The sequence below is a fragment of the Anser anser genome (genome assembly GCF_964211835.1).
Source record: "Anser anser genome assembly, chromosome: 25".
NCBI lineage: Eukaryota > Metazoa > Chordata > Aves > Anseriformes > Anatidae > Anser > Anser anser.
The window spans coordinates 227,977-300,065 of NC_139746.1; positions in this window are offsets into that span (position 1 = coordinate 227,977).

Genomic DNA, 72,089 nt, shown 5'->3' on the forward strand with positions numbered 1-72,089 from the left:
TTACGCAACCCCACACTCAACAGGACTCTGCGTCTTCACTCTTTCCTAACAACCCTAAACATAACCCTAACCGGAACAAGAAGCTGAACCCGAGTTAGACCCGAAAAAACACGTACGGTGCCACTTTCTGCCATCAAAAAGTGCTCTCAGCGGAAGCCTTTGGGTACACCTGAACTCCCTGGGGGAGCCTTTACGCAACCCCACACTCAACAGGACTCTGCGTCTTCACTCTTTCCTAACAACCCTAAACATAACCCTAACCGGAACAAGAAGCTGAACCCGAGTTAGACCCGGAAAAACACGTACGGTGCCACTTTCTGCCATCAAAAAGTGCTCTCAGCAGAAGCCTTCGGGTACACCTGAACTCCCTGGGGGAGCCTTTACGCAACCCCACACTCAACAGGACTCTGCGTCTTCACTCTTTCCTAACAACCCGAAACATAACCCTAACCGGAACAGGAAAATGAACCTGAGTTAGACCCGAAAAAACACGTACGGTGCCACTTTCTGCCATCAAAAAGTGCTCTCAGCGGAAGCCTTTGGGTACACCTGAACTCCCTGGGGGAGCCTTTACGCAACCCCACACTCAACAGGACTCTGCGTCTTCACTCTTTCCTAACAACCCGAAACATAACCCTAACCGGAACAAGAAGCTGAACCCGAGTTAGACCCGAAAAAACACGTACGGTGCCACTTTCTGCCATCAAAAAGTGCCCTCAGCGGAAGCCTTTGGGGACACCTGAACTCCCTGGGGGAGCCTTTACGCAACCCCACACTCAACAGGACTCTGCGTCTTCACTCTTTCCTAACAACCCTAAACATAACCCTAACCGGAACAAGAAGCTGAACCCGAGTTAGACCCGAAAAAACACGTACGGTGCCACTTTCTGCCATCAAAAAGTGCTCTCAGCGGAAGCCTTCGGGTACACCTGAACTCCCTGGGGGAGCCTTTACGCAACCCCACACTCAACAGGACTCTGCGTCTTCACTCTTTCCTAACAACCCTAAACATAACCCTAACCGGAACAAGAAACTGAACCCGAGTTAGACCCGAAAAATCAGGTACGGTGCCACTTTCTACCATCAAAAAGTGCTCTCAGCGGAAGCCTTTGGGTACACCTGAACTCCCTGGGGGAGCCTTTACGCAACCCCACACTCAACAGGACTCTGCGTCTTCACTCTTTCCTAACAACCCTAAACATAACCCTAACCGGAACAAGAAGCTGAACCCGAGTTAGACCCGAAAAAACACGTACGGTGCCACTTTCTGCCATCAAAAAGTGCTCTCAGCGGAAGCCTTTGGGTACACCTGAACTCCCTGGGGGAGCCTTTACGCAACCCCACACTCAACAGGACTCTGCGTCTTCACTCTTTCCTAACAACCCTAAACATAACCCTAACCGGAACAAGAAGCTGAACCCGAGTTAGACCCGGAAAAACACGTACGGTGCCACTTTCTGCCATCAAAAAGTGCTCTCAGCAGAAGCCTTCGGGTACACCTGAACTCCCTGGGGGAGCCTTTACGCAACCCCACACTCAACAGGACTCTGCGTCTTCACTCTTTCCTAACAACCCTAAACATAACCCTAACCGGAACAGGAAAATGAACCTGAGTTAGACCCGAAAAAACACGTACGGTGCCACTTTCTGCCATCAAAAAGTGCTCTCAGCGGAAGCCTTTGGGTACACCTGAACTCCCTGGGGGAGCCTTTACGCAACCCCACACTCAACAGGACTCTGCGTCTTCACTCTTTCCTAACAACCCGAAACATAACCCTAACCGGAACAAGAAGCTGAACCCGAGTTAGACCCGAAAAAACACGTACGGTGCCACTTTCTGCCATCAAAAAGTGCCCTCAGCGGAAGCCTTTGGGGACACCTGAACTCCCTGGGGGAGCCTTTACGCAACCCCACACTCAACAGGACTCTGCGTCTTCACTCTTTCCTAACAACCCTAAACATAACCCTAACCGGAACAAGAAGCTGAACCCGAGTTAGACCCGAAAAAACACGTACGGTGCCACTTTCTGCCATCAAAAAGTGCTCTCAGCGGAAGCCTTCGGGTACACCTGAACTCCCTGGGGGAGCCTTTACGCAACCCCACACTCAACAGGACTCTGCGTCTTCACTCTTTCCTAACAACCCTAAACATAACCCTAACCGGAACAAGAAACTGAACCCGAGTTAGACCCGAAAAATCAGGTACGGTGCCACTTTCTACCATCAAAAAGTGCTCTCAGCGGAAGCCTTTGGGTACACCTGAACTCCCTGGGGGAGCCTTTACGCAACCCCACACTCAACAGGACTCTGCCTCTTCACTCTTTCCTAACAACCCTAAACATAACCCTAACCGGAACAAGAAGCTGAACCCGAGTTAGACCCGGAAAAACACGTACGGTGCCACTTTCTGCCAGCAAAAAGTGCTCTCAGCAGAAGCCTTCGGGTACACCTGAACTCCCTGGGGGAGCCTTTACGCAACCCCACACTCAACAGGACTCTGCGTCTTCACTCTTTCCTAACAACCCTAAACATAACCCTAACCGGAACAGGAAAATGAACCTGAGTTAGACCCGAAAAAACACGTACGGTGCAACCTTCTGCCATCAAAAAGTGCTCTCAGCGGAAGCCTTTGGGTACACCTGAACTCCCTGGGGGAGCCTTTACGCAACCCCACACTCAACAGGACTCTGCGTCTTCACTCTTTCCTAACAACCCTAAACATAACCCTCACCGCAACAAGAAGCTGAACCCGAGTTAGACCCGAAAAAACACGTATGGTGCCACTTTCTGCCATCAAAAAGTGCTCTCAGCGGAAGCCTTTGGGGACACCTGAACTCCCTGGGGGAGCCTTTACGCAACCCCACACTCAACAGGACTCTGCGTCTTCACTCTTTCCTAACAACCCTAAACATAACCCTAACAGCAACAAGAAGCTGAACCCGAGTTAGACCCGAAAAAGCACGTACGGTGCCACTTTCTGCCATCAAAAAGTGCTCTCAGCGGAAGCCTTTGGGTACACCTGAGATCCCTGGGGGAGCCTTTACGCAACCCCACACTCAACAGGACTCTGCGTCTTCACTCTTTCCTAACAACCCGAAACATAACCCTAACCGGAACAAGAAGCTGAACCCGAGTTAGACCCGAAAAAACACGTACGGTGCCACTTTCTGCCATCAAAAAGTGCTCTCAGCGGAAGCCTTTGGGGACACCTGAACTCCCTGGGGGAGCCTTTACGCAACCCCACACTCAACAGGACTCTGCGTCTTCACTCTTTCCTAACAACCCTAAACATAACCCTAACCGCAACAAGAAGCTGAACCCGAGTTAGACCCGAAAAAGCACGTACGGTGCCACTTTCTGCCATCAAAAAGTGCTCTCAGCGGAAGCCTTTGGGTACACCTGAGCTCCCTGGGGGAGCCTTTACGCAACCCCACACTCAACAGGACTCTGCGTCTTCACTCTATCCTAACAACTCTAAACATAACCCTAACCGGAACAGGAAAATGAACCTGAGTTTGACCCGAAAAAACACGTACGGTGCCACTTTCTGCCATCAAAAAGTGCTCTCAGCGGAAGCCTTTGGGTACACCTGAACTCCCTGGGGGAGCCTTTACGCAACCCCACACTCAACAGGACTCTGCGTCTTCACTCTTTCCTAACAACCCTAAACATAACCCTAACCGGAACAGGAAAATGAACCTGAGTTAGACCCGAAAAAACACGTACGGTGCCACTTTCTGCCATCAAAAAGTGCTCTCAGCGGAAGCCTTTGGGTACACCTGAACTCCCTGGGGGAGCCTTTACGCAACCGCACACTCAACAGGACTCTGCGTCTTCACTCTTTCCTAACAACCCGAAACATAACCCTAACCGGAACAAGAAGCTGAACCCGAGTTAGACCCGAAAAAACACGTACGGTGCCACTTTCTGCCATCAAAAAGTGCTCTCAGCGGAAGCCTTTGGGGACACCTGAACTCCCTGGGGGAGCCTTTACGCAACCCCACACTCAACAGGACTCTGCGTCTTCACTCTTTCCTAACAACCCTAAACATAACCCTAACCGGAGCAGGAAGCTGAACCCGAGTTAGACCCGAAAAAACACGTACGGTGCCACTTTCTGCCATCAAAAAGTGCTCTCAGCGGAAGCCTTTGGGGACACCTGAACTCCCTGGGGGAGCCTTTACGCAACCCCACACTCAACAGGACTCTGCCTCTTCACTCTTTCCTAACAACCCTAAACATAACCCTAACCGCAACAAGAAGCTGAACCCGAGTTAGACCCGAAAAAACACGTACGGTGCCACTTTCTGCCATCAAAAAGTGCTCTCAGTGGAAGCCTTCGGGTACACCTGAACTCCCTGGGGGAGCCTTTACGCAACCCCACACTCAACAGGACTCTGCGTCTTCACTCTTTCCTAACAACCCTAAACATAACCCTAACCGGAACAAGAAGCTGAACCCGAGTTAGACCCGAAAAATCACGTACGGTGCCACTTTCTGCCATCAAAAAGTGCTCTCAGCGGAAGCCTTTGGGTACACCTGAACTCCCTGGGGGAGCCTTTACGCAACCCCACACTCAACAGGACTCTGCGTCTTCACTCTTTCCTAACAACCCTAAACATAACCCTAACCGCAACAAGAAGCTGAACCCGAGTTAGACCCGGAAAAACACGTACGGTGCCACTTTCTGCCATCAAAAAGTGCTCTCAGCAGAAGCCTTCGGGTACACCTGAACTCCCTGGGGGAGCCTTTACGCAACCCCACACTCAACAGGACTCTGCCTCTTCACTCTTTCCTAACAACCCTAAACATAACCCTAACCGGAACAGGAAAATGAACCTGAGTTAGACCCGAAAAAACACGTACGGTGCCACTTTCTGCCATCAAAAAGTGCTCTCAGTGGAAGCCTTTGGGTACACCTGAACTCCCTGGGGGAGCCTTTACGCAACCCCACACTCAACAGGACTCTGCGTCTTCACTCTTTCCTAACAACCCTAAACATAACCCTAACCGGAACAAGAAGCTGAACCCAAGTTAGACCCGAAAAAACACGTACGGTGCCACTTTCTGCCATCAAAAAGTGCTCTCAGCGGAAGCCTTTGGGTACACCTGAACTCCCTGGGGGAGCCTTTACGCAACCCCACACTCAACAGGACTCTGCGTCTTCACTCTTTCCTAACAACCCTAAACATAACCCTAACCGGAACAAGAAGCTGAACCCGAGTTAGACCCGAAAAAACACGTACGGTGCCACTTTCTGCCATCAAAAAGTGCTCTCAGCGGAAGCCTTCGGGTACACCTGAACTCCCTGGGGGAGCCTTTACGCAACCCCACACTCAACAGGACTCTGCGTCTTCACTCTTTCCTAACAACCCGAAACATAACCCTAACCGGAACAAGAAGCTGAACCCGAGTTAGACCCGGAAAAACACGTACGGTGCCACTTTCTGCCATCAAAAAGTGCTCTCAGCAGAAGCCTTCGGGTACACCTGAACTCCCTGGGGGAGCCTTTACGCAACCCCACACCCAACAGGACTCTGCGTCTTCACTCTTTCCTAACAACCCTAAACATAACCCTAACCGGAACAAGAAGCTGAACCCGAGTTAGACCCGAAAAAACACGCACGGTGCCACTTTCTGCCATCAAAAAGTGCTCTCAGCGGAAGCCTTTGGGTACACCTGAACTCCCTGGGGGAGCCTTTACGCAACCCCACACTCAACAGGACTCTGCGTCTTCACTCTTTCCTAACAACCCTAAACATAACCCTAACCGGAACAAGAAGCTGAACCCGAGTTAGACCCGAAAAAACACGTACGGTGCCACTTTCTGCCATCAAAAAGTGCTCTCAGCAGAAGCCTTCGGGTACACCTGAACTCCCTGGGGGAGCCTTTACGCAACCCCACACTCAACAGGACTCTGCGTCTTCACTCTTTCCTAACAACCCTAAACATAACCCTAACCGGAACAAGAAGCTGAACCCGAGTTAGACCCGGAAAAACACGTACGGTGCCACTTTCTGCCATCAAAAAGTGCTCTCAGTGGAAGCCTTTGGGTACACCTGAACTCCCTGGGGGAGCCTTTACGCAACCCCACACTCAACAGGACTCTGCGTCTTCACTCTTTCCTAACAACCCTAAACATAACCCTAACCGCAACAAGAAGCTGAACCCGAGTTAGACCCGGAAAAACACGTACGGTGCCACTTTCTGCCATCAAAAAGTGCTCTCAGCGGAAGCCTTTGGGTACACCTGAACTCCCTGGGGGAGCCTTTACGCAACCCCACACTCAACAGGACTCTGCGTCTTCACTCTTTCCTAACAACCCGAAACATAACCCTAACCGGAACAAGAAGCTGAACCCGAGTTAGACCCGAAAAATCACGTACGGTGCCACTTTCTGCCATCAAAAAGTGCTCTCAGCGGAAGCCTTTGGGTACACCTGAACTCCCTGGGGGAGCCTTTACGCAACCCCACACTCAACAGGACTCTGCGTCTTCACTCTTTCCTAACAACCCTAAACATAACCCTAACCGCAACAAGAAGCTGAACCCGAGTTAGACCCGGAAAAACACGTACGGTGCCACTTTCTGCCATCAAAAAGTGCTCTCAGCAGAAGCCTTCGGGTACACCTGAACTCCCTGGGGGAGCCTTTACGCAACCCCACACTCAACAGGACTCTGCGTCTTCACTCTTTCCTAACAACCCTAAACATAACCCTAACCGGAACAGGAAAATGAACCTGAGTTAGACCCGAAAAAACACGTACGGTGCCACTTTCTGCCATCAAAAAGTGCTCTCAGCGGAAGCCTTTGGGTACACCTGAACTCCCTGGGGGAGCCTTTACGCAACCCCACACTCAACAGGACTCTGCGTCTTCACTCTTTCCTAACAACCCTAAACATAACCCTAACCGGAACAAGAAGCTGAACCCGAGTTAGACCCGAAAAAACACGTACGGTGCCACTTTCTGCCATCAAAAAGTGCTCTCAGCGGAAGCCTTTGGGTACACCTGAACTCCCTGGGGGAGCCTTTACGCAACCCCACACTCAACAGGACTCTGCGTCTTCACTCTTTCCTAACAACCCTAAACATAACCCTAACCGCAACAAGAAGCTGAACCCGAGTTAGACCCGAAAAAACACGTACGGTGCCACTTTCTGCCATCAAAAAGTGCTCTCAGCGGAAGCCTTCGGGTACACCTGAACTCCCTGGGGGAGCCTTTACGCAACCCCACACTCAACAGGACTCTGCGTCTTCACTCTTTCCTAACAACCCGAAACATAACCCTAACCGGAACAAGAAGCTGAACCCGAGTTAGACCCGGAAAAACACGTACGGTGCCACTTTCTGCCATCAAAAAGTGCTCTCAGCAGAAGCCTTCGGGTACACCTGAACTCCCTGGGGGAGCCTTTACGCAACCCCACACTCAACAGGACTCTGCGTCTTCACTCTTTCCTAACAACCCTAAACATAACCCTAACCGGAACAAGAAGCTGAACCCGAGTTAGACCCGAAAAAACACGTACGGTGCCACTTTCTGCCATCAAAAAGTGCTCTCAGCGGAAGCCTTTGGGTACACCTGAACTCCCTGGGGGAGCCTTTACGCAACCCCACACTCAACAGGACTCTGCGTCTTCACTCTTTCCTAACAACCCGAAACATAACCCTAACCGGAACAAGAAGCTGAACCCGAGTTAGACCCGAAAAAACACGTACGGTGCCACTTTCTGCCATCAAAAAGTGCTCTCAGCGGAAGCCTTCGGGTACACCTGAACTCCCTGGGGGAGCCTTTACGCAACCCCACACTCAACAGGACTCTGCGTCTTCACTCTTTCCTAACAACCCTAAACATAACCCTAACCGCAACAAGAAGCTGAACCCGAGTTAGACCCGAAAAATCAGGTACGGTGCCACTTTCTGCCATCAAAAAGTGCTCTCAGCGGAAGCCTTTGGGTACACCTGAACTCCCTGGGGGAGCCTTTGCGCAACCCCACACTCAACAGGACTCTGCGTCTTCACTCTTTCCTAACAACCCTAAACATAACCCTAACCGCAACAAGAAGCTGAACCCGAGTTAGACCCGAAAAAACACGTACGGTGCCACTTTCTGCCATCAAAAAGTGCTCTCAGCGGAAGCCTTCGGGTACACCTGAACTCCCTGGGGGAGCCTTTACGCAACCCCACACTCAACAGGACTCTGCGTCTTCACTCTTTCCTAACAACCCTAAACATAACCCTAACCGGAACAAGAAGCTGAACCCGAGTTAGACCCGAAAAATCAGGTACGGTGCCACTTTCTGCCATCAAAAAGTGCTCTCAGCGGAAGCCTTTGGGTACACCTGAACTCCCTGGGGGAGCCTTTACGCAACCCCACACTCAACAGGACTCTGCGTCTTCACTCTTTCCTAACAACCCTAAACATAACCCTAACCGGAACAAGAAGCTGAACCCGAGTTAGACCCGGAAAAACACGTACGGTGCCACTTTCTGCCATCAAAAAGTGCTCTCAGCAGAAGCCTTCGGGTACACCTGAACTCCCTGGGGGAGCCTTTACGCAACCCCACACTCAACAGGACTCTGCGTCTTCACTCTTTCCTAACAACCCTAAACAAAACCCTCACCGCAACAAGAAGCTGAACCCGAGTTAGACCCGAAAAAACACGTACGGTGCCACTTTCTGCCATCAAAAAGTGCTCTCAGCGGAAGCCTTTGGGGACACCTGAACTCCCTGGGGGAGCCTTTACGCAACCCCACACTCAACAGGACTCTGCGTCTTCACTCTTTCCTAACAACCCTAAACATAACCCTAACCGGAACAAGAAGCTGAACCCGAGTTAGACCCGAAAAATCAGGTACGGTGCCACTTTCTGCCATCAAAAAGTGCTCTCAGCGGAAGCCTTTGGGTACACCTGAACTCCCTGGGGGAGCCTTTACGCAACCCCACACTCAACAGGACTCTGCGTCTTCACTCTTTCCTAACAACCCTAAACATAACCCTAACCGGAACAAGAAGCTGAACCCGAGTTAGACCCAAAAAAACACGTACGGTGCCACTTTCTGCCATCAAAAAGTGCTCTCAGTGGAAGCCTTTGGGTACACCTGAACTCCCTGGGGGAGCCTTTACGCAACCCCACACTCAACAGGACTCTGCGTCTTCACTCTTTCCTAACAACCCTAAACATAACCCTAACCGCAACAAGAAGCTGAACCCGAGTTAGACCCGAAAAATCAGGTACAGTGCCACTTTCTGCCATCAAAAAGTGCTCTCAGCGGAAGCCTTTGGGTACACGTGAACTCCCTGGGGGAGCCTTTACGCAACCCCACACTCAACAGGACTCTGCGTCTTCACTCTTTCCTAACAACCCGAAACATAACCCTAACCGGAACAAGAAGCTGAACCCGAGTTAGACCCGAAAAATCACGTACGGTGCCACTTTCTGCCATCAAAAAGTGCTCTCAGCGGAAGCCTTTGGGTACACTTGAACTCCCTGGGGGAGCCTTTACGCAACCCCACACTCAACAGGACTCTGCGTCTTCACTCTTTCCTAACAACCCTAAACATAACCCTAACCGGAATAAGAAGCTGAACACGAGTTAGACCCGAAAAAACACGTACGGTGCCACTTTCTGCCATCAAAAAGTGCTCTCAGCGGAAGCCTTTGGGGACACCTGAACTCCCTGGGGGAGCCTTTACGCAACCCCACACTCAACAGGACTCTGCGTCTTCACTCTTTCCTAACAACCCTAAACATAACCCTAACCGGAACAAGAAGCTGAACCCGAGTTAGACCCGAAAAAACACGTACGGTGCCACTTTCTGCCATCAAAAAGTGCTCTCAGCAGAAGCCTTTGGGTACACCTGAACTCCCTGGGGGAGCCTTTACGCAACCCCACACTCAACAGGACTCTGCGTCTTCACTCTTTCCTAACAACCCGAAACATAACCCTAACCGGAACAAGAAGCTGAACCCGAGTTAGACCCGAAAAAACACGTACGGTGCCACTTTCTGCCATCAAAAAGTGCTCTCAGCGGAAGCCTTTGGGTACACCTGAACTCCCTGGGGGAGCCTCTACGCATCCCCACACTCAACAGGACTCTGCGTCTTCACTCTTTCCTAACAACCCTAAACATAACCCTCACCGCAACAAGAAGCTGAACCCGAGTTAGACCCGAAAAAACACGTACGGTGCCACTTTCTGCCATCAAAAAGTGCTCTCAGCAGAAGCCTTCGGGTACACCTGAACTCCCTGGGGGAGCCTTTACGCAACCCCACACTCAACAGGACTCTGCCTCTTCACTTTTCCCTAACAACCCTAAACATAACCCTAACCGCAACAAGAAGCTGAACCCGAGTTAGACCCGAAAAAACACGTACGGTGCCACTTTCTGCCATCAAAAAGTGCTCTCAGCGGAAGCCTTTGGCTACACCTGAACTCCCTGGGGGAGCCTTTACGCAACCCCACACTCAACAGGACTCTGCGTCTTCACTCTTTCCTAACAACCCTAAACATAACCCTAACCGCAACAAGAAGCTGAACCCGAGTTAGACCCGAAAAAACACGTACGGTGCCACTTTCTGCCATCAAAAAGTGCTCTCAGCGGAAGCCTTCGGGTACACCTGAACTCCCTGGGGGAGCCTTTACGCAACCGCACACTCAACAGGACTCTGCGTCTTCACTCTTTCCTAACAACCCTAAACATAACCCTAACCGGAACAAGAAGCTGAACCCGAGTTAGACCCGAAAAATCACGTACGGTGCCACTTTCTGCCATCAAAAAGTGCTCTCAGCGGAAGCCTTTGGGTACACCTGAACTCCCTGGGGGAGCCTTTACGCAACCCCACACTCAACAGGACTCTGCGTCTTCACTCTTTCCTAACAACCCTAAACATAACCCTACCCGGAACAAGAAGCTGAACCCGAGTTAGACCCGGAAAAACACGTACGGTGCCACTTTCTGCCATCAAAAAGTGCTCTCAGCAGAAGCCTTCGGGTACACCTGAACTCCCTGGGGGAGCCTTTACGCAACCCCACACTCAACAGGACTCTGCGTCTTCACTCTTTCCTAACAACCCGAAACATAACCCTAACCGGAACAAGAAGCTGAACCCGAGTTAGACCCGAAAAAACACGTACGGTGCCACTTTCTGCCATCAAAAAGTGCTCTCAGCGGAAGCCTTTGGCTACACCTGAACTCCCTGGGGGAGCCTTTACGCAACCCCACACTCAACAGGACTCTGCGTCTTCACTCTTTCCTAACAACCCTAAACATAATACTAACCGGAACAAGAAGCTGAACCCGATTTAGACCCGAAAAAACACGTACGGTGCCACTTTCTGCCATCAAAAAGTGCTCTCAGCAGAAGCCTTTGGGTACACCTGAACTCCCTGGGGGAGCCTTTACGCAACCCCACACTCAACAGGACTCTGCGTCTTCACTCTTTCCTAACAACCCTAAACATAACCCTAACCGCAACAAGAAGCTGAACCCGAGTTAGACCCGGAAAAACACGTACGGTGCCACTTAATGCCATCAAAAAGTGCTCTCAGCGGAAGCCTTTGGGTACACCTGAACTCCCTGGGGGAGCCTTTACGCAACCCCACACTCAACAGGACTCTGCGTCTTCACTCTTTCCTAACAACCCTAAACATAACCCTAACCGCAACAAGAAGCTGAACCCGAGTTAGACCCGAAAAAACACGTACGGTGCCACTTTCTGCCATCAAAAAGTGCTCTCAGCGGAAGCCTTTGGGTACACCTGAACTCCCTGGGGGAGCCTTTACGCAACCGCACACTCAACAGGACTCTGCGTCTTCACTCTTTCCTAACAACCCGAAACATAACCCTAACCGGAACAAGAAGCTGAACCCGAGTTATACCCGGAAAAACACGTACGGTGCCACTTTCTGCCATCAAAAAGTGCTCTCAGCGGAAGCCTTCGGGTACACCTGAACTCCCTGGGGGAGCCTTTACGCAACCCCACACTCAACAGGACTCTGCGTCTTCACTCTTTCCTAACAACCCTAAACATAACCCTAACCGCAACAAGAAGCTGAACCCGAGTTAGACCCGGAAAAACACGTACGGTGCCACTTTCTGCCATCAAAAAGTGCTCTCAGCGGAAGCCTTTGGGTACACCTGAACTCCCTGGGGGAGCCTTTACGCAACCCCACACTCAACAGGACTCTGCGTCTTCACTCTTTCCTAACAACCCGAAACATAACCCTAACCGGAACAAGAAGCTGAACCCGAGTTAGACCCGAAAAATCACGTACGGTGCCACTTTCTGCCATCAAAAAGTGCTCTCAGCGGAAGCCTTTGGGTACACCTGAACTCCCTGGGGGAGCCTTTACGCAACCCCACACTCAACAGGACTCTGCGTCTTCACTCTTTCCTAACAACCCTAAACATAACCCTAACCGCAACAAGAAGCTGAACCCGAGTTAGACCCGGAAAAACACGTACGGTGCCACTTTCTGCCATCAAAAAGTGCTCTCAGCAGAAGCCTTCGGGTACACCTGAACTCCCTGGGGGAGCCTTTACGCAACCCCACACTCAACAGGACTCTGCGTCTTCACTCTTTCCTAACAACCCTAAACATAACCCTAACCGGAACAGGAAAATGAACCTGAGTTAGACCCGAAAAAACACGTACGGTGCCACTTTCTGCCATCAAAAAGTGCTCTCAGCGGAAGCCTTTGGGTACACCTGAACTCCCTGGGGGAGCCTTTACGCAACCCCACACTCAACAGGACTCTGCGTCTTCACTCTTTCCTAACAACCCTAAACATAACCCTAACCGGAACAAGAAGCTGAACCCGAGTTAGACCCGAAAAAACACGTACGGTGCCACTTTCTGCCATCAAAAAGTGCTCTCAGCGGAAGCCTTTGGGTACACCTGAACTCCCTGGGGGAGCCTTTACGCAACCCCACACTCAACAGGACTCTGCGTCTTCACTCTTTCCTAACAACCCTAAACATAACCCTAACCGCAACAAGAAGCTGAACCCGAGTTAGACCCGAAAAAACACGTACGGTGCCACTTTCTGCCATCAAAAAGTGCTCTCAGCGGAAGCCTTCGGGTACACCTGAACTCCCTGGGGGAGCCTTTACGCAACCCCACACTCAACAGGACTCTGCGTCTTCACTCTTTCCTAACAACCCGAAACATAACCCTAACCGGAACAAGAAGCTGAACCCGAGTTAGACCCGGAAAAACACGTACGGTGCCACTTTCTGCCATCAAAAAGTGCTCTCAGCAGAAGCCTTCGGGTACACCTGAACTCCCTGGGGGAGCCTTTACGCAACCCCACACTCAACAGGACTCTGCGTCTTCACTCTTTCCTAACAACCCTAAACATAACCCTAACCGGAACAAGAAGCTGAACCCGAGTTAGACCCGAAAAAACACGTACGGTGCCACTTTCTGCCATCAAAAAGTGCTCTCAGCGGAAGCCTTTGGGTACACCTGAACTCCCTGGGGGAGCCTTTACGCAACCCCACACTCAACAGGACTCTGCGTCTTCACTCTTTCCTAACAACCCGAAACATAACCCTAACCGGAACAAGAAGCTGAACCCGAGTTAGACCCGAAAAAACACGTACGGTGCCACTTTCTGCCATCAAAAAGTGCTCTCAGCGGAAGCCTTCGGGTACACCTGAACTCCCTGGGGGAGCCTTTACGCAACCCCACACTCAACAGGACTCTGCGTCTTCACTCTTTCCTAACAACCCTAAACATAACCCTAACCGCAACAAGAAGCTGAACCCGAGTTAGACCCGAAAAATCAGGTACGGTGCCACTTTCTGCCATCAAAAAGTGCTCTCAGCGGAAGCCTTTGGGTACACCTGAACTCCCTGGGGGAGCCTTTGCGCAACCCCACACTCAACAGGACTCTGCGTCTTCACTCTTTCCTAACAACCCTAAACATAACCCTAACCGCAACAAGAAGCTGAACCCGAGTTAGACCCGAAAAAACACGTACGGTGCCACTTTCTGCCATCAAAAAGTGCTCTCAGCGGAAGCCTTCGGGTACACCTGAACTCCCTGGGGGAGCCTTTACGCAACCCCACACTCAACAGGACTCTGCGTCTTCACTCTTTCCTAACAACCCTAAACATAACCCTAACCGGAACAAGAAGCTGAACCCGAGTTAGACCCGAAAAATCAGGTACGGTGCCACTTTCTGCCATCAAAAAGTGCTCTCAGCGGAAGCCTTTGGGTACACCTGAACTCCCTGGGGGAGCCTTTACGCAACCCCACACTCAACAGGACTCTGCGTCTTCACTCTTTCCTAACAACCCTAAACATAACCCTAACCGGAACAAGAAGCTGAACCCGAGTTAGACCCGGAAAAACACGTACGGTGCCACTTTCTGCCATCAAAAAGTGCTCTCAGCAGAAGCCTTCGGGTACACCTGAACTCCCTGGGGGAGCCTTTACGCAACCCCACACTCAACAGGACTCTGCGTCTTCACTCTTTCCTAACAACCCTAAACAAAACCCTCACCGCAACAAGAAGCTGAACCCGAGTTAGACCCGAAAAAACACGTACGGTGCCACTTTCTGCCATCAAAAAGTGCTCTCAGCGGAAGCCTTTGGGGACACCTGAACTCCCTGGGGGAGCCTTTACGCAACCCCACACTCAACAGGACTCTGCGTCTTCACTCTTTCCTAACAACCCTAAACATAACCCTAACCGCAACAAGAAGCTGAACCCGAGTTAGACCCGAAAAATCAGGTACAGTGCCACTTTCTGCCATCAAAAAGTGCTCTCAGCGGAAGCCTTTGGGTACACGTGAACTCCCTGGGGGAGCCTTTACGCAACCCCACACTCAACAGGACTCTGCGTCTTCACTCTTTCCTAACAACCCGAAACATAACCCTAACCGGAACAAGAAGCTGAACCCGAGTTAGACCCGAAAAATCACGTACGGTGCCACTTTCTGCCATCAAAAAGTGCTCTCAGCGGAAGCCTTTGGGTACACTTGAACTCCCTGGGGGAGCCTTTACGCAACCCCACACTCAACAGGACTCTGCGTCTTCACTCTTTCCTAACAACCCTAAACATAACCCTAACCGGAATAAGAAGCTGAACACGAGTTAGACCCGAAAAAACACGTACGGTGCCACTTTCTGCCATCAAAAAGTGCTCTCAGCGGAAGCCTTTGGGGACACCTGAACTCCCTGGGGGAGCCTTTACGCAACCCCACACTCAACAGGACTCTGCGTCTTCACTCTTTCCTAACAACCCTAAACATAACCCTAACCGGAACAAGAAGCTGAACCCGAGTTAGACCCGAAAAAACACGTACGGTGCCACTTTCTGCCATCAAAAAGTGCTCTCAGCAGAAGCCTTTGGGTACACCTGAACTCCCTGGGGGAGCCTTTACGCAACCCCACACTCAACAGGACTCTGCGTCTTCACTCTTTCCTAACAACCCGAAACATAACCCTAACCGGAACAAGAAGCTGAACCCGAGTTAGACCCGAAAAAACACGTACGGTGCCACTTTCTGCCATCAAAAAGTGCTCTCAGCGGAAGCCTTTGGGTACACCTGAACTCCCTGGGGGAGCCTCTACGCATCCCCACACTCAACAGGACTCTGCGTCTTCACTCTTTCCTAACAACCCTAAACATAACCCTCACCGCAACAAGAAGCTGAACCCGAGTTAGACCCGAAAAAACACGTACGGTGCCACTTTCTGCCATCAAAAAGTGCTCTCAGCAGAAGCCTTCGGGTACACCTGAACTCCCTGGGGGAGCCTTTACGCAACCCCACACTCAACAGGACTCTGCCTCTTCACTTTTCCCTAACAACCCTAAACATAACCCTAACCGCAACAAGAAGCTGAACCCGAGTTAGACCCGAAAAAACACGTACGGTGCCACTTTCTGCCATCAAAAAGTGCTCTCAGCGGAAGCCTTTGGCTACACCTGAACTCCCTGGGGGAGCCTTTACGCAACCCCACACTCAACAGGACTCTGCGTCTTCACTCTTTCCTAACAACCCTAAACATAACCCTAACCGCAACAAGAAGCTGAACCCGAGTTAGACCCGAAAAAACACGTACGGTGCCACTTTCTGCCATCAAAAAGTGCTCTCAGCGGAAGCCTTCGGGTACACCTGAACTCCCTGGGGGAGCCTTTACGCAACCGCACACTCAACAGGACTCTGCGTCTTCACTCTTTCCTAACAACCCTAAACATAACCCTAACCGGAACAAGAAGCTGAACCCGAGTTAGACCCGAAAAATCACGTACGGTGCCACTTTCTGCCATCAAAAAGTGCTCTCAGCGGAAGCCTTTGGGTACACCTGAACTCCCTGGGGGAGCCTTTACGCAACCCCACACTCAACAGGACTCTGCGTCTTCACTCTTTCCTAACAACCCTAAACATAACCCTACCCGGAACAAGAAGCTGAACCCGAGTTAGACCCGGAAAAACACGTACGGTGCCACTTTCTGCCATCAAAAAGTGCTCTCAGCAGAAGCCTTCGGGTACACCTGAACTCCCTGGGGGAGCCTTTACGCAACCCCACACTCAACAGGACTCTGCGTCTTCACTCTTTCCTAACAACCCGAAACATAACCCTAACCGGAACAAGAAGCTGAACCCGAGTTAGACCCGAAAAAACACGTACGGTGCCACTTTCTGCCATCAAAAAGTGCTCTCAGCGGAAGCCTTTGGCTACACCTGAACTCCCTGGGGGAGCCTTTACGCAACCCCACACTCAACAGGACTCTGCGTCTTCACTCTTTCCTAACAACCCTAAACATAATACTAACCGGAACAAGAAGCTGAACCCGATTTAGACCCGAAAAAACACGTACGGTGCCACTTTCTGCCATCAAAAAGTGCTCTCAGCAGAAGCCTTTGGGTACACCTGAACTCCCTGGGGGAGCCTTTACGCAACCCCACACTCAACAGGACTCTGCGTCTTCACTCTTTCCTAACAACCCTAAACATAACCCTAACCGCAACAAGAAGCTGAACCCGAGTTAGACCCGGAAAAACACGTACGGTGCCACTTAATGCCATCAAAAAGTGCTCTCAGCGGAAGCCTTTGGGTACACCTGAACTCCCTGGGGGAGCCTTTACGCAACCCCACACTCAACAGGACTCTGCGTCTTCACTCTTTCCTAACAACCCTAAACATAACCCTAACCGCAACAAGAAGCTGAACCCGAGTTAGACCCGAAAAAACACGTACGGTGCCACTTTCTGCCATCAAAAAGTGCTCTCAGCGGAAGCCTTTGGGTACACCTGAACTCCCTGGGGGAGCCTTTACGCAACCGCACACTCAACAGGACTCTGCGTCTTCACTCTTTCCTAACAACCCGAAACATAACCCTAACCGGAACAAGAAGCTGAACCCGAGTTATACCCGGAAAAACACGTACGGTGCCACTTTCTGCCATCAAAAAGTGCTCTCAGCGGAAGCCTTCGGGTACACCTGAACTCCCTGGGGGAGCCTTTACGCAACCCCACACTCAACAGGACTCTGCGTCTTCACTCTTTCCTAACAACCCTAAACATAACCCTAACCGGAACAAGAAGCTGAACCCGAGTTAGACCCGAAAAAGCACGTACGGTGCCACTTTCTGCCATCAAAAAGTGCTCTCAGCGGAAGCCTTTGGGTACACCTGAGCTCCCTGGGGGAGCCTTTACGCAACCCCACACTCAACAGGACTCTGCGTCTTCACTCTATCCTAACAACCCTAAACATAACCCTAACCGGAACAGGAAAATGAACCTGAGTTTGACCCGAAAAAACACGTACGGTGCCACTTTCTGCCATCAAAAAGTGCTCTCAGCGGAAGCCTTTGGGTACACCTGAACTCCCTGGGGGAGCCTTTACGCAACCCCACACTCAACAGGACTCTGTCTCTTCACTCTTTCCTAACAACCCTAAACATAACCCTAACCGGAACAAGAAGCTGAACCCGAGTTAGACCCGAAAAAACACGTATGGTGCCACTTTCTGCCATCAAAAAGTGCTCTCAGCGGAAGCCTTTGGGTACACCTGAACTCCCTGGGGGAGCCTTTACGCAACCCCACACTCAACAGGACTCTGCCTCTTCACTCTTTCCTAACAACCCTAAACATAACCCTAACCGGAACAGGAAAATGAACCTGAGTTAGACCCGAAAAAACACGTACGGTGCCACTTTCTGCCATCAAAAAGTGCTCTCAGCGGAAGCCTTTGGGTACACCTGAACTCCCTGGGGGAGCCTTTACGCAACCGCACACTCAACAGGACTCTGCGTCTTCACTCTTTCCTAACAACCCGAAACATAACCCTAACCGGAACAAGAAGCTGAACCCGAGTTAGACCCGAAAAAACACGTACGGTGCCACTTTCTGCCATCAAAAAGTGCTCTCAGCGGAAGCCTTTGGGGACACCTGAACTCCCTGGGGGAGCCTTTACGCAACCCCACACTCAACAGGACTCTGCGTCTTCACTCTTTCCTAACAACCCGAAACATAACCCTAACCGGAGCAGGACGTTGTACCCGAGTTAGACCCGAAAAAACACGTACGGTGCCACTTTCTGCCATCAAAAAGTGCTCTCAGCGGAAGCCTTCGGGTACACCTGAACTCCCTGGGGGAGCCTTTACGCAACCCCACACTCAACAGGACTCTGCGTCTTCACTCTTTCCTAACAACCCTAAACATAACCCTCACCGCAACAAGAAGCTGAACCCGAGTTAGACCCGAAAAATCACGTACGGTGCCACTTTCTGCCATCAAAAAGTGCTCTCAGCGGAAGCCTTTGGGTACACCTGAACTCCCTGGGGGAGCCTTTACGCAACCCCACACTCAACAGGACTCTGCGTCTTCACTCTTTCCTAACAACCCTAAACATAACCCTAACCGCAACAAGAAGCTGAACCCGAGTTAGACCCGGAAAAACACGTACGGTGCCACTTTCTGCCATCAAAAAGTGCTCTCAGCAGAAGCCTTCGGGTACACCTGAACTCCCTGGGGGAGCCTTTACGCAACCCCACACTCAACAGGACTCTGCGTCTTCACTCTTTCCTAACAACCCTAAACATAACCCTAACCGGAACAAGAAGCTGAACCCGAGTTAGACCCGAAAAAACACGTATGGTGCCACTTTCTGCCATCAAAAAGTGCTCTCAGCGGAAGCCTTTGGGGACACCTGAACTCCCTGGGGGAGCCTTTACGCAACCCCACACTCAACAGGACTCTGCGTCTTCACTCTTTCCTAACAACCCTAAACATAACCCTAACCGGAACAGGAAAATGAACCTGAGTTAGACCCGAAAAAACACGTACGGTGCCACTTTCTGCCATCAAAAAGTGCTCTCAGCGGAAGCCTTTGGGTACACCTGAACTCCCTGGGGGAGCCTTTACGCAACCGCACACTCAACAGGACTCTGCGTCTTCACTCTTTCCTAACAACCCGAAACATAACCCTAACCGCAACAAGAAGCTGAACCCGAGTTAGACCCGAAAAAACACGTACGGTGCCACTTTCTGCCATCAAAAAGTGCTCTCAGCGGAAGCCTTTGGGGACACCTGAACTCCCTGGGGGAGCCTTTACGCAACCCCACACTCAACAGGACTCTGCGTCTTCACTCTTTCCTAACAACCCTAAACATAACCCTCACCGCAACAAGAAGCTGAACCCGAGTTAGACCCGAAAAATCACGTACGGTGCCACTTTCTGCCATCAAAAAGTGCTCTCAGCGGAAGCCTTTGGGTACACCTGAACTCCCTGGGGGAGCCTTTACGCAACCCCACACTCAACAGGACTCTGCGTCTTCACTCTTTCCTAACAACCCTAAACATAACCCTAACCGGAACAAGAAGCTGAACCCGAGTTAGACCCGGAAAAACACGTACGGTGCCACTTTCTGCCATCAAAAAGTGCTCTCAGCAGAAGCCTTCGGGTACACCTGAACTCCCTGGGGGAGCCTTTACGCAACCCCACACTCAACAGGACTCTGCGTCTTCACTCTTTCCTAACAACCCGAAACATAACCCTAACCGGAACAGGAAAATGAACCTGAGTTAGACCCGAAAAAACACGTACGGTGCCACTTTCTGCCATCAAAAAGTGCTCTCAGCGGAAGCCTTTGGGTACACCTGAACTCCCTGGGGGAGCCTTTACGCAACCCCACACTCAACAGGACTCTGCGTCTTCACTCTTTCCTAACAACCCGAAACATAACCCTAACCGCAACAAGAAGCTGAACCCGAGTTAGACCCGAAAAAACACGTACGGTGCCACTTTCTGCCATCAAAAAGTGCTCTCAGCGGAAGCCTTTGGGTACACCTGAACTCCCTGGGGGAGCCTTTACGCAACCCCACACTCAACAGGACTCTGCGTCTTCACTCTTTCCTAACAACCCTAAACATAACCCTAACCGGAACAAGAAGCTGAACCCGAGTTAGACCCGAAAAAACACGTACGGTGCCACTTTCTGCCATCAAAAAGTGCTCTCAGCGGAAGCCTTCGGGTACACCTGAACTCCCTGGGGGAGCCTTTACGCAACCCCACACTCAACAGGACTCTGCGTCTTCACTCTTTCCTAACAACCCTAAACATAACCCTAACCGCAACAAGAAGCTGAACCCGAGTTAGACCCGGAAAAACACGTACGGTGCCACTTTCTGCCATCAAAAAGTGCTCTCAGCGGAAGCCTTCGGGTACACCTGAACTCCCTGGGGGAGCCTTTACGCAACCCCACACTCAACAGGACTCTGCGTCTTCACTCTTTCCTAACAACCCAAAACATAACCCTAACCGGAACAGGAAAATGAACCTGAGTTAGACCCGAAAAAACACGTACGGTGCCACTTTCTGCCATCAAAAAGTGCTCTCAGCGGAAGCCTTTGGGTACACCTGAACTCCCTGGGGGAGCCTTTACGCAACCCCACACTCAACAGGACTCTGCGTCTTCACTCTTTCCTAACAACCCGAAACATAACCCTAACCGGAACAAGAAGCTGAACCCGAGTTAGACCCGAAAAAACACGTACGGTGCCACTTTCTGCCATCAAAAAGTGCTCTCAGCGGAAGCCTTTGGGTACACCTGAACTCCCTGGGGGAGCCTTTACGCAACCCCACACTCAACAGGACTCTGCGTCTTCACTCTTTCCTAACAACCCTAAACATAACCCTAACCGGAACAAGAAGCTGAACCCGAGTTAGACCCGAAAAAACACGTACGGTGCCACTTTCTGCCATCAAAAAGTGCTCTCAGCGGAAGCCTTCGGGTACACCTGAACTCCCTGGGGGAGCCTTTACGCAACCCCACACTCAACAGGACTCTGCGTCTTCACTCTTTCCTAACAACCCGAAACATAACCCTAACCGCAACAAGAAGCTGAACCCGAGTTAGACCCGGAAAAACACGTACGGTGCCACTTTCTGCCATCAAAAAGTGCTCTCAGTGGAAGCCTTCGGGTACACCTGAACTCCCTGGGGGAGCCTTTACGCAACCCCACACTCAACAGGACTCTGCCTCTTCACTCTTTCCTAACAACCCGAAACATAACCCTAACCGGAACAAGAAGCTGAACCCGAGTTAGACCCGAAAAAACACGTACGGTGCCACTTTCTGCCATCAAAAAGTGCTCTCAGCGGAAGCCTTTGGGTACACCTGAACTCCCTGGGGGAGCCTTTACGCAACCCCACACTCAACAGGACTCTGCGTCTTCACTCTTTCCTAACAACCCTAAACATAACCCTCACCGCAACAAGAAGCTGAACCCGAGTTAGACCCGGAAAAACACGTACGGTGCCACTTTCTGCCATCAAAAAGTGCTCTCAGCAGAACCCTTCGGGTACACCTGAACTCCCTGGGGGAGCCTTTACGCAACCCCACACTCAACAGGACTCTGCGTCTTCACTCTTTCCTAACAACCCTAAACATAACCCTAACCGGAACAGGAAAATGAACCTGAGTTAGACCCGAAAAAACACGTACGGTGCCACTTTCTGCCATCAAAAAGTGCTCTCAGCGGAAGCCTTTGGGTACACCTGAACTCCCTGGGGGAGCCTTTACGCAACCCCACACTCAACAGGACTCTGCGTCTTCACTCTTTCCTAACAACCCGAAACATAACCCTAACCGGAACAAGAAGCTGAACCCGAGTTAGACCCGAAAAAACACGTACGGTGCCACTTTCTGCCATCAAAAAGTGCTCTCAGCGGAAGCCTTTGGGTACACCTGAACTCCCTGGGGGACCCTTTACGCAACCCCACACTCAACAGGACTCTGCCTCTTCACTCTTTCCTAACAACCCTAAACATAACCCTAACCGGAACAAGAAGCTGAACCCGAGTTAGACCCGAAAAAACACGTACGGTGCCACTTTCTGCCATCAAAAAGTGCTCTCAGCGGAAGCCTTCGGGTACACCTGAACTCCCTGGGGGAGCCTTTACGCAACCCCACACTCAACAGGACTCTGCGTCTTCACTCTTTCCTAACAACCCTAAACATAACCCTAACCGGAACAAGAAACTGAACCCGAGTTAGACCCGAAAAATCAGGTACGGTGCCACTTTCTGCCATCAAAAAGTGCTCTCAGCGGAAGCCTTTGGGTACACCTGAACTCCCTGGGGAAGCCTTTACGCAACCCCACACTCAACAGGACTCTGCGTCTTCACTCTTTCCTAACAACCCTAAACATAACCCTCACCGCAACAAGAAGCTGAACCCGAGTTAGACCCGGAAAAACACGTACGGTGCCACTTTCTGCCATCAAAAAGTGCTCTCAGCAGAAGCCTTCGGGTACACCTGAACTCCCTGGGGGAGCCTTTACGCAACCCCACACTCAACAGGACTCTGCCTCTTCACTCTTTCCTAACAACCCTAAACATAACCCTAACCGGAACAGGAAAATGAACCTGAGTTAGACCCGAAAAAACACGTACGGTGCCACTTTCTGCCATCAAAAAGTGCTCTCAGCGGAAGCCTTTGGGTACACCTGAACTCCCTGGGGGAGCCTTTACGCAACCCCACACTCAACAGGACTCTGCGTCTTCACTCTTTCCTAACAACCCGAAACATAACCCTAACCGGAACAAGAAGCTGAACCCGAGTTAGACCCGAAAAAACACGTACGGTGCCACTTTCTGCCATCAAAAAGTGCTCTCAGCGGAAGCCTTTGGGTACACCTGAACTCCCTGGGGGAGCCTTTACGCAACCCCACACTCAACAGGACTCTGCGTCTTCACTCTTTCCTAACAACCCTAAACATAACCCTAACCGGAACAAGAAGCTGAACCCGAGTTAGACCCGAAAAAACACGTACGGTGCCACTTTCTGCCATCAAAAAGTGCTCTCAGCGGAAGCCTTTGGGTACACCTGAACTCCCTGGGGGAGCCTTTACGCAACCCCACACTCAACAGGACTCTGCGTCTTCACTCTTTCCTAACAACCCTAAACATAACCCTAACCGAAACAAGAAGCTGAACCCGAGTTAGACCCGAAAAAACACGTACGGTGCCACTTTCTGCCATCAAAAAGTGCTCTCAGCGGAAGCCTTTGGGTACACCTGAACTCCCTGGGGGAGCCTTTACGCAACCCCACACTCAACAGGACTCTGCGTCTTCACTCTTTCCTAACAACCCGAAACATAACCCTAACCGCAACAAGAAGCTGAACCCGAGTTAGACCCGGAAAAACACGTACGGTGCCACTTTCTGCCATCAAAAAGTGCTCTCAGCGGAAGCCTTCGGGTACACCTGAACTCCCTGGGGGAGCCTTTACGCAACCCCACACTCAACAGGACTCTGCGTCTTCACTCTTTCCTAACAACCCTAAACATAACCCTAACCGGAACAAGAAGCTGAACCCGAGTTAGACCCGAAAAAACACGTACGGTGCCACTTTCTGCCATCAAAAAGTGCTCTCAGCGGAAGCCTTTGGGTACACCTGAACTCCCTGGGGGAGCCTTTACGCAACCCCACACTCAACAGGACTCTGCGTCTTCACTCTTTCCTAACAACCCTAAACATAACCCTAACCGCAACAAGAAGCTGAACCCGAGTTAGACCCGGAAAAACACGTACGGTGCCACTTTCTGCCATCAAAAAGTGCTCTCAGCAGAAGCCTTCGGGTACACCTGAACTCCCTGGGGGAGCCTTTACGCAACCCCACACTCAACAGGACTCTGCGTCTTCACTCTTTCCTAACAACCCTAAACATAACCCTAACCGGAGCAGGAAGTTGTACCCGAGTTAGACCCGAAAAAACACGTACGGTGCCACTTTCTGCCATCAAAAAGTGCTCTCAGCGGAAGCCTTCGGGTACACCTGAACTCCCTGGGGGAGCCTTTACGCAACCCCACACTCAACAGGACTCTGCGTCTTCACTCTTTCCTAACAACCCTAAACATAACCCTCACCGCAACAAGAAGCTGAACCCGAGTTAGACCCGAAAAATCACGTACGGTGCCACTTTCTGCCATCAAAAAGTGCTCTCAGCGGAAGCCTTTGGGTACACCTGAACTCCCTGGGGGAGCCTTTACGCAACCCCACACTCAACAGGACTCTGCGTCTTCACTCTTTCCTAACAACCCGAAACATAACCCTAACCGCAACAAGAAGCTGAACCCGAGTTAGACCCGGAAAAACACGTACGGTGCCACTTTCTGCCATCAAAAAGTGCTCTCAGCAGAAGCCTTCGGGTACACCTGAACTCCCTGGGGGAGCCTTTACGCAACCCCACACTCAACAGGACTCTGCGTCTTCACTCTTTCCTAACAACCCTAAACATAACCCTAACCGGAACAAGAAGCTGAACCCGAGTTAGACCCGAAAAAACACGTATGGTGCCACTTTCTGCCATCAAAAAGTGCTCTCAGCGGAAGCCTTTGGGGACACCTGAACTCCCTGGGGGAGCCTTTACGCAACCCCACACTCAACAGGACTCTGCGTCTTCACTCTTTCCTAACAACCCGAAACATAACCCTAACCGGAACAAGAAGCTGAACCCGAGTTAGACCCGAAAAAACACGTACGGTGCCACTTTCTGCCATCAAAAAGTGCTCTCAGCGGAAGCCTTTGGGGACACCTGAACTCCCTGGGGGAGCCTTTACGCAACCCCACACTCAACAGGACTCTGCGTCTTCACTCTTTCCTAACAACCCTAAACATAACCCTAACCGGAGCAGGAATTTTTACCCGAGTTAGACCCGAAAAAACACGTACGGTGCCACTTTCTGCCATCAAAAAGTGCTCTCAGCGGAAGCCTTCGGGTACACCTGAACTCCCTGGGGGAGCCTTTACGCAACCCCACACTCAACAGGACTCTGCGTCTTCACTCTTTCCTAACAACCCTAAACATAACCCTAACCGGAACAAGAAGCTGAACCCGAGTTAGACCCGAAAAATCACGTACGGTGCCACTTTCTGCCATCAAAAAGTGCTCTCAGCGGAAGCCTTTGGGTACACCTGAACTCCCTGGGGGAGCCTTTACGCAACCCCACACTCAACAGGACTCTGCGTCTTCACTCTTTCCTAACAACCCGAAACATAACCCTAACCGCAACAAGAAGCTGAACCCGAGTTAGACCCGGAAAAACACGTACGGTGCCACTTTCTGCCATCAAAAAGTGCTCTCAGCGGAAGCCTTCGGGTACACCTGAACTCCCTGGGGGAGCCTTTACGCAACCCCACACTCAACAGGACTCTGCGTCTTCACTCTTTCCTAACAACCCGAAACATAACCCTAACCGGAACAGGAAAATGAACCTGAGTTAGACCCGAAAAAACACGTACGGTGCCACTTTCTGCCATCAAAAAGTGCTCTCAGCGGAAGCCTTTGGGTACACCTGAACTCCCTGGGGGAGCCTTTACGCAACCCCACACTCAACAGGACTCTGCGTCTTCACTCTTTCCTAACAACCCGAAACATAACCCTAACCGGAACAAGAAGCTGAACCCGAGTTAGACCCGAAAAAACACGTACGGTGCCACTTTCTGCCATCAAAAAGTGCTCTCAGCGGAAGCCTTTGGGTACACCTGAACTCCCTGGGGGAGCCTTTACGCAACCCCACACTCAACAGGACTCTGCGTCTTCACTCTTTCCTAACAACCCTAAACATAACCCTAACCGGAACAAGAAGCTGAACCCGAGTTAGACCCGAAAAAACACGTACGGTGCCACTTTCTGCCATCAAAAAGTGCTCTCAGCGGAAGCCTTCGGGTACACCTGAACTCCCTGGGGGAGCCTTTACGCAACCCCACACTCAACAGGACTCTGCGTCTTCACTCTTTCCTAACAACCCGAAACATAACCCTAACCGCAACAAGAAGCTGAACCCGAGTTAGACCCGGAAAAACACGTACGGTGCCACTTTCTGCCATCAAAAAGTGCTCTCAGCGGAAGCCTTCGGGTACACCTGAACTCCCTGGGGGAGCCTTTACGCAACCCCACACTCAACAGGACTCTGCGTCTTCACTCTTTCCTAACAACCCGAAACATAACCCTAACCGGAACAAGAAGCTGAACCCGAGTTAGACCCGAAAAAACACGTACGGTGCCACTTTCTGCCATCAAAAAGTGCTCTCAGCGGAAGCCTTTGGGTACACCTGAACTCCCTGGGGGAGCCTTTACGCAACCCCACACTCAACAGGACTCTGCGTCTTCACTCTTTCCTAACAACCCTAAACATAACCCTCACCGCAACAAGAAGCTGAACCCGAGTTAGACCCGGAAAAACACGTACGGTGCCACTTTCTGCCATCAAAAAGTGCTCTCAGCAGAACCCTTCGGGTACACCTGAACTCCCTGGGGGAGCCTTTACGCAACCCCACACTCAACAGGACTCTGCGTCTTCACTCTTTCCTAACAACCCTAAACATAACCCTAACCGGAACAGGAAAATGAACCTGAGTTAGACCCGAAAAAACACGTACGGTGCCACTTTCTGCCATCAAAAAGTGCTCTCAGCGGAAGCCTTTGGGTACACCTGAACTCCCTGGGGGAGCCTTTACGCAACCCCACACTCAACAGGACTCTGCCTCTTCACTCTTTCCTAACAACCCTAAACATAACCCTAACCGCAACAAGAAGCTGAACCCGAGTTAGACCCGAAAAAACACGTACGGTGCCACTTTCTGCCATCAAAAAGTGCTCTCAGCGGAAGCCTTTGGGTACACCTGAACTCCCTGGGGGAGCCTTTACGCAACCCCACACTCAACAGGACTCTGCGTCTTCACTCTTTCCTAACAACCCGAAACATAACCCTAACCGGAACAAGAAGCTGAACCCGAGTTAGACCCGAAAAAACACGTACGGTGCCACTTTCTGCCATCAAAAAGTGCTCTCAGCGGAAGCCTTTGGGTACACCTGAACTCCCTGGGGGAGCCTTTACGCAACCCCACACTCAACAGGACTCTGCGTCTTCACTCTTTCCTAACAACCCTAAACATAACCCTAACCGGAACAAGAAGCTGAACCCGAGTTAGACCCGAAAAAACACGTACGGTGCCACTTTCTGCCATCAAAAAGTGCTCTCAGCGGAAGCCTTTGGGTACACCTGAACTCCCTGGGGGAGCCTTTACGCAACCCCACACTCAACAGGACTCTGCGTCTTCACTCTTTCCTAACAACCCTAAACATAACCCTAACCGAAACAAGAAGCTGAACCCGAGTTAGACCCGAAAAAACACGTACGGTGCCACTTTCTGCCATCAAAAAGTGCTCTCAGCGGAAGCCTTTGGGTACACCTGAACTCCCTGGGGGAGCCTTTACGCAACCCCACACTCAACAGGACTCTGCGTCTTCACTCTTTCCTAACAACCCGAAACATAACCCTAACCGCAACAAGAAGCTGAACCCGAGTTAGACCCGGAAAAACACGTACGGTGCCACTTTCTGCCATCAAAAAGTGCTCTCAGCGGAAGCCTTCGGGTACACCTGAACTCCCTGGGGGAGCCTTTACGCAACCCCACACTCAACAGGACTCTGCGTCTTCACTCTTTCCTAACAACCCTAAACATAACCCTAACCGGAACAAGAAGCTGAACCCGAGTTAGACCCGAAAAAACACGTACGGTGCCACTTTCTGCCATCAAAAAGTGCTCTCAGCGGAAGCCTTTGGGTACACCTGAACTCCCTGGGGGAGCCTTTACGCAACCCCACACTCAACAGGACTCTGCGTCTTCACTCTTTCCTAACAACCCTAAACATAACCCTAACCGGAACAAGAAGCTGAACCCGAGTTAGACCCGGAAAAACACGTACGGTGCCACTTTCTGCCATCAAAAAGTGCTCTCAGCAGAAGCCTTCGGGTACACCTGAACTCCCTGGGGGAGCCTTTACGCAACCCCACACTCAACAGGACTCTGCGTCTTCACTCTTTCCTAACAACCCTAAACATAACCCTAACCGGAGCAGGAAGTTGTACCCGAGTTAGACCCGAAAAAACACGTACGGTGCCACTTTCTGCCATCAAAAAGTGCTCTCAGCGGAAGCCTTCGGGTACACCTGAACTCCCTGGGGGAGCCTTTACGCAACCCCACACTCAACAGGACTCTGCGTCTTCACTCTTTCCTAACAACCCTAAACATAACCCTCACCGCAACAAGAAGCTGAACCCGAGTTAGACCCGAAAAATCACGTACGGTGCCACTTTCTGCCATCAAAAAGTGCTCTCAGCGGAAGCCTTTGGGTACACCTGAACTCCCTGGGGGAGCCTTTACGCAACCCCACACTCAACAGGACTCTGCGTCTTCACTCTTTCCTAACAACCCTAAACATAACCCTAACCGGAACAAGAAGCTGAACCCGAGTTAGACCCGGAAAAACACGTACGGTGCCACTTTCTGCCATCAAAAAGTGCTCTCAGCAGAAGCCTTCGGGTACACCTGAACTCCCTGGGGGAGCCTTTACGCAACCCCACACTCAACAGGACTCTGCGTCTTCACTCTTTCCTAACAACCCTAAACATAACCCTAACCGGAACAAGAAGCTGAACCCGAGTTAGACCCGAAAAAACACGTATGGTGCCACTTTCTGCCATCAAAAAGTGCTCTCAGCGGAAGCCTTTGGGGACACCTGAACTCCCTGGGGGAGCCTTTACGCAACCCCACACTCAACAGGACTCTGCGTCTTCACTCTTTCCTAACAACCCGAAACATAACCCTAACCGGAACAAGAAGCTGAACCCGAGTTAGACCCGAAAAAACACGTACGGTGCCACTTTCTGCCATCAAAAAGTGCTCTCAGCGGAAGCCTTTGGGGACACCTGAACTCCCTGGGGGAGCCTTTACGCAACCCCACACTCAACAGGACTCTGCGTCTTCACTCTTTCCTAACAACCCTAAACATAACCCTAACCGGAGCAGGAATTTTTACCCGAGTTAGACCCGAAAAAACACGTACGGTGCCACTTTCTGCCATCAAAAAGTGCTCTCAGCGGAAGCCTTCGGGTACACCTGAACTCCCTGGGGGAGCCTTTACGCAACCCCACACTCAACAGGACTCTGCGTCTTCACTCTTTCCTAACAACCCTAAACATAACCCTAACCGGAACAAGAAGCTGAACCCGAGTTAGACCCGAAAAATCACGTACGGTGCCACTTTCTGCCATCAAAAAGTGCTCTCAGCGGAAGCCTTTGGGTACACCTGAACTCCCTGGGGGAGCCTTTACGCAACCCCACACTCAACAGGACTCTGCGTCTTCACTCTTTCCTAACAACCCGAAACATAACCCTAACCGCAACAAGAAGCTGAACCCGAGTTAGACCCGGAAAAACACGTACGGTGCCACTTTCTGCCATCAAAAAGTGCTCTCAGCGGAAGCCTTCGGGTACACCTGAACTCCCTGGGGGAGCCTTTACGCAACCCCACACTCAACAGGACTCTGCGTCTTCACTCTTTCCTAACAACCCGAAACATAACCCTAACCGGAACAGGAAAATGAACCTGAGTTAGACCCGAAAAAACACGTACGGTGCCACTTTCTGCCATCAAAAAGTGCTCTCAGCGGAAGCCTTTGGGTACACCTGAACTCCCTGGGGGAGCCTTTACGCAACCCCACACTCAACAGGACTCTGCGTCTTCACTCTTTCCTAACAACCCGAAACATAACCCTAACCGGAACAAGAAGCTGAACCCGAGTTAGACCCGAAAAAACACGTACGGTGCCACTTTCTGCCATCAAAAAGTGCTCTCAGCGGAAGCCTTTGGGTACACCTGAACTCCCTGGGGGAGCCTTTACGCAACCCCACACTCAACAGGACTCTGCGTCTTCACTCTTTCCTAACAACCCTAAACATAACCCTAACCGGAACAAGAAGCTGAACCCGAGTTAGACCCGAAAAAACACGTACGGTGCCACTTTCTGCCATCAAAAAGTGCTCTCAGCGGAAGCCTTCGGGTACACCTGAACTCCCTGGGGGAGCCTTTACGCAACCCCACACTCAACAGGACTCTGCGTCTTCACTCTTTCCTAACAACCCGAAACATAACCCTAACCGCAACAAGAAGCTGAACCCGAGTTAGACCCGGAAAAACACGTACGGTGCCACTTTCTGCCATCAAAAAGTGCTCTCAGCGGAAGCCTTCGGGTACACCTGAACTCCCTGGGGGAGCCTTTACGCAACCCCACACTCAACAGGACTCTGCGTCTTCACTCTTTCCTAACAACCCGAAACATAACCCTAACCGGAACAAGAAGCTGAACCCGAGTTAGACCCGAAAAAACACGTACGGTGCCACTTTCTGCCATCAAAAAGTGCTCTCAGCGGAAGCCTTTGGGTACACCTGAACTCCCTGGGGGAGCCTTTACGCAACCCCACACTCAACAGGACTCTGCGTCTTCACTCTTTCCTAACAACCCTAAACATAACCCTCACCGCAACAAGAAGCTGAACCCGAGTTAGACCCGGAAAAACACGTACGGTGCCACTTTCTGCCATCAAAAAGTGCTCTCAGCAGAACCCTTCGGGTACACCTGAACTCCCTGGGGGAGCCTTTACGCAACCCCACACTCAACAGGACTCTGCGTCTTCACTCTTTCCTAACAACCCTAAACATAACCCTAACCGGAACAGGAAAATGAACCTGAGTTAGACCCGAAAAAACACGTACGGTGCCACTTTCTGCCATCAAAAAGTGCTCTCAGCGGAAGCCTTTGGGTACACCTGAACTCCCTGGGGGAGCCTTTACGCAACCCCACACTCAACAGGACTCTGCCTCTTCACTCTTTCCTAACAACCCTAAACATAACCCTAACCGCAACAAGAAGCTGAACCCGAGTTAGACCCGAAAAAACACGTACGGTGCCACTTTCTGCCATCAAAAAGTGCTCTCAGCGGAAGCCTTCGGGTACACCTGAACTCCCTGGGGGAGCCTTTACGCAACCCCACACTCAACAGGACTCTGCGTCTTCACTCTTTCCTAACAACCCTAAACATAACCCTAACCGGAACAAGAAACTGAACCCGAGTTAGACCCGAAAAATCAGGTACGGTGCCACTTTCTGCCATCAAAAAGTGCTCTCAGCGGAAGCCTTCGGGTACACCTGAACTCCCTGGGGGAGCCTTTACGCAACCCCACACTCAGCAGGACTCTGCGTCTTCACTCTTTCCTAACAACCCTAAACATAACCCTCACCGCAACAAGAAGCTGAACCCGAGTTAGACCCGGAAAAACACGTACGGTGCCACTTTCTGCCATCAAAAAGTGCTCTCAGCAGAAGCCTTTGGGTACACCTGAACTCCCTGGGGGAGCCTTTACGCAACCCCACACTCAACAGGACTCTGCCTCTTCACTCTTTCCTAACAACCCTAAACATAACCCTAACCGGAACAGGAAAATGAACCTGAGTTAGACCCGAAAAAACACGTACGGTGCCACTTTCTGCCATCAAAAAGTGCTCTCAGCGGAAGCCTTTGGGTACACCTGAACTCCCTGGGGGAGCCTTTACGCAACCCCACACTCAACAGGACTCTGCGTCTTCACTCTTTCCTAACAACCCTAAACATAACCCTAACCGCAACAAGAAGCTGAACCCGAGTTAGACCCGAAAAAACACGTACGGTGCCACTTTCTGCCATCAAAAAGTGCTCTCAGCGGAAGCCTTTGGGTACACCTGAACTCCCTGGGGGAGCCTTTACGCAACCCCACACTCAACAGGACTCTGCGTCTTCACTCTTTCCAAACAACCCTAAACATAACCCTAACCGGAACAAGAAGCTGAACCCGAGTTAGACCCGAAAAAACACGTACGGTGCCACTTTCTGCCATCAAAAAGTGCTCTCAGCGGAAGCCTTTGGGTACACCTGAACTCCCTGGGGGAGCCTTTACGCAACCCCACACTCAACAGGACTCTGCGTCTTCACTCTTTCCTAACAACCCTAAACATAACCCTAACCGGAACAAGAAGCTGAACCCGAGTTAGACCCGAAAAAACACGTACGGTGCCACTTTCTGCCATCAAAAAGTGCTCTCAGCGGAAGCCTTTGGGTACACCTGAACTCCCTGGGGGAGCCTTTACGCAACCCCACACTCAACAGGACTCTGCGTCTTCACTCTTTCCTAACAACCCTAAACATAACCCTAACCGAAACAAGAAGCTGAACCCGAGTTAGACCCGAAAAAACACGTACGGTGCCACTTTCTGCCATCAAAAAGTGCTCTCAGCGGAAGCCTTCGGGTACACCTGAACTCCCTGGGGGAGCCTTTACGCAACCCCACACTCAACAGGACTCTGCGTCTTCACTCTTTCCTAACAACCCGAAACATAACCCTAACCGCAACAAGAAGCTGAACCCGAGTTAGACCCGGAAAAACACGTACGGTGCCACTTTCTGCCATCAAAAAGTGCTCTCAGCGGAAGCCTTCGGGTACACCTGAACTCCCTGGGGGAGCCTTTACGCAACCCCACACTCAACAGGACTCTGCGTCTTCACTCTTTCCTAACAACCCTAAACATAACCCTAACCGCAACAAGAAGCTGAACCCGAGTTAGACCCGAAAAAACACGTACGGTGCCACTTTCTGCCATCAAAAAGTGCTCTCAGCGGAAGCCTTTGGGTACACCTGAACTCCCTGGGGGAGCCTTTACGCAACCCCACACTCAACAGGACTCTGCGTCTTCACTCTTTCCTAACAACCCTAAACATAACCCTAACCGGAACAAGAAGCTGAACCCGAGTTAGACCCGGAAAAACACGTACGGTGCCACTTTCTGCCATCAAAAAGTGCTCTCAGTGGAAGCCTTTGGGTACACCTGAACTCCCTGGGGGAGCCTTTACGCAACCCCACACTCAACAGGACTCTGCGTCTTCAATCTTTCCTAACAACCCTAAACATAACCCTAACCGCAACAAGAAGCTGAACCCGAGTTAGACCCGGAAAAACACGTACGGTGCCACTTTCTGCCATCAAAAAGTGCTCTCAGCGGAAGCCTTTGGGTACACCTGAACTCCCTGGGGGAGCCTTTACGCAACCCCACACTCAACAGGACTCTGCGTCTTCACTCTTTCCTAACAACCCGAAACATAACCCTAACCGCAACAAGAAGCTGAACCCGAGTTAGACCCGAAAAATCACGTACGGTGCCACTTTCTGCCATCAAAAAGTGCTCTCAGCGGAAGCCTTTGGGTACACCTGAACTCCCTGGGGGAGCCTTTACGCAACCCCACACTCAACAGGACTCTGCGTCTTCACTCTTTCCTAACAACCCTAAACATAACCCTAACCGGAACAAGAAGCTGAACCCGAGTTAGACCCGAAAAAACACGTACGGTGCCACTTTCTGCCATCAAAAAGTGCTCTCAGCAGAAGCCTTCGGGTACACCTGAACTCCCTGGGGGAGCCTTTACGCAACCCCACACTCAACAGGACTCTGCGTCTTCACTCTTTCCTAACAACCCTAAACATAACCCTAACCGGAACAAGAAGCTGAACCCGAGTTAGACCCGGAAAAACACGTACGGTGCCACTTTCTGCCATCAAAAAGTGCTCTCAGCGGAAGCCTTCGGGTACACCTGAACTCCCTGGGGGAGCCTTTACGCAACCCCACACTCAGCAGGACTCTGCGTCTTCACTCTTTCCTAACAACCCTAAACATAACCCTAACCGGAACAGGAAAATGAACCTGAGTTAGACCCGAAAAAACACGTACGGTGCCACTTTCTGCCATCAAAAAGTGCTCTCAGCGGAAGCCTTTGGGTACACCTGAACTCCCTGGGGGAGCCTTTACGCAACCACACACTCAACAGGACTCTGCGTCTTCACTCTTTCCTAACAACCCGAAACATAACCCTAACCACAACAAGAAGCTGAACCCGAGTTAGACCCGAAAAATCACGTACGGTGCCACTTTCTGCCATCAAAAAGTGCTCTCAGCGGAAGCCTTTGGGGACACCTGAACTCCCTGGGGGAGCCTTTACGCAACCCCACACTCAACAGGACTCTGCGTCTTCACTCTTTCCTAACAACCCTAAACAAAACCCTAACCGGAACAAGAAGCTGAACCCGAGTTAGACCCGAAAAAACACGTACGGTGCCACTTTCTGCCATCAAAAAGTGCTCTCAGCGGAAGCCTTCGGGTACACCTGAACTCCCTGGGGGAGCCTTTACGCAACCCCACACTCAACAGGACTCTGCGTCTTCACTCTTTCCTAACAACCCTAAACATAACCCTAACCGGAACAAGAAGCTGAACCCGAGTTAGACCCGAAAAATCAGGTACGGTGCCACTTTCTGCCATCCAAAAGTGCTCTCAGCGGAAGCCTTTGGGTACACCTGAACTCCCTGGGGGAGCCTTTACGCAACCCCACACTCAACAGGACTCTGCGTCTTCACTCTTTCCTAACAACCCGAAACATAACCCTAACCGGAACAAGAAGCTGAACCCGAGTTAGACCCGAAAAAACACGTACGGTGCCACTTTCTGCCATCAAAAAGTGCTCTCAGCGGAAGCCTTTGGGTACACCTGAACTCCCTGGGGGAGCCTTTACGCAACCCCACACTCAACAGGACTCTGCGTCTTCACTCTTTCCTAACAACCCTAAACATAACCCTCACCGCAACAAGAAGCTGAACCCGAGTTAGACCCGGAAAAACACGTACGGTGCCACTTTCTGCCATCAAAAAGTGCTCTCAGCAGAACCCTTCGGGTACACCTGAACTCCCTGGGGGAGCCTTTACGCAACCCCACACTCAACAGGACTCTGCGTCTTCACTCTTTCCTAACAACCCTAAACATAACCCTAACCGGAACAGGAAAATGAACCTGAGTTAGACCCGAAAAAACACGTACGGTGCCACTTTCTGCCATCAAAAAGTGCTCTCAGCGGAAGCCTTTGGGTACACCTGAACTCCCTGGGGGAGCCTTTACGCAACCCCACACTCAACAGGACTCTGCGTCTTCACTCTTTCCTAACAACCCGAAACATAACCCTAACCGGAACAAGAAGCTGAACCCGAGTTAGACCCGAAAAAACACGTACGGTGCCACTTTCTGCCATCAAAAAGTGCTCTCAGCGGAAGCCTTTGGGTACACCTGAACTCCCTGGGGGACCCTTTACGCAACCCCACACTCAACAGGACTCTGCCTCTTCACTCTTTCCTAACAACCCTAAACATAACCCTAACTGGAACAAGAAGCTGAACCCGAGTTAGACCCGAAAAAACACGTACGGTGCCACTTTCTGCCATCAAAAAGTGCTCTCAGCGGAAGCCTTCGGGTACACCTGAACTCCCTGGGGGAGCCTTTACGCAACCCCACACTCAACAGGACTCTGCGTCTTCACTCTTTCCTAACAACCCTAAACATAACCCTAACCGGAACAAGAAACTGAACCCGAGTTAGACCCGAAAATACACGTACGGTGCCACTTTCTGCCATCAAAAAGTGCTCTCAGCGGAAGCCTTTGGGTACACCTGAACTCCCTGGGGAAGCCTTTACGCAACCCCACACTCAACAGGACTCTGCGTCTTCACTCTTTCCTAACAACCCTAAACATAACCCTCACCGCAACAAGAAGCTGAACCCGAGTTAGACCCGGAAAAACACGTACGGTGCCACTTTCTGCCATCAAAAAGTGCTCTCAGCAGAAGCCTTCGGGTACACCTGAACTCCCTGGGGGAGCCTTTACGCAACCCCACACTCAACAGGACTCTGCCTCTTCACTCTTTCCTAACAACCCTAAACATAACCCTAACCGGAACAGGAAAATGAACCTGAGTTAGACCCGAAAAAACACGTACGGTGCCACTTTCTGCCATCAAAAAGTGCTCTCAGCGGAAGCCTTTGGGTACACCTGAACTCCCTGGGGGAGCCTTTACGCAACCCCACACTCAACAGGACTCTGCGTCTTCACTCTTTCCTAACAACCCTAAACATAACCCTAACCGCAACAAGAAGCTGAACCCGAGTTAGACCCGAAAAAACACGTACGGTGCCACTTTCTGCCATCAAAAAGTGCTCTCAGCGGAAGCCTTTGGGTACACCTGAACTCCCTGGGGGAGCCTTTACGCAACCCCACACTCAACAGGACTCTGCGTCTTCACTCTTTCCAAACAACCCTAAACATAACCCTAACCGGAACAAGAAGCTGAACCCGAGTTAGACCCGAAAAAACACGTACGGTGCCACTTTCTGCCATCAAAAAGTGCTCTCAGCGGAAGCCTTTGGGTACACCTGAACTCCCTGGGGGAGCCTTTACGCAACCCCACACTCAACAGGACTCTGCGTCTTCACTCTTTCCTAACAACCCTAAACATAACCCTAACCGCAACAAGAAGCTGAACCCGAGTTAGACCCGAAAAAACACGTACGGTGCCACTTTCTGCCATCAAAAAGTGCTCTCAGCGGAAGCCTTTGGGTACACCTGAACTCCCTGGGGGAGCCTTTACGCAACCCCACACTCAACAGGACTCTGCCTCTTCACTCTTTCCTAACAACCCTAAACATAACCCTAACCGAAACAAGAAGCTGAACCCGAGTTAGACCCGAAAAAACACGTACGGTGCCACTTTCTGCCATCAAAAAGTGCTCTCAGCGGAAGCCTTCGGGTACACCTGAACTCCCTGGGGGAGCCTTTACGCAACCCCACACTCAACAGGACTCTGCCTCTTCACTCTTTCCTAACAACCCGAAACATAACCCTAACCGCAACAAGAAGCTGAACCCGAGTTAGACCCGGAAAAACACGTACGGTGCCACTTTCTGCCATCAAAAAGTGCTCTCAGCGGAAGCCTTCGGGTACACCTGAACTCCCTGGGGGAGCCTTTACGCAACCCCACACTCAACAGGACTCTGCGTCTTCACTCTTTCCTAACAACCCTAAACATAACCCTAACCGGAACAAGAAGCTGAACCCGAGTTAGACCCGAAAAAACACGTACGGTGCCACTTTCTGCCATCAAAAAGTGCTCTCAGCGGAAGCCTTTGGGTACACCTGAACTCCCTGGGGGAGCCTTTACGCAACCCCACACTCAACAGGACTCTGCGTCTTCACTCTTTCCTAACAACCCGAAACATAACCCTAACCGGAACAAGAAGCTGAACCCGAGTTAGACCCGGAAAAACACGTACGGTGCCACTTTCTGCCATCAAAAAGTGCTCTCAGTGGAAGCCTTTGGGTACACCTGAACTCCCTGGGGGAGCCTTTACGCAACCCCACACTCAACAGGACTCTGCGTCTTCAATCTTTCCTAACAACCCTAAACATAACCCTAACCGCAACAAGAAGCTGAACCCGAGTTAGACCCGGAAAAACACGTACGGTGCCACTTTCTGCCATCAAAAAGTGCTCTCAGCGGAAGCCTTTGGGTACACCTGAACTCCCTGGGGGAGCCTTTACGCAACCCCACACTCAACAGGACTCTGCGTCTTCACTCTTTCCTAACAACCCGAAACATAACCCTAACCGCAACAAGAAGCTGAACCCGAGTTAGACCCGAAAAATCACGTACGGTGCCACTTTCTGCCATCAAAAAGTGCTCTCAGCGGAAGCCTTTGGGTACACCTGAACTCCCTGGGGGAGCCTTTACGCAACCCCACACTCAACAGGACTCTGCGTCTTCACTCTTTCCTAACAACCCTAAACATAACCCTAACCGGAACAAGAAGCTGAACCCGAGTTAGACCCGAAAAAACACGTACGGTGCCACTTTCTGCCATCAAAAAGTGCTCTCAGCGGAAGCCTTTGGGTACACCTGAACTCCCTGGGGGAGCCTTTACGCAACCCCACACTCAACAGGACTCTGCGTCTTCACTCTTTCCTAACAACCCTAAACATAACCCTAACCGGAACAAGAAGCTGAACCCGAGTTAGACCCGGAAAAACACGTACGGTGCCACTTTCTGCCATCAAAAAGTGCTCTCAGCGGAAGCCTTCGGGTACACCTGAACTCCCTGGGGGAGCCTTTACGCAACCCCACACTCAGCAGGACTCTGCGTCTTCACTCTTTCCTAACAACCCTAAACATAACCCTAACCGGAACAGGAAAATGAACCTGAGTTAGACCCGAAAAAACACGTACGGTGCCACTTTCTGCCATCAAAAAGTGCTCTCAGCGGAAGCCTTTGGGTACACCTGAACTCCCTGGGGGAGCCTTTACGCAACCACACACTCAACAGGACTCTGCGTCTTCACTCTTTCCTAACAACCCGAAACATAACCCTAACCACAACAAGAAGCTGAACCCGAGTTAGACCCGAAAAATCACGTACGGTGCCACTTTCTGCCATCAAAAAGTGCTCTCAGCGGAAGCCTTTGGGGACACCTGAACTCCCTGGGGGAGCCTTTACGCAACCCCACACTCAACAGGACTCTGCGTCTTCACTCTTTCCTAACAACCCTAAACAAAACCCTAACCGGAACAAGAAGCTGAACCCGAGTTAGACCCGAAAAAACACGTACGGTGCCACTTTCTGCCATCAAAAAGTGCTCTCAGCGGAAGCCTTCGGGTACACCTGAACTCCCTGGGGGAGCCTTTACGCAACCCCACACTCAACAGGACTCTGCGTCTTCACTCTTTCCTAACAACCCTAAACATAACCCTAACCGGAACAAGAAGCTGAACCCGAGTTAGACCCGAAAAATCAGGTACGGTGCCACTTTCTGCCATCCAAAAGTGCTCTCAGCGGAAGCCTTTGGGTACACCTGAACTCCCTGGGGGAGCCTTTACGCAACCCCACACTCAACAGGACTCTGCGTCTTCACTCTTTCCTAACAACCCTAAACATAACCCTAACCGGAACAAGAAGCTGAACCCGAGTTAGACCCGGAAAAACACGTACGGTGCCACTTTCTGCCATCAAAAAGTGCTCTCAGTGGAAGCCTTTGGGTACACCTGAACTCCCTGGGGGAGCCTTTACGCAACCCCACACTCAACAGGACTCTGCGTCTTCACTCTTTCCTAACAACCCTAAACATAACCCTCACCGCAATAAGAAGCTGAACCCGAGTTAGACCCGAAAAAACACGTACGGTGCCACTTTCTGCCATCAAAAAGTGCTCTCAGCGGAAGCCTTTGGCTACACCTGAACTCCCTGGGGGAGCCTTTACGCAACCCCACACTCAACAGGACTCTGCGTCTTCACTCTTTCCTAACAACCCTAAACATAACCCTAACCGCAACAAGAAGCTGAACCCGAGTTAGACCCGAAAAATCATGTACGGTGCCACTTTCTGCCATCAAAAAGTGCTCTCAGCAGAAGCGTTTGGGTACACCTGAACTCCCTGGGGGAGCCTTTACGCATCCCCACACTCAACAGGACTCTGCGTCTTCACTCTTTCCTAACAACCCTAAACATAACCCTCACCGCAACAAGAAGCTGACCCTGAGTTAGACCCGAAAAAACACGTATGGTGCCACTTTCTGCCATCAAAAAGTGCTCTCAGCGGAAGCCTTTGGGTACACCTGAACTCCCTGGGGGAGCCTTTACGCAACCCCACACTCAACAGGACTCTGCGTCTTCACTCTTTCCTAACAACCCTAAACATAACCCTAACCGCAACAAGAAGCTGAACCCGAGTTAGACCCGAAAAAACACGTACGGTGCCACTTTCTGCCATCAAAAAGTGCTCTCAGCGGAAGCCTTTGGGTACACCTGAACTCCCTGGGGGAGCCTTTGCGCAACCCCACACTCAACAGGACTCCGCGTCTTCACTCTTTCCTAACAACCCTAAACATAACCCTAACCGGAACAAGAAGCTGAACCCGAGTTAGACCCGAAAAAACACGTACGGTGCCACTTTCTGCCATCAAAAAGTGCTCTCAGCGGAAGCCTTTGGGTACACCTGAACTCCCTGGGGGAGCCTTTACGCAACCCCACACTCAACAGGACTCTGCGTCTTCACTCTTTCCTAACAACCCTAAACATAACCCTAACCGCAACAAGAAGCTGAACCCGAGTTAGACCCGGAAAAACACGTACGGTGCCACTTTCTGCCATCAAAAAGTGCTCTCAGCAGAAGCCTTTGGGTACACCTGAACTCCCTGGGGGAGCCTTTACGCAACCCCAAACTCAACAGGACTCTGCGTCTTCACTCTTTCCTAACAACCCTAAACATAACCCTAACCGGAACAAGAAGCTGAACCCGAGTTAGACCCGAAAAAACACATACGGTGCCACTTTCTGCCATCAAAAAGTGCTCTCAGCGGAACCCTTCGGGTACACCTGAACTCCCTGGGGGAGCCTTTACGCAACCCCACACTCAACAGGACTCTGCGTCTTCACTCTTTCCTAACAACCCTAAACATAACCCTAACCGGAACAAGAAGCTGAACCCGAGTTAGACCCGAAAAATCAGGTACGGTGCCACTTTCACCATCCAAAAGTGCTCTCAGCAGAAGCCTTTGGGTACACCTGAACTCCCTGGGGGAGCCTTTACGCAACCCCACACTCAACAGGACTCTGCGTCTTCACTCTTTCCTAACAACCCTAAACATAACCCTAACCGGAACAAGAAGCTGAACCCGAGTTAGACCCGGAAAAACACGTACGGTGCCACTTTCTGCCATCAAAAAGTGCTCTCAGTGGAAGCCTTTGGGTACACCTGAACTCCCTGGGGGAGCCTTTACGCAACCCCACACTCAACAGGACTCTGCGTCTTCACTCTTTCCTAACAACCCGAAACATAACCCTAACTGCAACAAGAAGCTGAACCCGAGTTAGACCCGAAAAATCACGTACGGTGCCACTTTCTGCCATCAAAAAGTGCTCTCAGCGGAAGCCTTTGGGGACACCTGAACTCCCTGGGGGAGCCTTTACGCAACCCCACACTCAACAGGACTCTGCGTCTTCACTCTTTCCTAACAACCCTAAACATAACCCTAACCGCAACAAGAAGCTGAACCCGAGTTAGACCCGAAAAATCACGTACGGTGCCACTTTCTGCCATCAAAAAGTGCTCTCAGCAGAAGCCTTTGGGTACACCTGAACTCCCTGGGGGAGCCTTTACGCAACCCCACACTCAACAGGACTCTGCGTCTTCACTCTTTCCTAACAACCCTAAACATAACCCTAACCGCAACAAGAAGCTGACCCCGAGTTAGACCCGAAAAAACACGTACGGTGCCACTTTCTGCCATCAAAAAGTGCTCTCAGCGGAAGCCTTTGGGTACACCTGAACTCCCTGGGGGAGCCTTTACGCAACCCCACACTCAACAGGACTCTGCCTCTTCACTTCTCCCTAACAACCCTAAACATAACCCTAACCGGAACAAGAAGCTGAACCCGAGTTAGACCCGAAAAAACACGTACGGTGCCACTTTCTGCCATCAAAAAGTGCTCTCAGCGGAAGCCTTTGGCTACACCTGAACTCCCTGGGGGAGCCTTTACGCAACCCCACACTCAACAGGACTCTGCGTCTTCACTCTTTCCTAACAACCCTAAACATAACCCTAACCGGAACAAGAAGCTGAACCCGAGTTAGACCCGAAAAAACACGTACGGTGCCACTTTCTGCCATCAAAAAGTGCTCTCAGCGGAAGCCTTTGGGTACACCTGAACTCCCTGGGGGAGCCTTTACGCAACCCCACACTCAACAGGACTCTGCGTCTTCACTCTTTCCTAACAACCCTAAACATAACCCTAACCGGAATAGGAAAATGAACCTGAGTTAGACCCGAAAATACACGTACGGTGCCACTTTCTGCCATCAAAAAGTGCTCTCAGCGGAAGCCTTCGGGTACACCTGAACTCCCTGGGGGAGCCTTTACGCAACCCCACACTCAACAGGACTCTGCGTCTTCACTCTTTCCTAACAACCCTAAACATAACCCTCACCGCAATAAGAAGCTGAACCCGAGTTAGACCCGAAAAAACACGTACGGTGCCACTTTCTGCCATCAAAAAGTGCTCTCAGCGGAAGCCTTTGGGTACACCTGAACTCCCTGGGGGAGCCTTTACGCAACCCCACACTCAACAGGACTCTGCGTCTTCACTCTTTCCTAACAACCCGAAACATAACCCTAACCGCAACAAGAAGCTGAACCCGAGTTAGACCCGAAAAATCATGTACGGTGCCACTTTCTGCCATCAAAAAGTGCTCTCAGCAGAAGCCTTTGGGTACACCTGAACTCCCTGGGGGAGCCTTTACGCATCCCCACACTCAACAGGACTCTGCGTCTTCACTCTTTCCTAACAACCCTAAACATAACCCTCACCGCAACAAGAAGCTGACCCTGAGTTAGACCCGAAAAAACACGTACGGTGCCACTTTCTGCCATCAAAAAGTGCTCTCAGCGGAAGCCTTTGGGTACACCTGAACTCCCTGGGGGAGCCTTTACGCAACCCCACACTCAACAGGACTCTGCGTCTTCACTCTTTCCTAACAACCCTAAACATAACCCTAACCGCAACAAGAAGCTGAACCCGAGTTAGACCCGAAAAAACACGTACGGTGCCACTTTCTGCCATCAAAAAGTGCTCTCAGCGGAAGCCTTTGGGTACACCTGAACTCCCTGGGGGAGCCTTTACGCAACCCCACACTCAACAGGACTCCGCGTCTTCACTCTTTCCTAACAACCCTAAACATAACCCTAACCGGAACAAGAAGCTGAACCCGAGTTAGACCCGAAAAAACACGTACGGTGCCACTTTCTGCCATCAAAAAGTGCTCTCAGCGGAAGCCTTTGGGTACACCTGAACTCCCTGGGGGAGCCTTTACGCAACCCCACACTCAACAGGACTCTGCGTCTTCACTCTTTCCTAACAACCCTAAACATAACCCTCACCGCAACAAGAAGCTGAACCCGAGTTAGACCCGGAAAAACACGTACGGTGCCACTTTCTGCCATCAAAAAGTGCTCTCAGCAGAAGCCTTTGGGTACACCTGAACTCCCTGGGGGAGCCTTTACGCAACCCCAAACTCAACAGGACTCTGCGTCTTCACTCTTTCCTAACAACCCTAAACATAACCCTAACCGGAACTAGAAGCTGAACCCGAGTTAGACCCGAAAAAACACATACGGTGCCACTTTCTGCCATCAAAAAGTGCTCTCAGCGGAACCCTTCGGGTACACCTGAACTCCCTGGGGGAGCCTTTACGCAACCCCACACTCAACAGGACTCTGCGTCTTCACTCTTTCCTAACAACCCTAAACATAACCCTCACCGCAACAAGAAGCTGACCCCGAGTTAGACCCGAAAAAACACGTACGGTGCCACTTTCTGCCATCAAAAAGTGCTCTCAGCGGAAGCCTTTGGGTACACCTGAACTCCCTGGGGGAGCCTTTACGCAACCCCACACTCAACAGGACTCTGCGTCTTCACTCTTTCCTAACAACCCTAAACATAACCCTAACCGCAACAAGAAGCTGAACCCGAGTTAGACCCGAAAAAACACGTACGGTGCCACTTTCTGCCATCAAAAAGTGCTCTCAGTAGAAGCCTTCGGGTACACCTGAACTCCCTGGGGGAGCCTTTACGCAACCCCACACTCAACAGGACTCTGCGTCTTCACTCTTTCCTAACAACCCTAAACATAACCCTAACCGGAGCAGGAAAATGAACCTGAGTTAGACCCGAAAAAACACGTACGGTGCCACTTTCTGCCATCAAAAAGTGCTCTCAGCGGAAGCCATTGGGTACACCTGAACTCCCTGGGGGAGCCTTTACGCAACCCCACACTCAACAGGACTCCGCGTCTTCACTCTTTCCTAACAACCCGAAACATAACCCTAACCGGAACAAGAAGCTGAACCCGAGTTAGACCCGAAAAAACACGTACGGTGCCACTTTCTGCCATCAAAAAGTGCTCTCAGTGGAAGCCTTTGGGGACACCTGAACTCCCTGGGGGAGCCTTTACGCAACCCCACACTCAACAGGACTCTGCGTCTTCACTCTTTCCTAACAACCCTAAACATAACCCTAACCGGAACAAGAAGCTGAACCCGAGTTAGACCCGAAAAAACACGTACGGTGCCACTTTCTGCCATCAAAAAGTGCTCTCAGCGGAAGCCTTCGGGTACACCTGAACTCCCTGGGGGAGCCTTTACGCAACCCCACACTCAACAGGACTCTGCGTCTTCACTCTTTCCTAACAACCCTAAACATAACCCTAACCGCAACAAGAAGCTGAACCCGAGTTAGACCCGAAAAATCATGTACGGTGCCACTTTCTGCCATCAAAAAGTGCTCTCAGCGGAAGCGTTTGCGTACACCTGAACTCCCTGGGGGAGCCTTTACGCATCCCCACACTCAACAGGACTCTGCGTCTTCACTCTTTCCTAACAACCCTAAACATAACCCTCACCGCAACAAGAAGCTGAACCCGAGTTAGACCCGAAAAAACACGTACGGTGCCACTTTCTGCCATCAAAAAGTGCTCTCAGTGGAAGCCTTTGGGGACACCTGAACTCCCTGGGGGAGCCTTTACGCAACCCCAAACTCAACAGGACTCTGCGTCTTCACTCTTTCCTAACAACCCTAAACATAACCCTAACCGGAACAAGAAGCTGAACCCGAGTTAGACCCGAAAAAACACGTACGGTGCCACTTTCTGCCATCAAAAAGTGCTCTCAGCGGAAGCCTTTGGCTACACCTGAACTCCCTGGGGGAGCCTTTACGCAACCCCACACTCAACAGGACTCTGCGTCTTCACTCTTTCCTAACAACCCTAAACATAACCCTCACCGCAACAAGAAGCTGAACCCGAGTTAGACCCGAAAAAACACGTACGGTGCCACTTTCTGCCATCAAAAAGTGCTCTCAGCGGAAGCCTTTGGGTACACCTGAACTCCCTGGGGGAGCCTTTACGCAACCCCACACTCAACAGGACTCTGCGTCTTCACTCTTTCCTAACAACCCTAAACATAACCCTAACCGGAACAAGAAGCTGAACCCGAGTTAGACCCGAAAAAACACGTACGGTGCCACTTTCTGCCATCAAAAAGTGCTCTCAGCGGAAGCCTTCGGGTACACCTGAACTCCCTGGGGGAGCCTTTACGCAACCCCACACTCAACAGGACTCTGCGTCTTCACTCTTTCCTAACAACCCTAAACATAACCCTAACCGGAACAAGAAGCTGAACCCGAGTTAGACCCGAAAAAACACGTACGGTGCCACTTTCTGCCAGCAAAAAGTGCTCTCAGCGGAAGCCTTTGGGTACACCTGAACTCCCTGGGGGAGCCTTTACGCAACCCCACACTCAACAGGACTCTGCGTCTTCACTCTTTCCTAACAACCCTAAACATAACCCTAACCGCAACAAGAAGCTGAACCCGATTTAGACCCGAAAAAACACGTACGGTGCCACTTTCTGCCATCAAAAAGTGCTCTCAGTAGAAGCCTTCGGGTACACCTGAACTCCCTGGGGGAGCCTTTACGCAACCCCACACTCAACAGGACTCTGCGTCTTCACTCTTTCCTAACAACCCTAAACATAACCCTAACCGCAACAAGAAGCTGAACCTGAGTTTGACCCGAAAAAACACGTACGGTGCCACTTTCTGCCATCAAAAAGTGCTCTCAGCGGAAGCCATTGGGTACACCTGAACTCCCTGGGGGAGCCTTTACGCAACCCCACACTCAACAGGACTCTGCGTCTTCACTCTTTCCTAACAACCCGAAACATAACCCTAACCGGAACAAGAAGCTGAACCCGAGTTAGACCCGAAAAAACACGTACGGTGCCACTTTCTGCCATCAAAAAGTGCTCTCAGTGGAAGCCTTTGGGGACACCTGAACTCCCTGGGGGAGCCTTTACGCAACCCCACACTCAACAGGACTCTGCGTCTTCACTCTTTCCTAACAACCCTAAACATAACCCTAACCGGAACAAGAAGCTGAACCCGAGTTAGACCCGAAAAAACACGTACGGTGCCACTTTCTGCCAGCAAAAAGTGCTCTCAGTGGAAGCCTTCGGGTACACCTGAACTCCCTGGGGGAGCCTTTACGCAACCCCACACTCAACAGGACTCTGCGTCTTCACTCTTTCCTAACAACCCTAAACATAACCCTAACCGCAACAAGAAGCTGAACCCGAGTTAGACCCGAAAAAACACGTACGGTGCCACTTTCTGCCATCAAAAAGTGCTCTCAGCGGAAGCCTTTGGGTACACCTGAACTCCCTGGGGGAGCCTTTACGCAACCCCACACTCAACAGGACTCTGCGTCTTCACTCTTTCCTAACAACCCTAAACATAACCCTAACCGGAACAAGAAGCTGAACCCGAGTTAGACCCGAAAAAACACGTACGGTGCCACTTTCTGCCATCAAAAAGTGCTCTCAGCGGAAGCCTTTGGGTACACCTGAACTCCCTGGGGGAGCCTTTACGCAACCCCACACTCAACAGGACTCTGCGTCTTCACTCTTTCCTAACAACCCTAAACATAACCCTAACCGCAACAAGAAGCTGAACCTGAGTTAGACCCGGAAAAACACGTACGGTGCCACTTTCTGCCATCAAAAAGTGCTCTCAGCGGAAGCCTTTGGGTACACCTGAACTCCCTGGGGGAGCCTTTACGCAACCCCAAACTCAACAGGACTCTGCGTCTTCACTCTTTCCTAACAACCCTAAACATAACCCTAACCGGAACAAGAAGCTGAACCCGAGTTAGACCCGAAAAAACACGTACGGTGCCACTTTCTGCCATCAAAAAGTGCTCTCAGCGGAAGCCTTCGGGTACACCTGAACTCCCTGGGGGAGCCTTTACGCAACACCACACTCAACAGGACTCTGCGTCTTCACTCTTTCCTAACAACCCTAAACATAACCCTAACCGGAACAAGAAGCTGACCCCGAGTTAGACCCGAAAAAACACGCACGGTGCCACTTTCTGCCATCAAAAAGTGCTCTCAGCGGAAGCCTTTGGGTACACCTGAACTCCCTGGGGGAGCCTTTACGCAACCCCACACTCAACAGGACTCTGCGTCTTCACTCTTTCCTAACAACCCTAAACATAACCCTAACCGGAACAAGAAGCTGAACCCGAGTTAGACCCGAAAAATCACGTACGGTGCCACTTTCTGCCATCAAAAAGTGCTCTCAGCAGAAGCGTTTGCGTACACCTGAACTCCCTGGGGGAGCCTTTACGCATCCCCACACTCAACAGGACTCTGCGTCTTCACTCTTTCCTAACAACCCTAAACATAACCCTCACCGCAACAAGAAGCTGAACCCGAGTTAGACCCGAAAAAACACGTACGGTGCCACTTTCTGCCATCAAAAAGTGCTCTCAGCGGAAGCCTTTGGGTACACCTGAACTCCCTGGGGGAGCCTTTACGCAACCCCAAACTCAACAGGACTCTGCGTCTTCACTCTTTCCTAACAACCCTAAACATAACCCTCACCGCAACAAGAAGCTGACCCCGAGTTAGACCCGAAAAAACACGTACGGTGCCACTTTCTGCCATCAAAAAGTGCTCTCAGCGGAAGCCTTTGGGTACACCTGAACTCCCTGGGGGAGCCTTTACGCAACCCCACACTCAACAGGACTCTGCGTCTTCACTCTTTCCTAACAACCCTAAACATAACCCTAACCGGAACAAGAAGCTGAACCCGAGTTAGACCCGAAAAAACACGTACGGTGCCACTTTCTGCCATCAAAAAGTGCTCTCAGCGGAAGCCTTTGACTACACCTGAACTCCCTGGGGGAGCCTTTACGCAACCCCACACTCAACAGGACTCTGTGTCTTCACTCTTTCCTAACAACCCTAAACATAACCCTAACCGGAACAAGAAGCTGAACCCGAGTTAGACCCGAAAAAACACGTACGGTGCCACTTTATGCCATCAAAAAGTGCTCTCAGCGGAAGCCTTTGGGTACACCTGAACTCCCTGGGGGAGCCTTTACGCAACCCCACACTCAACAGGACTCTGCGTCTTCACTCTTTCCTAACAACCCTAAACATAACCCTCACCGTAACAAGAAGCTGAACCCGAGTTAGACCCGAAAAAACACGTACGGTGCCACTTTCTGCCATCAAAAAGTGCTCTCAGCGGAAGCCTTTGGGTACACCTGAACTCCCTGGGGGAGCCTTTACGCAACCCCAAACTCAACAGGACTCTGCGTCTTCACTCTTTCCTAACAACCCTAAACATAACCCTAACCGGAACAAGAAGCTGAACCCGAGTTAGACCCGAAAAAACACGTACGGTGCCACTTTCTGCCATCAAAAAGTGCTCTCAGCGGAAGCCTTTGGGTACACCTGAACTCCCTGGGGGAGCCTTTACGCAACCCCACACTCAACAGGACTCTGCGTCTTCACTCTTTCCTAACAACCCTAAACATAACCCTCACCGCAACAAGAAGCTGAACCCGAGTTAGACCCGAAAAAACACGTACGGTGCCACTTTCTGCCATCAAAAAGTGCTCTCAGCGGAAGCCTTTGGGTACACCTGAACTCCCTGGGGGAGCCTTTACGCAACCCCACACTCAACAGGACTCTGCGTCTTCACTCTTTCCTAACAACCCGAAACATAACCCTCACCGCAACAAGAAGCTGAACCCGAGTTAGACCCGAAAAAACACGTACGGTGCCACTTTCTGCCATCAAAAAGTGCTCTCAGCGGAAGCCTTTGGGTACACCTGAACTCCCTGGGGGAGCCTTTACGCAACCCCACACTCAACAGGACTCTGCGTCTTCACTCTTTCCTAACAACCCGAAACATAACCCTAACCGGAACAAGAAGCTGAACCCGAGTTAGACCCGGAAAAACACGTACGGTGCCACTTTCTGCCATCAAAAAGTGCTCTCAGCGGAAGCCTTTGGGTACACCTGAACTCCCTGGGGGAGCCTTTACGCAACCCCACACTCAACAGGACTCTGCGTCTTCACTCTTTCCTAACAACCCTAAACATAACCCTCACCGCAACAAGAAGCTGAACCCGAGTTAGACCCGAAAAAACACGTACGGTGCCACTTTCTGCCATCAAAAAGTGCTCTCAGCGGAAGCCTTTGGGTACACCTGAACTCCCTGGGGGAGCCTTTACGCAACCCCACACTCAACAGGACTCTGCGTCTTCACTCTTTCCTAACAACCCTAAACATAACCCTAACCGGAACAAGAAGCTGAACCCGAGTTAGACCCGAAAAAACACGTACGGTGCCACTTTCTGCCATCAAAAAGTGCTCTCAGCGGAAGCCTTTGGGGACACCTGAACTCCCTGGGGGAGCCTTTACGCAACCCCACACTCAACAGGACTCTGCGTCTTCACTCTTTCCTAACAACCCTAAACATAACCCTAACCGGAACAAGAAGCTGAACCCGAGTTAGACCCGAAAAAACACGTACGGTGCCACTTTCTGCCAGCAAAAAGTGCTCTCAGCGGAAGCCTTTGGGTACACCTGAACTCCCTGGGGGAGCCTTTACGCAACCCCACACTCAACAGGACTCTGCGTCTTCACTCTTTCCTAACAACCCTAAACATAACCCTCACCGCAACAAGAAGCTGAACCCGAGTTAGACCCGAAAAAACACGTACGGTGCCACTTTCTGCCATCAAAAAGTGCTCTCAGCGGAAGCCTTTGGCTACACCTGAACTCCCTGGGGGAGCCTTTACGCAACCCCACACTCAACAGGACTCTGCGTCTTCACTCTTTCCTAACAACCCTAAACATAACCCTAACCGGAACAAGAAGCTGAACCCGAGTTAGACCCGGAAAAACACGTACGGTGCCACTTTCTGCCATCAAAAAGTGCTCTCAGCGGAAGCCTTTGACTACACCTGAACTCCCTGGGGGAGCCTTTACGCAACCCCACACTCAACAGGACTCTGCGTCTTCACTCTTTCCTAACAACCCTAAACATAACCCTCACCGCAACAAGAAGCTGAACCCGAGTTAGACCCGAAAAAACACGTACGGTGCCACTTTCTGCCATCAAAAAGTGCTCTCAGCGGAAGCCTTTGGGTACACCTGAACTCCCTGGGGGAGCCTTTACGCAACCCCACACTCAACAGGACTCTGCGTCTTCACTTTTTCCTAACAACCCTAAACATAACCCTAACCGGAACAAGAAGCTGAACCCGAGTTAGACCCGAAAAATCACGTACGGTGCCACTTTCTGCCATCAAAAAGTGCTCTCAGCGGAAGCCTTTGGGTACACTTGAACTCCCTGGGGGAGCCTTTACGCAACCCCACACTCAACAGGACTCTGCGTCTTCACTCTTTCCTAACTACCCTAAACATAACCCTAACCGGAATAAGAAGCTGAACCCGAGTTAGACCCGAAAAAACACGTACGGTGCCACTTTCTGCCATCAAAAAGTGCTCTCAGCGGAAGCCTTCGAGTACACCTGAACTCCCTGGGGGAGCCTTTACGCAACCCCACACTCAACAGGACTCTGCGTCTTCACTCTTTCCTAACAACCCTAAACATAACCCTAACCGGAACAAGAAGCTGAACCCGAGTTAGACCCGAAAAATCACGTACGGTGCCACTTTCTGCCATCAAAAAGTGCTCTCAGCGGAAGCCTTTGGGTACACCTGAACTCCCTGGGGGAGCCTCTACGCATCCCCACACTCAACAGGACTCTGCGTCTTCACTCTTTCCTAACAACCCTAAACATAACCCTAACCGCAACAAGAAGCTGAACCCGAGTTAGACCCGAAAAAACACGTACGGTGCCACTTTCTGCCATCAAAAAGTGCTCTCAGCGGAAGCCTTTGGGTACACCTGAACTCCCTGGGGGAGCCTTTACGCAACCCCACACTCAACAGGACTCTGCGTCTTCACTTTTCCCTAACAACCTTAAACATAACCCTAACCGGAACAAGAAGCTGAACCCGAGTTAGACCCGAAAAAACACGTACGGTGCCACTTTCTGCCATCAAAAAGTGCTCTCAGCGGAAGCCTTTGACTACACCTGAACTCCCTGGGGGAGCCTTTACGCAACCCCACACTCAACAGGACTCTGCGTCTTCACTCTTTCCTAACAACCCTAAACATAACCCTAACCGGAACAAGAAGCTGAACCCGAGTTAGACCCGAAAAAACACGTACGGTGCCACTTTATGCCATCAAAAAGTGCTCTCAGCGGAAGCCTTTGGGTACACCTGAACTCCCTGGGGGAGCCTTTACGCAACCCCACACTCAACAGGACTCTGCGTCTTCACTCTTTCCTAACAACCCTAAACATAACCCTCACCGTAACAAGAAGCTGAACCCGAGTTAGACCCGAAAAAACACGTACGGTGCCACTTTCTGCCATCAAAAAGTGCTCTCAGCGGAAGCCTTTGGGTACACCTGAACTCCCTGGGGGAGCCTTTACGCAACCCCAAACTCAACAGGACTCTGCGTCTTCACTCTTTCCTAACAACCCTAAACATAACCCTAACCGGAACAAGAAGCTGAACCCGAGTTAGACCCGAAAAAACACGTACGGTGCCACTTTCTGCCATCAAAAAGTGCTCTCAGCGGAAGCCTTCGGGTACACCTGAACTCCCTGGGGGAGCCTTTACGCAACCCCACACTCAACAGGACTCTGCGTCTTCACTCTTTCCTAACAACCCGAAACATAACCCTCACCGCAACAAGAAGCTGAACCCGAGTTAGACCCGAAAAAACACGTACGGTGCCACTTTCTGCCATCAAAAAGTGCTCTCAGCGGAAGCCTTTGGGTACACCTGAACTCCCTGGGGGAGCCTTTACGCAACCCCACACTCAACAGGACTCTGCGTCTTCACTCTTTCCTAACAACCCGAAACATAACCCTAACCGGAACAAGAAGCTGAACCCGAGTTAGACCCGGAAAAACACGTACGGTGCCACTTTCTGCCATCAAAAAGTGCTCTCAGCGGAAGCCTTTGGGGACACCTGAACTCCCTGGGGGAGCCTTTACGCAACCCCACACTCAACAGGACTCTGCGTCTTCACTCTTTCCTAACAACCCTAAACATAACCCTCACCGCAACAAGAAGCTGAACCCGAGTTAGACCCGAAAAAACACGTACGGTGCCACTTTCTGCCATCAAAAAGTGCTCTCAGCGGAAGCCTTTGGGTACACCTGAACTCCCTGGGGGAGCCTTTACGCAACCCCACACTCAACAGGACTCTGCGTCTTCACTCTTTCCTAACAACCCTAAACATAACCCTAACCGGAACAGGAAAATGAACCTGAGTTAGACCCGAAAAAACACGTACGGTGCCACTTTCTGCCATCAAAAAGTGCTCTCAGCGGAAGCCTTTGGGTACACCTGAACTCCCTGGGGGAGCCTTTACGCAACCCCACACTCAACAGGACTCTGCGTCTTCACTCTTTCCTAACAACCCTAAACATAACCCTCACCGCAACAAGAAGCTGAACCCGAGTTAGACCCGGAAAAACACGTACGGTGCCACTTTCTGCCATCAAAAAGTGCTCTCATCAGAAGCCTTCGGGTACACCTGAACTCCCTGGGGGAGCCTTTACGCAACCCCACACTCAACAGGACTCTGCGTCTTCACTCTTTCCTAACAACCCTAAACATAACCCTAACCGGAACAGGAAAATGAACCTGAGTTAGACCCGAAAAAACACGTACGGTGCCACTTTCTGCCATCAAAAAGTGCTCTCAGCGGAAGCCTTTGGGTACACCTGAACTCCCTGGGGGAGCCTTTACGCAACCCCACACTCAACAGGACTCTGCGTCTTCACTCTTTCCTAACAACCCGAAACATAACCCTAACCGGAACAAGAAGCTGAACCCGAGTTAGACCCGAAAAAACACGTACGGTGCCACTTTCTGCCATCAAAAAGTGCTCTCAGCGGAAGCCTTTGGGGACACCTGAACTCCCTGGGGGAGCCTTTACGCAACCCCACACTCAACAGGACTCTGCGTCTTCACTCTTTCCTAACAACCCTAAACATAACCCTAACCGGAACAAGAAGCTGAACCCGAGTTAGACCCGAAAAAACACGTACGGTGCCACTTTCTGCCAGCAAAAAGTGCTCTCAGCGGAAGCCTTTGGGTACACCTGAACTCCCTGGGGGAGCCTTTACGCAACCCCACACTCAACAGGACTCTGCGTCTTCACTCTTTCCTAACAACCCTAAACATAACCCTCACCGCAACAAGAAGCTGAACCCGAGTTAGACCCGAAAAAACACGTACGGTGCCACTTTCTGCCATCAAAAAGTGCTCTCAGCGGAAGCCTTTGGCTACACCTGAACTCCCTGGGGGAGCCTTTACGCAACCCCACACTCAACAGGACTCTGCGTATTCACTCTTTCCTAACAACCCTAAACATAACCCTAACCGCAACAAGAAGCTGAACCCGAGTTAGACCCGAAAAAACACGTACGGTGCCACTTTCTGCCATCAAAAAGTGCTCTCAGCGGAAGCCTTTGGGTACACCTGAACTCCCTGGGGGAGCCTTTACGCAACCCCACACTCAACAGGACTCTGCGTCTTCACTCTTTCCTAACAACCCTAAACATAACCCTAACCGCAACAAGAAGCTGAACCCGAGTTAGACCCGAAAAAACACGTACGGTGCCACTTTCTGCCATCAAAAAGTGCTCTCAGCGGAAGCCTTTGGGTACACCTGAACTCCCTGGGGGAGCCTTTACGCAACCCCACACTCAACAGGACTCTGCGTCTTCACTCTTTCCTAACAACCCTAAACATAACTCTAACCGGAACAAGAAGCTGAACCCGAGTTAGACCCGAAAAATCAGGTACGGTGCCACTTTCTGCCATCAAAAAGTGCTCTCAGCGGAAGCCTTTGGGTACACCTGAACTCCCTGGGGGAGCCTTTACGCAACCCCACACTCAACAGGACTCTGCGTCTTCACTCTTTCCTAACAACCCTAAACATAACCCTAACCGGAACAAGAAGCTGAACCCGAGTTAGACCCGAAAAAACATGTACGGTGCCACTTTCTGCCATCAAAAAGTGCTCTCAGCGGAAGTCTTTGGCTACACCTGAACTCCCTGGGGGAGCCTTTACGCAACCCCACACTCAACAGGACTCTGCGTCTTCACTCTTTCCTAACAACCCTAAACATAACCCTCACCGCAACAAGAAGCTGAACCCGAGTTAGACCCGAAAAAACACGTACGGTGCCACTTTCTGCCATCAAAAAGTGCTCTCAGCGGAAGCCTTCGGGTACACCTGAACTCCCTGGGGGAGCCTTTACGCAACCCCACACTCAACAGGACTCTGCGTCTTCACTCTTTCCTAACAACCCTAAACATAACCCTCACCGCAACAAGAAGCTGAACCCGAGTTAGACCCGAAAAAACACGTACGGTGCCACTTTCTGCCATCAAAAAGTGCTCTCAGCAGAAGCCTTTGGGTACACCTGAACTCCCTGGGGGAGCCTTTACGCAACCCCACACTCAACAGGACTCTGCGTCTTCACTCTTTCCTAACAACCCTAAACATAACCCTAACCGCAACAAGAAGCTGAACCCGAGTTAGACCCGGAAAAACACGTACGGTGCCACTTTCTGCCATCAAAAAGTGCTCTCATCAGAAGCCTTCGGGTACACCTGAACTCCCTGGGGGAGCCTTTACGCAACCCCACACTCAACAGGACTCTGCGTCTTCACTCTTTCCTAACAACCCTAAACATAACCCTAACCGGAACAAGAAACTGAACCCGAGTTAGACCCGAAAAAACACGTATGGTGCCACTTTCTGCCATCAAAAAGTGCTCTCAGCGGAAGCCTTTGGGGACACCTGAACTCCCTGGGGGAGCCTTTACGCAACCCCACACTCAACAGGACTCTGCCTCTTCACTCTTTCCTAACAACCCTAAACATAACCCTCACCGCAACAAGAAGCTGAACCCGAGTTAGACCCGAAAAAACACGTACGGTGCCACTTTCTGCCAGCAAAAAGTGCTCTCAGCGGAAGCCTTTGGGTACACCTGAACTCCCTGGGGGAGCCTTTACGCAACCCCACACTCAACAGGACTCTGCGTCTTCACTCTTTCCTAACAACCCTAAACATAACCCTCACCGGAACAAGAAGCTGAACCCGAGTTAGACCCGAAAAAACACGTACGGTGCCACTTTCTGCCATCAAAAAGTGCTCTCAGCGGAAGCCTTTGGCTACACCTGAACTCCCTGGGGGAGCCTTTACGCAACCCCACACTCAACAGGACTCTGCGTCTTCACTCTTTCCTAACAACCCTAAACATAACCCTAACCGCAACAAGAAGCTGAACCCGAGTTAGACCCGAAAAAACACGTACGGTGCCACTTTCTGCCATCAAAAAGTGCTCTCAGCGGAAGCCTTTGGGTACACCTGAACTCCCTGGGGGAGCCTTTACGCAACCCCACACTCAACAGGACTCTGCGTCTTCACTCTTTCCTAACAACCCTAAACATAACCCTAACCGCAACAAGAAGCTGAACCCGAGTTAGACCCGAAAAAACACGTACGGTGCCACTTTCTGCCATCAAAAAGTGCTCTCAGCGGAAGCCTTTGGGTACACCTGAACTCCCTGGGGGAGCCTTTACGCAACCCCACACTCAACAGGACTCTGCGTCTTCACTCTTTCCTAACAACCCTAAACATAACTCTAACCGGAACAAGAAGCTGAACCCGAGTTAGACCCGAAAAATCAGGTACGGTGCCACTTTCTGCCATCAAAAAGTGCTCTCAGCGGAAGCCTTTGGGTACACCTGAACTCCCTGGGGGAGCCTTTACGCAACCCCACACTCAACAGGACTCTGCGTCTTCACTCTTTCCTAACAACCCTAAACATAACCCTAACCGGAACAAGAAGCTGAACCCGAGTTAGACCCGGAAAAACACGTACGGTGCCACTTTCTGCCATCAAAAAGTGCTCTCAGCGGAAGCCTTTGGGTACACCTGAACTCCCTGTTGGAGCCTCTACGCATCCCCACACTCAACAGGACTCTGCATCTTCACTCTTTCCTAACAACCCTAAACATAACCCTAACCGCAACAAGAAGCTGAACCCGAGTTAGACCCGAAAAAACACATACGGTGCCACTTTCTGCCATCAAAAAGTGCTCTCAGCGGAAGCCTTTGGGTACACCTGAACTCCCTGGGGGAGCCTTTACGCAACCCCACACTCAACAGGACTCTGCGTCTTCACTTTTTCCTAACAACCCTAAACATAACCCTAACCGCAACAAGAAGCTGAACCCGAGTTAGACCCGAAAAATCACGTACGGTGCCACTTTCTGCCATCAAAAAGTGCTCTCAGCGGAAGCCTTTGGGTACACTTGAACTCCCTGGGGGAGCCTTTACGCAACCCCACACTCAACAGGACTCTGCGTCTTCACTCTTTCCTAACAACCCTAAACATAACCCTCACCGCAACAAGAAGCTGAACCCGAGTTAGACCCGAAAAAACACGTACGGTGCCACTTTCTGCCATCAAAAAGTGCTCTCAGCGGAAGCCTTTGGGTACACCTGAACTCCCTGGGGGAGCCTTTACGCAACCCCACACTCAACAGGACTCTGCGTCTTCACTTTTCCCTAACAACCCTAAACATAACCCTAACCGGAACAAGAAGCTGAACCCGAGTTAGACCCGAAAAAACACGTACGGTGCCACTTTCTGCCATCAAAAAGTGCTCTCAGCGGAAACCTTTGGGTACACCTGAACTCCCTGGGGGAGCCTTTACGCAACCCCACACTCAACAGGACTCTGCCTCTTCACTCTTTCCTAACAACCCTAAACATAACCCTAACCGCAACAAGAAGCTGAACCCGAGTTAGACCCGAAAAAACACGTACGGTGCCACTTTCTGCCAGCAAAAAGTGCTCTCAGCGGAAGCCTTTGGGTACACCTGAACTCCCTGGGGGAGCCTTTACGCAACCCCACACTCAACAGGACTCTGCGTCTTCACTCTTTCCTAACAACCCTAAACATAACCCTCACCGCAACAAGAAGCTGAACCCGAGTTAGACCCGAAAAAACACGTACGGTGCCACTTTCTGCCATCAAAAAGTGCTCTCAGCGGAAGCCTTTGGCTACACCTGAACTCCCTGGGGGAGCCTTTACGCAACCCCACACTCAACAGGACTCTGCGTCTTCACTCTTTCCTAACAACCCTAAACATAACCCTAACCGCAACAAGAAGCTGAACCCGAGTTAGACCCGAAAAAACACGTACGGTGCCACTTTCTGCCATCAAAAAGTGCTCTCAGCAGAAGCCTTTGGGTACACCTGAACTCCCTGGGGGAGCCTTTACGCAACCCCACACTCAACAGGACTCTGCGTCTTCACTCTTTCCTAACAACCCTAAACATAACCCTAACCGCAACAAGAAGCTGAACCCGAGTTAGACCCGAAAAAACACGTACGGTGCCACTTTCTGCCATCAAAAAGTGCTCTCAGCGGAAGCCTTCGGGTACACCTGAACTCCCTGGGGGAGCCTTTACGCAACCCCACACTCAACAGGACTCTGCGTCTTCACTCTTTCCTAACAACCCTAAACATAACCCTAACCGGAACAAGAAGCTGAACCCGAGTTAGACCCGAAAAATCAGGTACGGTGCCACTTTCTGCCATCAAAAAGTGCTCTCAGCGGAAGCCTTTGGGTACACCTGAACTCACTGGGGGAGCCTTTACGCAACCCCACACTCAACAGGACTCTGCGTCTTCACTCTTTCCTAACAACCCTAAACATAACCCTAACCGCAACAAGAAGCTGAACCCGAGTTAGACCCGGAAAAACACGTACGGTGCCACTTTCTGCCATCAAAAAGTGCTCTCAGCGGAAGCCTTTGGGTACACCTGAACTCCCTGTTGGAGCCTCTACGCATCCCCACACTCAACAGGACTCTGCGTCTTCACTCTTTCCTAACAACCCTAAACATAACCCTCACCGCAACAAGAAGCTGAACCCGAGTTAGACCCGAAAAAACACGTACGGTGCCACTTTCTGCCATCAAAAAGTGCTCTCAGCGGAAGCCTTTGGGTACACCTGAACTCCCTGGGGGAGCCTTTACGCAACCCCACACTCAACAGGACTCTGCGTCTTCACTTTTTCCTAACAACCCTAAACATAACCCTAACCGCAACAAGAAGCTGAACCCGAGTTAGACCCGAAAAATCACGTACGGTGCCACTTTCTGCCATCAAAAAGTGCTCTCAGCGGAAGCCTTTGGGTACACTTGAACTCCCTGGGGGAGCCTTTACGCAACCCCACACTCAACAGGACTCTGCGTCTTCACTCTTTCCTAACAACCCTAAACATAACCCTAACCGGAATAAGAAGCTGAACCCGAGTTAGACCCGAAAAAACACGTACGGTGCCACTTTCTGCCAGCAAAAAGTGCTCTCAGCGGAAGCCTTCGAGTACACCTGAACTCCCTGGGGGAGCCTTTACGCAACCCCACACTCAACAGGACTCTGCGTCTTCACTCTTTCCTAACAACCCTAAACATAACCCTCACCGCAACAAGAAGCTGAACCCGAGTTAGACCCGAAAAAACACGTACGGTGCCACTTTCTGCCATCCAAAAGTGCTCTCAGCGGAAGCCTTTGGGTACACCTGAACTCCCTGGGGGAGCCTTTACGCAACCCCACACTCAACAGGACTCTGCGTCTTCACTTTTCCCTAACAACCCTAAACATAACCCTAACCGGAACAAGAAGCTGAACCCGAGTTAGACCCGAAAAAACACGTACGGTGCCACTTTCTGCCATCAAAAAGTGCTCTCAGCGGAAGCCTTTGGGTACACCTGAACTCCCTGGGGGAGCCTTTACGCAACCCCACACTCAACAGGACTCTGCCTCTTCACTCTTTCCTAACAACCCTAAACATAACCCTAACCGCAACAAGAAGCTGAACCCGAGTTAGACCCGAAAAAACACGTACGGTGCCACTTTCTGCCATCAAAAAGTGCTCTCAGCGGAAGCCTTTGGGTACACCTGAACTCCCTGGGGGAGCATTTACGCAACCCCACACTCAACAGGACTCTGCGTCTTCACTCTTTCCTAACAACCCTAAACATAACCCTCACCGGAATAAGAAGCTGAACCCGAGTTAGACCCGAAAAATCACGTACGGTGCCACTTTCTGCCATCAAAAAGTGCTCTCAGCGGAAGCCTTTGGGTACACCTGAACTCCCTGGGAAAGCCTTTACGCAACCCCACACTCAACAGGACTCTGCGTCTTCACTCTTTCCTAACAACCCTAAACATAACCCTAACCGGAACAGGAAAATGAACCTGAGTTAGACCCGAAAATACACGTACGGTGCCACTTTCTGCCATCAAAAAGTGCTCTCAGCAGAAGCCTTCGGGTACACCTGAACTCCCTGGGGGAGCCTTTACGCAACCCCACACTCAACAGGACTCTGCGTCTTCACTCTTTCCTAACAACCCTAAACATAACCCTCACCGCAACAAGAAGCTGAACCCGAGTTAGACCCGAAAAAACACGCACGGTGCCACTTTCTGCCATAAAAAAGTGCTCTCAGCGGAAGCCTTTGGGTACACCTGAACTCCCTGGGGGAGCCTTTACGCATCCCCACACTCAACAGGACTCTGCGTCTTCACTCTTTCCTAACAACCCTAAACATAACCCTCACCGCAACAAGAAGCTGAACCCGAGTTAGACCCGAAAAAACATGTACAGTGCCACTTTCTGCCATCAAAAAGTGCTCTCAGCGGAAGCCTTTGGGTACACCTGAACTCCCTGGGGGAGCCTTTACGCAACCCCAAACTCAACAGGACTCTGCGTCTTCACTCTTTCCTAACAACCCGAAACATAACCCTAACCGGAACAAGAAGCTGAACCCGAGTTAGACCCGGAAAAACACGTACGGTGCCACTTTCTGCCATCAAAAAGTGCTCTCAGCGGAAGCCTTTGGGTACACTTGAACTCCCTGGGGGAGCCTTTACGCAACCCCACACTCAACAGGACTCTGCGTCTTCACTCTTTCCTAACAACCCTAAACATAACCCTCACCGCAACAAGAAGCTGAACCCGAGTTAGACCCGAAAAATCAGGTACGGTGCCTCTTTCTGCCATCAAAAAGTGCTATCAGCGGAAGCCTTTGGGTACACCTGAACTCCCTGGGGGAGCCTTTACGCAACCCCACACTCAACAGGACTCTGCGTCTTCACTCTTTCCTAACAACCCTAAACATAACCCTAACCGGAACAAGAAGCTGAACCCGAGTTAGACCCAAAAAAACACGTACGGTGCCACTTTCTGCCATCAAAAAGTGCTCTCAGCGGAAGCCTTTGGGTACACCTGAACTCCCTGGGGGAGCCTTTACGCAACCCCAAACTCAACAGGACTCTGCGTCTTCACTCTTTCCTAACAACCCTAAACATAACCCTCACCGCAACAAGAAGCTGAACCCGAGTTAGACCCGAAAAAACACGTACGGTGCCACTTTCTGCCATCAAAAAGTGCTCTCAGCAGAAGCCTTTGGCTACACCTGAACTCCCTGGGGGAGCCTTTACGCAACCCCACACTCAACAGGACTCTGCGTCTTCACTCTTTCCTAACAACCCTAAACATAACCCTAACCGCAACAAGAAGCTGAACCCGAGTTAGACCCGAAAAAACACGTACGGTGCCACTTTCTGCCATCAAAAAGTGCTCTCAGCGGAAGCCTTTGGGTACACCTGAACTCCCTGGGGGAGCCTTTACGCAACCCCACACTCAACAGGACTCTGCGTCTTCACTCTTTCCTAACAGCCCGAAACATAACCCTCACCGCAACAAGAAGCTGCTCCCGAGTTAGACCCGAAAAAACACGTACGGTGCCACTTTCTGCCATCAAAAAGTGCTCTCAGCGGAAGCCTTTGGGTACACCTGAACTCCCTGGGGGAGCCTTTACGCAACCCCACACTCAACAGGACTCTGCCTCTTCACTCTTTCCTAACAACCCTAAACATAACCCTAACCGCAACAAGAAGCTGAACCCGAGTTAGACCCGAAAAAGCACGTACGGTGCCACTTTATGCCATCAAAAAGTGCTCTCAGCGGAAGCCTTTGGGTACATCTGAGCTCCCTGGGGGAGCCTTTACGCAACCCCACACTCAACAGGACTCTGCGTCTTCACTCTATCCTAACAACCCTAAACATAACCCTAACCGGAACAGAAAAATGAACCTGAGTTTGACCCGAAAAAACACGTACGGTGCCACTTTCTGCCATCAAAAAGTGCTCTCAGCGGAAGCCTTTGGGTACACCTGAACTCCCTGGGGGAGCCTTTACGCAACCCCACACTCAACAGGACTCTGCGTCTTCACTCTTTCCTAACAACCCTAAACATAACCCTAACCGGAACAAGAAGCTGAACCCGAGTTAGACCCGGAAAAACACGTACGGTGCCACTTTCGACCATCAAAAAGTGCTCTCAGCGGAAGCCTTCGGGTACACCTGAACTCCCTGGGGGAGCCTTTACGCAACCCCAAACTCAACAGGACTCTGCGTCTTCACTCTTTCCTAACAACCCTAAACATAACCCTAACCGGAACAAGAAGCTGAACCCGAGTTAGACCCGGAAAAACACGTACGGTGCCACTTTCTGCCATCAAAAAGTGCTCTCAGCGGAAGCCTTTGGGTACACCTGAACTCCCTGGGGGAGCCTTTACGCAACCCCACACTCAACAGGACTCTGCGTCTTCACTCTTTCCTAACAACCCTAAACATAACCCTAACCGGAACAAGAAGCTGAACCTGAGTTTGACCCGAAAAAACACGTACGGTGCCACTTTATGCCATCAAAAAGTGCTCTCAGCGGAAGCCTTTGGGTACTCCTGAACTCCCTGGGGGAGCCTTTACGCAACCCCACACTCAACAGGACTCTGCGTCTTCACTCTATCCTAACAACCCTAAACATAACCCTAACCGGAACAGGAAAATGAACCTGAGTTAGACCCGAAAAAACACGTACGGTGCCACTTTCTGCCATCAAAAAGTGCTCTCAGCGGAAGCCTTCGGGTACACCTGAACTCCCTGGGGGAGCCTTTACGCAACCCCACACTCAACAGGACTCTGCGTCTTCACTCTTTCCTAACAACCCTAAACATAACTCTAACCGGAACAAGAAGCTGAACCCGAGTTAGACCCGAAAAAATAGGTACGGTGCCACTTTCTGCCATCAAAAAGTGCTCTCAGTGGAAGCCTTTGGGTACACCTGAACTCCCTGGGGGAGCCTTTACGCAATCCCACACTCAACAGGACTCTGCGTCTTCACTCTTTCCTAACAACCCTAAACATAACCCTAACCGCAACAAGAAGCTGAACCCGAGTTAGACCCGAAAAAACACGTACGGTGCCACTTTCTGCCATCAAAAAGTGCTCTCAGCGGAAGCCTTCGGGTACACCTGAACTCCCTGGGGGAGCCTTTACGCAACCCCACACTCAACAGGACTCTGCGTCTTCACTCTTTCCTAACAACCCTAAACATAACCCTAACCGCAACAAGAAGCTGAACCCGAGTTAGACCCGAAAAAACACGTACGGTGCCACTTTCTGCCATCAAAAAGTGCTCTCAGTGGAAGCCTTTGGGTACACCTGAACTCCCTGGGGGAGCCTTTACGCAACCCCAAACTCAACAGGACTCTGCGTCTTCACTCTTTCCTAACAACCCTAAACATAACCCTAACCGCAACAAGAAGCTGAACCCGAGTTAGACCCGAAAAAGCACGTACGGTGCCACTTTCTGCCATCAAAAAGTGCTCTCAGCGGAAGCCTTTGGGTACACCTGAGCTCCCTGAGGGAGCCTTTACGCAACCCCACACTCAACAGGAGTCTGCGTCTTCACTCTTTCCTAACAACCCTAAACATAACCCTAACCGGAACAAGAAGCTGAACCCGAGTTAGACCCGAAAAAACACGTACGGTGCCACTTTCTGCCATCAAAAAGTGCTCTCAGCGGAAGCCTTTGGGGACACCTGAACTCCCTGGGGGAGCCTTTACGCAACCCCACACTCAACAGGACTCTGCGTCTTCACTCTTTCCTAACAACCCTAAACATAACCCTAACCGCAACAAGAAGCTGAACCTGAGTTTGACCCGAAAAAACACGTACGGTGCCACTTTATGCCATCAAAAAGTGCTCTCAGCGGAAGCCTTTGGGTACTCCTGAACTCCCTGGGGGAGCCTTTACGCAACCCCACACTCAACAGGACTCTGCGTCTTCACTCTATCCTAACAACCCTAAACATAACCCTAACCGGAACAGGAAAATGAACCTGAGTTAGACCCGAAAAAACACGTACGGTGCCACTTTCTGCCATCAAAAAGTGCTCTCAGCGGAAGCCTTCGGGTACACCTGAACTCCCTGGGGGAGCCTTTACGCAACCCCACACTCAACAGGACTCTGCGTCTTCACTCTTTCCTAACAACCCGAAACATAACTCTAACCGGAACAAGAAGCTGAACCCGAGTTAGACCCGAAAAATCAAGTACGGTGCCACTTTCTGCCATCAAAAAGTGCTCTCAGCGGAAGCCTTTGGGTACACCTGAACTCCCTGGGGGAGCCTTTACGCAGCCCCACACTCAACAGGACTCTGCGTCTTCACTCTTTCCTAACAACCCTAAACATAACCCTAACCGCAACAAGAAGCTGAACCCGAGTTAGACCCGAAAAATCAGGTACGGTGCCACTTTCTGCCATCAAAAAGTGCTCTCAGCGGAAGCCTTTGGGGACACCTGAACTCCCTGGGGGAGCCTTTACGCAACCCCACACTCAACAGGACTCTGCGTCTTCACTCTTTCCTAACAACCCTAAACATAACCCTAACCGGAACAAGAAGCTGAACCCGAGTTAGACCCGAAAAATCAGGTACAGTGCCACTTTCTGCCATCAAAAAGTGCTCTCAGCGGAAGCCTTCGGGTACACCTGAACTCCCTGGGGGAGCCTTTACGCAACCCCAAACTCAACAGGACTCTGCGTCTTCACTCTATCCTAACAACCCTAAACATAACCCTAACCGGAACAAGAAGCTGAACCCGAGTTAGACCCGAAAAAACACGTACGGTGCCACTTTCTGCCATCAAAAAGTGCTCTCAGCGGAAGCCTTTGGGGACACCTGAACTCCCTGGGGGAGCCTTTACGCAACCCCAAACTCAACAGGACTCTGCGTCTTCACTCTTTCCTAACAACCCTAAACATAACCCTAACCGCAACAAGAAGCTGAACCCGAGTTAGACCCGAAAAAGCACGTACGGTGCCACTTTCTGCCATCAAAAAGTGCTCTCAGCGGAAGCCTTTGGGTACACCTGAGCTCCCTGAGGGAGCCTTTACGCAACCCCACACTCAACAGGAGTCTGCGTCTTCACTCTTTCCTAACAACCCTAAACATAACCCTAACCGGAACAAGAAGCTGAACCCGAGTTAGACCCGAAAAAACACGTACGGTGCCACTTTCTGCCATCAAAAAGTGCTCTCAGCAGAAGCCTTTGGGGACACCTGAACTCCCTGGGGGAGCCTTTACGCAACCCCACACTCAACAGGACTCTGCGTCTTCACTCTTTCCTAACAACCCTAAACATAACCCTAACCGCAACAAGAAGCTGAACCTGAGTTTGACCCGAAAAAACACGTACGGTGCCACTTTATGCCATCAAAAAGTGCTCTCAGCGGAAGCCTTTGGGTACTCCTGAACTCCCTGGGGGAGCCTTTACGCAACCCCACACTCAACAGGACTCTGCGTCTTCACTCTATCCTAACAACCCTAAACATAACCCTAACCGGAACAGGAAAATGAACCTGAGTTAGACCCGAAAAAACACGTACGGTGCCACTTTCTGCCATCAAAAAGTGCTCTCAGCGGAAGCCTTCGGGTACACCTGAACTCCCTGGGGGAGCCTTTACGCAACCCCACACTCAACAGGACTCTGCGTCTTCACTCTTTCCTAACAACCCGAAACATAACTCTAACCGGAACAAGAAGCTGAACCCGAGTTAGACCCGAAAAATCAGGTACGGTGCCACTTTCTGCCATCAAAAAGTGCTCTCAGCGGAAGCCTTTGGGTACACCTGAACTCCCTGGGGGAGCCTTTACGCAGCCCCACACTCAACAGGACTCTGCGTCTTCACTGTTTCCTAACAACCCTAAACATAACCCTAACCGCAAAAAGAAGCTGAACCCGAGTTAGACCCGAAAAATCAGGTACGGTGCCACTTTCTGCCATCAAAAAGTGCTCTCAGCGGAAGCCTTTGGGTACACCTGAACTCCCTGGGGGAGCCTTTACGCAATCCCACACTCAACAGGACTCTGCGTCTTCACTCTTTCCTAACAACCCTAAACATAACCCTAACCGCAACAAGAAGCTGAACCCGAGTTAGACCCGAAAAAACACGTACGGTGCCACTTTCTGCCATCAAAAAGTGCTCTCAGCGGAAGCCTTCGGGTACACCTGAACTCCCTGGGGGAGCCTTTACGCAACCCCACACTCAACAGGACTCTGCGTCTTCACTCTTTCCTAACAACCCTAAACATAACCCTAACCGCAACAAGAAGCTGAACCCGAGTTAGACCCGAAAAAACACGTACGGTGCCACTTTCTGCCATCAAAAAGTGCTCTCAGTGGAAGCCTTTGGGTACACCTGAACTCCCTGGGGGAGCCTTTACGCAACGCCAAACTCAACAGGACTCTGCCTCTTCACTCTTTCCTAACAACCCTAAACATAACCCTAACCGCAACAAGAAGCTGAACCCGAGTTAGACCCGAAAAAGCACGTACGGTGCCACTTTCTGCCATCAAAAAGTGCTCTCAGCGGAAGCCTTTGGGTACACCTGAGCTCCCTGGGGGAGCCTTTACGCAACCCCACACTCAACAGGAGTCTGCGTCTTCACTCTTTCCTAACAACCCTAAACATAACCCTAACCGGAACAAGAAGCTGAACCCGAGTTAGACCCGAAAAAACACGCACGGTGCCACTTTCTGCCATCCAAAAGTGCTCTCAGCGGAAGCCTTTGGGTACACCTGAACTCCCTGGGGGAGCCTTTACGCAACCCCACACTCAACAGGACTCTGCGTCTTCACTTTTCCCTAACAACCCTAAACATAACCCTAACCGGAACAAGAAGCTGAACCCGAGTTAGACCCGAAAAAACACGTACGGTGCCACTTTCTGCCATCAAAAAGTGCTCTCAGCGGAAGCCTTTGGGTACACCTGAACTCCCTGGGGGAGCCTTTACGCAACCCCACACTCAACAGGACTCTGCCTCTTCACTCTTTCCTAACAACCCTAAACATAACCCTAACCGCAACAAGAAGCTGAACCCGAGTTAGACCCGAAAAAACACGTACGGTGCCACTTTCTGCCATCAAAAAGTGCTCTCAGCGGAAGCCTTTGGGTACACCTGAACTCCCTGGGGGAGCATTTACGCAACCCCACACTCAACAGGACTCTGCGTCTTCACTCTTTCCTAACAACCCTAAACATAACCCTCACCGGAATAAGAAGCTGAACCCGAGTTAGACCCGAAAAATCACGTACGGTGCCACTTTCTGCCATCAAAAAGTGCTCTCAGCGGAAGCCTTTGGGTACACCTGAACTCCCTGGGAAAGCCTTTACGCAACCCCACACTCAACAGGACTCTGCGTCTTCACTCTTTCCTAACAACCCTAAACATAACCCTAACCGGAACAGGAAAATGAACCTGAGTTAGACCCGAAAATACACGTACGGTGCCACTTTCTGCCATCAAAAAGTGCTCTCAGCAGAAGCCTTCGGGTACACCTGAACTCCCTGGGGGAGCCTTTACGCAACCCCACACTCAACAGGACTCTGCGTCTTCACTCTTTCCTAACAACCCTAAACATAACCCTCACCGCAACAAGAAGCTGAACCCGAGTTAGACCCGAAAAAACACGCACGGTGCCACTTTCTGCCATAAAAAAGTGCTCTCAGCGGAAGCCTTTGGGTACACCTGAACTCCCTGGGGGAGCCTTTACGCATCCCCACACTCAACAGGACTCTGCGTCTTCACTCTTTCCTAACAACCCTAAACATAACCCTCACCGCAACAAGAAGCTGAACCCGAGTTAGACCCGAAAAAACATGTACAGTGCCACTTTCTGCCATCAAAAAGTGCTCTCAGCGGAAGCCTTTGGGTACACCTGAACTCCCTGGGGGAGCCTTTACGCAACCCCAAACTCAACAGGACTCTGCGTCTTCACTCTTTCCTAACAACCCGAAACATAACCCTAACCGGAACAAGAAGCTGAACCCGAGTTAGACCCGGAAAAACACGTACGGTGCCACTTTCTGCCATCAAAAAGTGCTCTCAGCGGAAGCCTTTGGGTACACTTGAACTCCCTGGGGGAGCCTTTACGCAACCCCACACTCAACAGGACTCTGCGTCTTCACTCTTTCCTAACAACCCTAAACATAACCCTCACCGCAACAAGAAGCTGAACCCGAGTTAGACCCAAAAAAACACGTACGGTGCCACTTTCTGCCATCAAAAAGTGCTCTCAGCGGAAGCCTTTGGGTACACCTGAACTCCCTGGGGGAGCCTTTACGCAACCCCACACTCAACAGGACTCTGCGTCTTCACTCTTTCCTAACAACCCTAAACATAACCCTAACCGGAACAAGAAGCTGAACCCGAGTTAGACCCAAAAAAACACGTACGGTGCCACTTTCTGCCATCAAAAAGTGCTCTCAGCGGAAGCCTTTGGGTACACCTGAACTCCCTGGGGGAGCCTTTACGCAACCCCAAACTCAACAGGACTCTGCGTCTTCACTCTTTCCTAACAACCCTAAACATAACCCTCACCGCAACAAGAAGCTGAACCCGAGTTAGACCCGAAAAAACACGTACGGTGCCACTTTCTGCCATCAAAAAGTGCTCTCAGCAGAAGCCTTTGGCTACACCTGAACTCCCTGGGGGAGCCTTTACGCAACCCCACACTCAACAGGACTCTGCGTCTTCACTCTTTCCTAACAACCCTAAACATAACCCTAACCGCAACAAGAAGCTGAACCCGAGTTAGACCCGAAAAAACACGTACGGTGCCACTTTCTGCCATCAAAAAGTGCTCTCAGCGGAAGCCTTTGGGTACACCTGAACTCCCTGGGGGAGCCTTTACGCAACCCCACACTCAACAGGACTCTGCGTCTTCACTCTTTCCTAACAGCCCGAAACATAACCCTCACCGCAACAAGAAGCTGCTCCCGAGTTAGACCCGAAAAAACACGTACGGTGCCACTTTCTGCCATCAAAAAGTGCTCTCAGCGGAAGCCTTTGGGTACACCTGAACTCCCTGGGGGAGCCTTTACGCAACCCCACACTCAACAGGACTCTGCCTCTTCACTCTTTCCTAACAACCCTAAACATAACCCTAACCGCAACAAGAAGCTGAACCCGAGTTAGACCCGAAAAAGCACGTACGGTGCCACTTTCTGCCATCAAAAAGTGCTCTCAGCGGAAGCCTTTGGGTACACCTGAACTCCCTGGGGGAGCCTTTACGCAACCCCACACTCAACAGGACTCTGCGTCTTCACTCTTTCCTAACAACCCTAAACATAACCCTAACCGGAACAAGAAGCTGAACCCGAGTTAGACCCGGAAAAACACGTACGGTGCCACTTTCGACCATCAAAAAGTGCTCTCAGCGGAAGCCTTCGGGTACACCTGAACTCCCTGGGGGAGCCTTTACGCAACCCCAAACTCAACAGGACTCTGCGTCTTCACTCTTTCCTAACAACCCTAAACATAACCCTAACCGGAACAAGAAGCTGAACCCGAGTTAGACCCGGAAAAACACGTACGGTGCCACTTTCTGCCATCAAAAAGTGCTCTCAGCGGAAGCCTTTGGGTACACCTGAACTCCCTGGGGGAGCCTTTACGCAACCCCACACTCAACAGGACTCTGCGTCTTCACTCTTTCCTAACAACCCTAAACATAACCCTAACCGGAACAAGAAGCTGAACCTGAGTTTGACCCGAAAAAACACGTACGGTGCCACTTTATGCCATCAAAAAGTGCTCTCAGCGGAAGCCTTTGGGTACTCCTGAACTCCCTGGGGGAGCCTTTACGCAACCCCACACTCAACAGGACTCTGCGTCTTCACTCTATCCTAACAACCCTAAACATAACCCTAACCGGAACAGGAAAATGAACCTGAGTTAGACCCGAAAAAACACGTACGGTGCCACTTTCTGCCATCAAAAAGTGCTCTCAGCGGAAGCCTTCGGGTACACCTGAACTCCCTGGGGGAGCCTTTACGCAACCCCACACTCAACAGGACTCTGCGTCTTCACTCTTTCCTAACAACCCTAAACATAACTCTAACCGGAACAAGAAGCTGAACCCGAGTTAGACCCGAAAAATCAGGTACGGTGCCACTTTCTGCCATCAAAAAGTGCTCTCAGTGGAAGCCTTTGGGTACACCTGAACTCCCTGGGGGAGCCTTTACGCAATCCCACACTCAACAGGACTCTGCGTCTTCACTCTTTCCTAACAACCCTAAACATAACCCTAACCGCAACAAGAAGCTGAACCCGAGTTAGACCCGAAAAAACACGTACGGTGCCACTTTCTGCCATCAAAAAGTGCTCTCAGCGGAAGCCTTCGGGTACACCTGAACTCCCTGGGGGAGCCTTTACGCAACCCCACACTCAACAGGACTCTGCGTCTTCACTCTTTCCTAACAACCCTAAACATAACCCTAACCGCAACAAGAAGCTGAACCCGAGTTAGACCCGAAAAAACACGTACGGTGCCACTTTCTGCCATCAAAAAGTGCTCTCAGTGGAAGCCTTTGGGTACACCTGAACTCCCTGGGGGAGCCTTTACGCAACCCCAAACTCAACAGGACTCTGCGTCTTCACTCTTTCCTAACAACCCTAAACATAACCCTAACCGCAACAAGAAGCTGAACCCGAGTTAGACCCGAAAAAGCACGTACGGTGCCACTTTCTGCCATCAAAAAGTGCTCTCAGCGGAAGCCTTTGGGTACACCTGAGCTCCCTGAGGGAGCCTTTACGCAACCCCACACTCAACAGGAGTCTGCGTCTTCACTCTTTCCTAACAACCCTAAACATAACCCTAACCGGAACAAGAAGCTGAACCCGAGTTAGACCCGAAAAAACACGTACGGTGCCACTTTCTGCCATCAAAAAGTGCTCTCAGCGGAAGCCTTTGGGGACACCTGAACTCCCTGGGGGAGCCTTTACGCAACCCCACACTCAACAGGACTCTGCGTCTTCACTCTTTCCTAACAACCCTAAACATAACCCTAACCGCAACAAGAAGCTGAACCTGAGTTTGACCCGAAAAAACACGTACGGTGCCACTTTATGCCATCAAAAAGTGCTCTCAGCGGAAGCCTTTGGGTACTCCTGAACTCCCTGGGGGAGCCTTTACGCAACCCCACACTCAACAGGACTCTGCGTCTTCACTCTATCCTAACAACCCTAAACATAACCCTAACAGGAAAATGAACCTGAGTTAGACCCGAAAAAACACGTACGGTGCCACTTTCTGCCATCAAAAAGTGCTCTCAGCGGAAGCCTTCGGGTACACCTGAACTCCCTGGGGGAGCCTTTACGCAACCCCACACTCAACAGGACTCTGCGTCTTCACTCTTTCCTAACAACCCGAAACATAACTCTAACCGGAACAAGAAGCTGAACCCGAGTTAGACCCGAAAAATCAGGTACGGTGCCACTTTCTGCCATCAAAAAGTGCTCTCAGCGGAAGCCTTTGGGTACACCTGAACTCCCTGGGGGAGCCTTTACGCAGCCCCACACTCAACAGGACTCTGCGTCTTCACTCTTTCCTAACAACCCTAAACATAACCCTAACCGCAACAAGAAGCTGAACCCGAGTTAGACCCGAAAAATCAGGTACGGTGCCACTTTCTGCCATCAAAAAGTGCTCTCAGCGGAAGCCTTTGGGGACACCTGAACTCCCTGGGGGAGCCTTTACGCAACCCCACACTCAACAGGACTCTGCGTCTTCACTCTTTCCTAACAACCCTAAACATAACCCTAACCGGAACAAGAAGCTGAACCCGAGTTAGACCCGAAAAATCAGGTACAGTGCCACTTTCTGCCATCAAAAAGTGCTCTCAGCGGAAGCCTTCGGGTACACCTGAACTCCCTGGGGGAGCCTTTACGCAACCCCAAACTCAACAGGACTCTGCGTCTTCACTCTATCCTAACAACCCTAAACATAACCCTAACCGGAACAAGAAGCTGAACCCGAGTTAGACCCGAAAAAACACGTACGGTGCCACTTTCTGCCATCAAAAAGTGCTCTCAGCGGAAGCCTTTGGGGACACCTGAACTCCCTGGGGGAGCCTTTACGCAACCCCAAACTCAACAGGACTCTGCGTCTTCACTCTTTCCTAACAACCCTAAACATAACCCTAACCGCAACAAGAAGCTGAACCCGAGTTAGACCCGAAAAAGCACGTACGGTGCCACTTTCTGCCATCAAAAAGTGCTCTCAGCGGAAGCCTTTGGGTACACCTGAGCTCCCTGAGGGAGCCTTTACGCAACCCGACACTCAACAGGAGTCTGCGTCTTCACTCTTTCCTAACAACCCTAAACATAACCCTAACCGGAACAAGAAGCTGAACCCGAGTTAGACCCGAAAAAACACGTACGGTGCCACTTTCTGCCATCAAAAAGTGCTCTCAGCAGAAGCCTTTGGGGACACCTGAACTCCCTGGGGGAGCCTTTACGCAACCCCACACTCAACAGGACTCTGCGTCTTCACTCTTTCCTAACAACCCTAAACATAACCCTAACCGCAACAAGAAGCTG